General features: G+C 37.3%; 2 protein-coding genes across 8 annotated transcripts in view; both read left to right on the forward strand.

Annotated features, from left to right (window-relative positions):
* Nucleotides 1-17,006: 17,006 nt before the first annotated feature.
* On the forward strand, nucleotides 17,007-53,612 carry ralgapb (Ral GTPase activating protein non-catalytic subunit beta). Of its 5 annotated transcripts, none has more exons than XM_051896160.1 (31): nucleotides 17,007-17,200; nucleotides 20,020-20,227; nucleotides 21,673-21,875; nucleotides 22,016-22,182; nucleotides 23,196-23,382; nucleotides 24,355-24,486; nucleotides 24,653-24,831; nucleotides 29,903-30,054; nucleotides 30,255-30,462; nucleotides 34,227-34,262; nucleotides 36,264-36,465; nucleotides 37,988-38,155; nucleotides 38,327-38,441; nucleotides 38,551-38,698; nucleotides 39,123-39,187; nucleotides 40,152-40,290; nucleotides 41,527-41,660; nucleotides 42,749-42,931; nucleotides 43,065-43,216; nucleotides 43,304-43,491; nucleotides 43,577-43,680; nucleotides 44,610-44,765; nucleotides 44,914-45,123; nucleotides 45,809-45,967; nucleotides 46,084-46,243; nucleotides 47,703-47,825; nucleotides 48,058-48,194; nucleotides 50,042-50,147; nucleotides 50,266-50,341; nucleotides 50,422-50,570; nucleotides 50,670-53,612. In XM_051896160.1, the coding sequence occupies exons 2-31, from the start codon at nucleotides 20,051-20,053 to the stop codon at nucleotides 50,861-50,863; spliced, it is 4,509 nt and encodes a 1,502-aa protein (XP_051752120.1). In that variant the 5' UTR covers nucleotides 17,007-17,200; nucleotides 20,020-20,050; the 3' UTR covers nucleotides 50,864-53,612. The 5 variants fall into 5 exon arrangements, with proteins under 5 accessions (XP_051752120.1, XP_051752122.1, XP_051752123.1 ...); XM_051896162.1 differs by having other exon boundaries at nucleotides 41,539-41,660; XM_051896161.1 differs by lacking the exon at nucleotides 17,007-17,200 and adding an exon at nucleotides 17,563-17,729.
* A 10,059-nt stretch (nucleotides 53,613-63,671) lies between these two features.
* LOC127513934 (potassium voltage-gated channel subfamily KQT member 2) overlaps nucleotides 63,672-72,089 on the forward strand; it is a 56,315-nt gene continuing 47,897 nt past the window's right edge. For 2 of the 3 annotated variants that reach the window (XM_051896166.1, XM_051896167.1), the window contains exon 1: nucleotides 63,674-64,389. In XM_051896166.1, the coding sequence (XP_051752126.1) occupies nucleotides 64,097-64,389 (293 nt within the window). In that variant the 5' untranslated portion in view covers nucleotides 63,674-64,096. Of the gene's footprint in view, nucleotides 64,390-72,089 lie in introns of all 3 variants that reach the window. The other variant, XM_051896168.1, reaches the window with a different exon arrangement.

The raw sequence follows: 72,089 nt of genomic DNA on the forward strand, positions 1-72,089 counted from the left end.
GTTTTAAATGAAACTCTTGAATGAATGATTCAATGACTCAATCATAAAGACTTCACTTGTTTCATTACTGAATAAATCAGTGTTATTGAACGAATCTCTTGAATGAATGATTCAACGACTCGCTCATAAATACTTCACTTGTTTCATTACTGAATGAATCAGCATTTTTGAACGAATCTCTTGAATGATTGTTTCATTACTGAATGAATAAGCTTTTTTGAACAAATCTCTTGAATGAATGATTCAACGACTCACTCATAAAGACTTCACTTGTTTCATTACTGGATGAATCAGCGTTTTTGAACAAATCTCTTGAATGAATGATTCAATGACTCAGTCGATACAATCTTTATTTAAAGCGTCAAGTTACTTTCAAAAGGTGATTCACTCTATTTTGATCGCTTCTGTAGACATCAGTGTTTATATCCGAGCTATAAACTTTTATCTCAGTACTTCTGTGATAATCTGATCATTTGTAAGACAGAAATAATGACACTGTGTGGTTGAAAAGACAGTTTGTGAAGCCGTTTCATATCTATACATGACAACGGCTCTCTCTGGATCAGAACGCAGATCTGAATGTTGTACTTGTCAAAGCTTTAATAGATACAGGCGAATCGCTGTCATTTAGGTATAAGATCACATGGGTGTTTGAATCGAGATCACAATATTTTAACGATAACTCGTGCAGCTCAACTTCAATGTTATTTTTGCTCATTTAAACATCTTGACAGCAAAATTCACAGCCTAATCACTGAATAATAACAGCATAGAAACAAGTTAGACAAGTAACCTGCAGAAGTTAAATATGAACAATACCTAATAGTGGTGCTTGCAAATGATTTTGCAGGTTGAATGCATATTGCAAAGACGCTCTGAAGTCCAGGCCCATTCCATCACAATCCAGCTCCCGTCATTTCGTGTCATATTTATCTAATTGTCTGTTTCGAGGCCAATCAAGTTAGAAGCGCACAGCAGCTAAAATTACACGAGGATGACTCACATCTGAAATCATCTAAAGGTTACCTGATTCTAAAGAGCTGTAATTGCACTGGAAAGCCTATTAGCTGTGATAGAGTTCAGAAAAAAGGACATTCTCATGTTGTTTTGTGTGCCGTTATGCTCAAGAACAATACATGTGAGTGCCATAAGCAATCTTAACTGCTTAGCTTCATAGTTAATCTGACAGTTTATGAAGTTATGTGGTTTGGCATAAGTGATCCTGAACATAGAGACAAACAGTTAGACTTAAAGTAACTGGATAAATGAGGTTCTGACAAAATGTTAATTGCTGCAGTCTTTTTAAAAGAATATTTATTTTGAATTAATTAATCTGATTGAATGAATGATTCAATGACTCATTTATAAAGACTTCAGTTGTTTCATTACTGGATGAATCAGCGTTTTTGAACAAATCTCTTGATTGAATGATTCAATGACTATTGCAAGTCACTTGTCGCCACCTTCTGGTGTAACAATGTAATTGATACAATCTTTATTTGAAGCATCAAGTTACTTTCAAAAGGTGATTTACTCTATTTTGATTAGATGACATAACTAACTGGATAAATGGGGTACAGACTGACTAATATTCACTAGAACTGATTTCAGGTTTTGATTCTGGTTGATGGGACAAAACAAACTTTTTTTCACATTATTTACTCAAAATTTACTAAAAGAAATGAGGTAGCAATTTACAATAAGGTTCAATTCATTAGGGGTCAAGCCCCGAAGGGAAAACCTTTGGAAAATCTACTTTTTCGAACTCCTCCTAGAGCGTTTGTCCAGTTTGCAAGAAATTCGGTATGTAAAAGTTGCAAAAAGTTATTAAAAGATTTTTGATCGGCCAATCCGTTTTCATATAACACGTCAACGAATTTGCCATGAACACGCAAAAATGGATTTGATGCTGTATCTTTGCAATGGTTTGGTGTATTGACATCAAACTTGGCATATGTCATTACAGGCATGAATGGGGGTACAAGCACAGTATCGTCACAGCGCCACCTACTGGTGCCGAGATAGGAAAAATGGATACTTTTGCTTATAACTTTTGAATGCTTTGTCCTAAAATTATGAGGATGGTCTCCTTAGATTCCTTGAGGCATGCCGAATTGAACAATATCCAATATCCAATGAATTTTGTCATAAAATGCGGTGTTTTACGAACACATTAAATGTATCTTTACAAATCTCGGTATGATTCATCAAGGCCATGTTCTGTGAGGACTTGTAAAGTTTTAGGTCAGCGCCCCCTAGGGGTCAAGAGATATAATGAAATTTATGAATATGCTTATAACATATGGAAAATTCAACATATTGTCATTTAACTTACATCATTAGATTTGATGGCTTATGCCGAGTCCTACGATACCAAATTTGCCATATTCTACCATACTTACTGTCCGCCATATTGAATTTTATACTTTTTCGAACTCCTCCTACAAAATGTGTCCGATTTGTATGAAATTTGGTATGTAGCATCTACAGAGACTCATGAAAAAAAAGTTATTAAAAGATTATTGATAGACCCAACCGTTGTTTTATACTGCGAAACTTGGTACATGTCATCACAGGCATGACTTGAGGGTGCACGCAGAGTTTCTTCATAGTGCCACCTACTGCTCGGAAGTTATAAACCATGATATTGTGTTATAAGTGTTTTAACTGATGTAATTTAAGCAGATTTATCCTAGATGTCCACAAATATTTTTTTCAGCTTGACCCCACAATTGTTGCATGCAGCTATATTTTATTTGTTAATGCATGAACAATGAACATTTTTTACAGCATTTATTAATCTAGGTTTATGTTAATTAAAATACTATTGTTCATTCATAATACATTGACTCAAGTTAATTTACACAACTTTAACTAAACTATAAAACTACAAAAGGTTGAAATGCATTAGTAAATTTATAAATTAACTGCAATATTAGTAAATAAACAACAGATAAAAAAAACTCGGCTGCAGTTCACAAGTTTCCTCAGCTAAACATCATTCAATATTCTCCATCATGGGAATACAACATAGGAGTCAAAAGTCAGCATTTGTATTTTGAAGTGTATTTCCAAAAAGCCAGTTCCATCATATGAAACTACCATTTTATGATGCGCAAATCCCATTCCCTAAAACACCACAACCGCTCCTTATCGGAGGCTGAGAAGATATCAGGAGCAATCGTGTTTTTCATCAGTCTCAGCCCGCGCTCCGTTTTATTGTCAGGGAAAATGAGAAGCTTGCTGTGGTGCTGCGGGTGAGGAGGAGGGATTCCGGCTTCTACAATAAAAGTACGTTGAACACGCCGATGCATAATGCAAAAGCCGCGGCGTGTTTGTACGTGCTGATGATTTGCTCTGTGCAGAATGAGATGAGCTGCCGAAAACGGTCTTTATCGCCACACTCCTGCTATCAGAGTTTTCTACTGTTTGTTTGTGTGAACGCAAAAGAGAGCCGTGCACTTAACAAGAACTCATATTTAGATCAGCAAACCTAAAACAAGCATCACAGTGACTAGAGCTCACACTAGAATTAGAGCTGAGTGTGTGAAGGCAGTGCTTGTGCTGCAGACATGAAGGACTCCTCAGATCATCTGTGCTGTTACTGTACTGATTCATCAGACGCACCATCATCACCACAACCGTATCTACATATCCAAATTTCAGAGCACAGCAACACCATAGCAACAACCTTGCAACTACTCTGAACACCATGGAAACTTTGTAGAGATGCCCTGGCAACCACCCAGAACACCCTAGCAACCACCTAGCGACGAGAACACCTTGGAAACTTTGTTGAAATGCCCTAGCAACCACCCACAACACCCTAGCAACCACTTAGCAACTAGAACACCTTAGAAGAAATGCCCTAGCAACCACCCACAGCACCCTAGCAACCACCTAGCAATTAGAACACCTTAGAAACTTTGAAGAAATGCCCTAGCAACCACCTACAGCACCCTAGCAACAAAATAGCAATAAAAACACCTTAGAAGCTTCGTAGAGGTGCACTAGTAACCACCCACAGCACCCTAGCGACGAGAACACCTTAGAAACTTTGTTGAAATGCCCTAGCAACCACCCACAACACCCTAGCAACCACCTAGCAACTAGAACACCTTAGGAGAAACGCTCTAGCAACCACCCACAGCACCCTAGCAACTAGAACACCTTAGAAACTTCATAGAAATGCCTTAGCAACCACCCACAGTACCCTAGCAACCTCCTAGCAACTAGAACACCTTAGAAACGTCATAGAAATGCCCTAGCAACCACCCACAGCACCCTAACAACTATCTAGCAACTAGAACACCTTAGAAGAAATGCCCTAGCAACCACCCACAGTACCCTAGCAACAAAAACACTGTAGACACTTTGTAGAAATGCCCTAGCAACCACCCACAGCACCCTAGCAACTACCTAGCAATTAGAACGCCTTAGAAACTTTGTAGAAATGCCCTAGCAACCAACCACAGTACCCTAGCAACCTCCTAGCAACTAGAACACCATATACACTTTGAAAAATGCCTTAGCAACCACTCACAGCACCCTAGCAACCACCTAGAAACTAGAACAGCATAGACACTTTGTAGAAATGCCCTAGCAACCACCCACAGCACCCTAGCAACCACCTAGCAATTAGAACACCTAAGAAACTTTGAAGAAATGCCCTAGCAACCACTCACAGCACCCTAGCAACTAGAACACCTTAGAAACTGTAGAAATGCCCTAGCAACCACCCACAGCACCCTAGCAACTAAAACACCTTATAAGACCTTAGAAACCTTGATGAAATGCCCTAGCAACCACCCACAGCACCCTAGCAACCACGTAGCAATTAGAATGCCTTAGAAACTTTGTAGAAATGCCCTAACAACCAACCACAGTACCCTAGCAACCTCCTAGCAAATGCCTTAGCAACCTCTCACAGCACCCTAACAACCACCCAGAAACTAGAACAGCATAGAGACTTTGAAGAAATGCCCTAGCAACCACCCACAGCACCCTAGCAACCACGTAGCAATTAGAACGCCTTAGAAACTTTGTAGAAATGCCCTAACACCCAACCACAGTACCCTAGCAACCTCCTAGCAAAAGTACCACCGTATACAAATGCCTTAGCAACCACTCACAGCACCCTAACAACCACCCAGAAACTAGAACAGTGTAGAGACTTTGAAGAAATGCCCTAGCAACCACCCACAGCACACTACCAACTAAAATATCTTAGAAACTTTGAAGAAATGCACTAGCACCCACCCACAGCACCCTAGCAACTAAAACGTCTTAGAAACTTTGAAGAAATGCCCTAGCAACCACCCACAGCACACTACCAACTAAAATATCTTAGAAACTTTGAAGAAATGCACTAGCACCCACCCACAGCACCCTAGCAACTAAAACGTCTTAGAAACTTTGAAGACATGCCCTAGCAACCACCCACAGCACCCTAGCAACTAAAATATCTTAGAAACTTTGAAGAAATGCACTAACACCCACCCACAGCACTGTAGCATCGAAGTGGTCAAGCATCGCTCACCATTTCTTGACAAATGTGAAAATGCAGTTATTGTTAAGAGTCTGTAAATGTGCCTAGTTCATGAAAAACCCTCATGTGGTTGCCGAGCCATCAACTATGATGCCTTATGTAAAGGTTAGTTTCATTTATAGAGAACAGAGAGATATATGCAAGCGCCTGGACAGTCCATCACTGCTGTATGTGTGAAGGAAGAATACATTTTTCCACAACCACTATGACATTTACAAGAGAGAGAGAGAGAGATGGTCTATTTTAAAGAGAAAAAGTGGTAGAGACATTCAGAAAGTTGGTGTTTGGTGAGAAATGAGAGTGGGGGGGTTCCCCAGGTGAGAGTGAGTGAGTAAGAGCGAGAGAGATACAGAATATGATGGTGTGAGAGAAAAGCCGTGCTTTCATAACACTTCAGTGCTAGAGATCTGCAGCTTGTGTCTGACTGTGAAAAGGAGACATATATCATATATTTTTATCATATCATTTAAAGTCAGTTAACGCAGTTCATGCACCAAAAACAGTTTTATTATTATTCTGCATCTTCCTGCCTCTTGTTTTTTTGTCGCTGTGCCTTTAAGACTAATACGAAAACGCCCTGTTCTGTTTGCGGGTTTGCAGTCGGTTCAATATACCGCAGTTTCTAACTCCTCCATCCTTCAATAACAGTCTTTCTGTAAAGCACGTACGTTTCTGTAACAACAATCATTAAACAATCTTCATTGAAACGTGCCACTCAATTTGTTCACTTTACAGTTTATTCCGCCCCAAAACTGTCATGTAAATACCATTTAAGGGAAGGTAAATCTGGAATAGTTGATACACAATGTAGAAAATACTCAAAATATATTAAATTATACATTCAAAATATAGTTCAGCAAACAATGCACAAGAAATTAGTGACACAGTTTGTGATCAGAAAACAAGAAAAAACAACAACAAGGCAGAATATCCACCTTGTTTTTAATGTAAGAGCAAAGTTTTTTAGCTGTACAAAAACTGTCAATTTTGATGCTTGAATTTGCTAACTAGTAACATCATATTAATTTATTATTATCGTAATCATCGCAATCAAGTCTTGCACATTTAAAAATGACCTCAGCTTCGAAAAATAAGGTGCATATAGTTATTCTCATGGATACGTGCTACTAAATGTGTCAAACATAATTCCCAAAACAGCCACTAACATAGTAACATTAGTTTCTTATCAGAAAGAATGATAAAACACATGGGTGGGCTGAATTTCCAAAAATCAAACTGGCCTAGTTGACGTGTAAATGTGGGCGGCCATGTGATCATCATCACTATGGAGTGAGCCATTTCGGCTGCACGCCGTCTAATACTTTGTTCACTGTGACGTTAAAACGTACCTGCCATTTGCTCTTTGAATAATGAAATTCGTTGGTAAAAGCAGTCACGGCTTGTATAACTTATTCAAAAGCACATTAGCAATCAGCAAAACCAGCAAGTTAGTGCCTTATGGAGGAAAGTGTTTACAAAGGACCCCTAATGAAGTCTTAATTATGTTTAATCACGTTGCCAACCTCATTGTTGTTTTGATATGGAATAGTGACTGAACAGAATATGCAAATGTTTAGTGAGCTAATGGTTGACGTGCAGCTGTGAACGCAGTCGTTTCTTAACTCATTCCGCATGATGACCTTTTAAGTGGAGCAAAAAGAGCGAAAGTGACAATACTGATGAATAATGGATGATTAAAAAGGCTTTCGAAAAGCTTAATGGTGGAATTAAATTTACTATAATAACAGATTTGCATGGGGCCCGTCATTCCGCTAATATTTAAAGTGGAAGTTTAAATATAGCTTTATGCCATGGCATTGAGAGATATGATAAAATGCATTGTATGCATTATGCACAGCTCGCAGACTTCAACATCCTCCTGCTGTATTCGAGGAGAGCCACTTTTCACTGTATAATTCAAGGTCAGCTGCATCTCAGTTTATTCCTCGTAATCAGAAGAAACATCAAGAACTAAACATGGCAATCACAGTTTTCATGCATTTTAGTGTGTTATACAAATTTTGAATAATGCTTTACACTGCAAAAAATGCTTTTCTTAGTATTTTTTATCTTGTTTCCAGTCAAAATATCTAAAAAATCTTAAATCAAGATATTATCTCTTGTTCTCTGAAAAAAAAAAAAAAAAAAAAAAAAACTAAATTAAGTGTTTTTTTTTCTTAAAACAAGCTATTTCTTTTCCAGAAAACAAGAGATAATATCTTGTGATTTTACTTGTCTAGTAAAAGCATCCGTATTTAAGAATTTTTAGATATTTTGACTGGAAACCAGATAAAAATACTAAGTAAGAAAAGCATTTTTTGCAGTGTAACAAATTATGGACATTTAAATAGATCTTTGATGCCAAACTTTTACATTAAACTCTTGGTTTGCGTTCTATTTAGAACTCTAGGGTTTCTGACTCAACGCTTTATGCCAAAAAGGTTCTATATAAGGAAAAATGTCTTAAATGATTGCATGATAATACTTCCATTAAACATGCATGTTTTCAAGCTCTCAAAATTGACAGTTTTTTGGCTTTTAGTATGAATATGTTAGCCTTAAGATTATCTATACATTCATAATGTTTGCCCAACCTGCTGGGTAGTTTTATTTAACCCAACTATTGTTTAAAAATGACTATATGGCTTAAAATATTAAGAAATGGTAATTTCTAACATACTTTGGGTTCATTTTAAGCAAGCAATACAGTTATTTTTAAACTATAGTTGAGTTAAATAAAACTACCCAGCAGGTTGGGCAAACATTTAACCCAACCACTGGGTTAAAACAACCAAATTGCTGGGTTTGTCCATTTTCAACCCAACTTGGGTTGTTTTTAACCCAGAGTGTAAGCTAATGTACTCCAAAACAATGACAAAAAAATCACATTTAGAAGATATAAGCATTCAAAACTTACAGTCTCGTCACATCCGCCAATATGGATCAACGGTTTTGATGACATCACGCTGCACTTCAGCTTCTCATCAGATTTTGTGACCAATCAAATGCTTTCTAGAATCTAAAGGTCCCGCCCCCTACATTATAAATAGACGCTGAAGCTGAGGCTGAAATCAGCCACATTTACTGTTTTCTACATGGTCAATGGCACATAGTGCTCTATATAGAGCAGGGGTACTCAAGTTCGGAGGCCAAGAGGGCCGCATTTTAACCACATGAAATGCAAAGGGCCACAAATTATAACTTGGATCGTAAGACTTTTATTTAGGCCTATTTAAGACAATATTTATAGTTTTACTGAGTATTTACTAAAAGTGCAGTTTATTATCTAGCTAAGTCTGACTAGTACTTTAATGGTTGTCCTATTTAAAGTGTCACTGAACATGATAAATGGCATTTAAAAAGGATTAATAGCTTGTCTTGCTGTATTCTTAATGCATAAATGCATAAAGAAAAACAAGAACTGATGAAAAGAAGTCCTTATTCATATTGAAATGTCTGCATTGTTTTCACAAGTAATTTCAGGTCTGGCTGTTGTTCACTGGATGATGAGACAGTTTGTCAGTAAGACGAAAACACTGCACTTTTTTATAGTCTTTTTATACTCCATTGCACCTTTTTAACACTTTTTATAGCGCCTATTTATACTCAGGGTCGCTCAAAGGTTTTATTATTTGTATTATTATTACCTACCTTTTAATTTGGTCAGAATCCAAAAATCTTTTTTTTTTTTTTTGTTTAATCACAGTCTCATGAATTTTCTAATTATAACCAACATTGTAAACATGATAAATAAGATATTCTTCTTTAGCTCAATGATGTGACGACGGATCTGTAATGGGAGCGCTCTCTGCTTGCTTTCTGTTTATAACATATTGACATTAAGAATAAAAGTTTTGTTTTTCATTCTGCTAAGAGGACTATTGGCAGCTTACACACTGCAAAGTTTGAGGAATGTCAACTGCATTACATGATGGAAAAATAAGGTTACTTCGTTTTTTACTTGCACACACAGTCTCGAGCTTTTGATAGCGTTCACAAACACAAGTGCTCGACACAAGCGCACTAGAGAGATTCATGCTTGTCTAGTCTTTTTCGCTCAAATAGTTACAATAAAATGTCTTTGTACTCGTTTAAAATAGAGTTGCTGGTATCTTTTAATCCCCTCACACGAGCGCTCTTCAACACGGTCGGCTATTGTGTTTGTTGTTACTCTTGTTCTGTCTTCTCCGTTTCTTTTCAGACCGAAACAACAGCCCGTTTCAGTGCTGACACCTTGTGGACAAACTAAATTAGTGCAAAAACTATTCAAAGTGCGTGTGCAAAGTGCCTTCGGTCTATATTGTTCTTTGCGGTTAGAAAAACTGTGCTGCGCGCGTACACTATACGCGTTCTCTGCTGATGATTACAGCGTCACGCGCACTGTACGCCTACCCTAGTGTACGTGTAAAAAAACGAAGTAATATTCATGCTAATTTCGAACGCAAATTATAATAAAAATGCATTTATATATAGCATGATGCAGGCCACAAATATCCATTGAGGCGAATTAAGTCTTTTTCAAAAGGGGAGGAGCTGTTCGACATGTCTCGCCCTGTCTTCCTGTTTCAGTTGAAATTACTTCAACACATTGAATAATGCTGCGTGTTCCAAGGCACTTCAGTGGGCCTTTAAAATGGAACCTCTGACGGAACCTTTTAAGATTCTATATAGAACCTTTTCTTCTAAGAGTGTTATATGTTTGTTCAACTCAATAACATTAGCAATATAATAGTGATGCTTGGCTCAGTAACTCTCAGCCTTTCTGTCCTTCAGTGTTCCACTGACTGTAAATGCGTTTGTATTCATTTGGCTGTGTGTCTAAACGAGTGTAGCATTGTATTATTCATCTCCCCCAGAGCTATGACTATATCTGCGTCCTCAGTGAGAGTCGTTCCCGCCGTCCTGCCGCTGCCAAGACAACAGCAATGGATTTAAAACAACACGGCAATTAATGAAGACAGAGTGGCGTTCTACAGAGTTTAAGAGCGATTGAAAAGCTTTCAGTGGCCTTGGATGTGGAGTGTCGGTGTGGGAGGCCGAAGGGCCGCTGGAGTCGCTCCTCAGTCTGTGTTTCTCTACTCAGAGGTGATATGGAGATCATTTAGCTGCCGGATATTTAACCTCTTATGCCGATGGCTGTCATTAAGACGATAACAATAAACTAGACTTCTTAAAGGGATAGTTCACCTTAGAATGAAAATTAAGTCATCATTTACTCATCCTAGTGTTGTTCTAATGCTTTATGCGTTCTTTCTTTTTTTGGACCACGAAAGGAGAATTTTAAAAAAATGTCCCGCTCGCACTTGTCAATATAATGTCAGTGAATAGTGACCAGCATCAAGCTTTTAATCAAGTGTTCTGGGGGTTTACGATTTGGTGAAAAACATAATATAGTGTATGATTTAACGAAAATCCTGCTCTTGGCCGTTGATCTTCTGTGCACGACTGCAAGTTCGTGAGACTATTAATTCACTCCGAAAAATACACAAGTTGTGAAAAATCAAGATTAACAAAAACGCGACATGAAATACAATCCATGCACCTTATTCTCTGAGGTGAATATATGAGTTGCAACAAAACGTTACCGTGTTCACATCTGTATCGGTCTGGAGACATTCAACTCAGTGAAGAAAGTACTTTTTTGGGATTTCTAAATGTTTTATTTCATGTCGCATATTTATTAATCTTGATTTTCTGGGCGAGTCAGAGTGAACTGCGGCGCTAATAGAGTCTCATGAACCAAGGTCAGGATTTTCGTTAAATAATACATTAAATTTTGGTTTGTTTTTCACCAAATCCATATCGTAAACTCCAGAACACTTGGGAAAATACGACACTTGTGGCATCAAATCATTCTGTTATGCTTTTGCGTTTTTTTAAAAGGCTTTATGCTGGTCGCTATTCACTGCCATAATATGGACGTGCGTGAGTGGAACATTTTTTTAAAATTCCCCTTTTGTGGTCCAAAAAGGAAAGAACGAAATACAGCATTAAAACAACAACCGAAGTGAGTAAATGATGATTTAATTTTCATTTTAGGGTGAACTATCCCTTTAAAGGTGAAGTGTGCTGTTTTTTAAAATAAAATGCTACAATACTTTCTCCCATGAATTGCTGATCGTAACGCATATTATTTTTAAAATGTAGCGTACGCTCTTAAAAGCAAAGTTTCCAAAAGGTTTTTCTTTTTTTTTCTTTTTTTGCAGCGATGCCATATTTGGTTCCCCAAAGAACCTTTCAGCGAAGAGAGGCATTGTTTTTCATAGTGTAAAGAACATTTTAATAATCTAAAAATAATATTTTTCCACTATAAAGAACCTTTTGTGCAGTGGAAAGATTCTGTGGATGTTAACGGTTCTACATGGAACTATCAATTTGATAGCTGAAGATATTTGACAAGCTATAATAAATGATCTGTGGGGGATTTTGAGCTGAAACTTCACACACACATTCTGGAGACACCAGAGACTTATACTACATCTTGTAAAAGGGGCATTATCAGTAACAGTAACAGTAAAACATCATATTTTCAACAAGACAATAAAAAGAAAGAGTTCAAAAAATAAACAAGGACATTTTGGTTTTAAAATTTAGGATTAGAGATTGTAACGAACTTATAAAATATAGTTGTGTAACTTGTTTTGCTGACCTAGAATACCCCAGAAACCACATAACATCATTTTCTTCAGAAAATGTAAAATCTAGTTATTTTTGCCATTACATTTGATGAGTCTTCACCTTTAATAAACAGACTGTGCACACATACACACATCTCTCGTCACTGCCGCCCTCTCCAGACCCATAAAGCCCAACATTAATATAAAATATAAATGTTCAGCAGTCTGCATTTAAAATGAGTCTATATCAATTTTCGAAAAGGTTCCCACACAAAAGAAAAAATGCACCAACCTTACAATAAAAATCAGCCTTATTGTATCTCACGGCAATATAGTTAAAGGATTTTCAATGATATTGGTAAGTACCTACAAAACACAGCCTTTACTATTCATGTTTTCTAGCAATCAGCATCTATACTGTACAAAGCACAGCAGCATTATTACGCTAAGAGACACTATAGCGTGATTTCACATGTAAATGATTTGTTTCTAAAGGCAGGAACACAAACACAGAGGTTGGATTTAAATAAGGGGGTCGGTCTCACAATGAAAAGAAGAAACTCGCTGTTAGATTGCAATCAAGGTTTTGTGCACAGCACTCATCACAGAAAAGAAGCACAATCGTTCACTAACAAGTGTACTTCTCTGCACATTTAAACTCCTGTCTGTTCAAACTGAGGCATGTACTTCTCGTCAATGATTGTTACTGTATGGAATAATAGAAACATACTCTCTCTGTAGTCATTACAGTTACTTAACAAGCACAACAATCCTCGTGCATTATTATTCTATGTGATTTCTTTCTTTCCTTCTACATATTCTCACCATATTATATTTGATCTTGTCATACTGAGAATGTAAATATGAGCAGCACCTGCAGTCAGGGACGTTGCATAAATTTACTGGCCTGGGATGACACGTTTATGGGTGGATCCCCTCATCACAAGGCCGTCCCCCTGACAACAGCCCTGTCTACAGCTGCATTCGCATAATGCACGTGTTTCCAATGTGAACTTGCTGCCATCTAGTGCACTACACTGCACACTACATAGTCCTGTCCAGGATAAATATACAAGCTAAATCTAAACCTAGAGATGCCAAACAAAGTATAAATTAAATTAGACTTGATTATATATATTTTTTAAATGTTCTAATATAAGATATATTCTAATGTATATATGGGTCAATGACGTGACGGGTCATTTTTTTGTCCAAAGGCCTTGATAATAAAAAGATATGACATCCAAAGTACGTGAGGTAGTACAACTAGATCTCTTTTATTGAATCTAAAATGTTTTAATTATATTTTGCTACATATAAAGGTATTTTAAAGATTTTGAAGTGTCTAAATGTCATTCGGTTTAACCGTTCAAAGGCCAATACAGCCATTTCATTTGTGATTAAAATATCTTAAAATGTAATAAATGTATATATTTTTTATTCTGGAATGATTTTATAACATCATATATCAACATAGTGCAAAATGGTATTAAAATTATGTGTAGAAGTCGTTGCTTTGTTTAATTTAATTGATGTCATTCGGAGTAACCAATATAAAGGGACCAAGTCATGCGGTCAATATCATGTGACAGGATGTGACATCATTCAGACACCTGCAAAGGACCACATGGTGGTGAAGCAAAGTAACTAACTCTTTATTAACTATTTAAAAATTCATGTTTTTACCCGAAACATCAGGTCATTCGGTGCAACCGCTATAAAACATGGAAAATGTTGTAATATTTTAAAAACTTATAAAATGATTTATTGTCCTTTTGCTAGCTAGCTAGATATCAGCCTGTTAGCATTGTTTGAAAATATCGTCATTCGGTATAACCAAAATTTTGGTTAAACCAAATGACTTTTTTGGGTCAAATTTTGTCCATCTTGTAAAAAATGACAAAAGCAGTGTTAATTGATCATAAAAACCACATAATCACATTGATAACACTTAATAAAACTTCAAAATTAATTATATCTCGATTATGTTTTTTTACACTTTTAAAAACCTTATTTGTCAATGACCCATATATAGTATATGTAATTAGTATATGTTATATTAAAACATTTTTAATATAAAATTATTACATATTATATACATGCTATTGTATATATGCTGTCAAATAAATTAATCGCATCTAACATAAAAGTTTGTAAATATATATGTCTGTGTGTGTGTGTGTATGTATACACACACACACACACACACACACACACACACACACACACACACACACACGTTAGATGTTAGAGGTAATGTTAGATGCAATAAATCAATTTTACAGCACTAATAATATGTATATTAAACATTTTCTAAACCTGCACACTATACAGTCCTGTGGATAAATATCCAAACTAAATTTAAAAATATCCTAATTATATTTTTTATGTTTTAATATTATATATATATATATATATTTATTATTATTATTATTATTATTAAAAAAAATGTAAACCTCTTTTTCTCTCTCACTCTCTTTATATATATAAATATATATATATATATATATATATATATATATATTATATATGTGTGTGTGTGTGTGTATATATATATATATATATATACATATTTTTTTAATATTATAGTATATTAAGAACCACAAACAGACTATCCAAACAGAGAAGCACAATAATACTGTAGACAATCAAACCACATATATGCACACGTGGACAATATTGTTGGTACCGTTGGTAAATATGAACAAAAAAGCCTGTGAAAATAATTCGGCTTCATTAATCCTTTAGATATTTTATTCTAAAAAATTCACAAAAATCTAACCTTTCATTGCAGTATAAGAATTTAAATGGGGGGAATATCAATATGAAATAAATGTTTTTCTCTAATACACGTTGGACACAATTATTGGCACCCCTAGAAATTCTTATGAGTACAATATCTCTGAAGTATATTCACATCCATATTTAGCACACCAGGGTGACTAGAAACATGAAATTATCCAGCCATGACTTCCTGTTTCACAAGAGTATAAATATGTGTAAACACAAAGGCCAAATTCCCTTAATCATCCATCAGAATGAGTAAAACCAAATAATATAGTTCTGATGTGCAGCAAAGCTTCACGAAATAGAAAGTGGCTCTAAGAAAACAGCTAAAGCATTGAAAATGCCTATTTCCACCATTAGGGCAATAATTAAGAAGTTCCAATCAACTAAAGATGAGGATGTGTGTCTATATTGTCCTAATGCACAGCGAGGAGGAGAGTTTGAACGGCTTCAAACTAAAAAAGAGCTTTTTGACAGCAAACCAACCAGATGGGGGTGGGCCTATTTTTCTCCTATTTTTCCATTTTAATGAAATAAGGATTAACGATGCAGATTTATTTTCACAGGCTTTTTTGTTCATATTTACCAAGGGTACCAACAATTTTGTCCACGTCTGTATAAAAATAAAAATCAGACAGTAATCTTTTTTCAGGATTAGTTTTAGGTGGTTGTGCAGATGTGCACTTTTCCGATGCAGTAAATACTTTCCTCTTGAATAATTTATATCAACTGTCTGTTCGGGTTACTATATTAAGTGTCGCAAAGATTCCGACATCTAAAGGCCCGTTATACGAACGCCGAATCATGCTGACAAGGTTCAATGAGGACATAAAAGAGGTATTGAGAAGAATTTTCACTACTGTAACTCCATACAAAATCTCACATGGTAACCAAAATACTTCAGAAAGTGTAGCTACAATAAAACTCAACCACTAATGCCATCAAAAAATAAATAACTAAAAACTAAACATTCTAAAGGCATAATTCACAATGAATGAGACTGTCTCATTATGATTTTACAGTGACAGCTGCAGCTAGTAATAATTACAATTTTATGATGACACGATTACTTCTTTCTTTTAATAAATGATGCAGTTATGAACCCAATTTTATTGTTTTGCATATTCACAGATTGCCTTTAAAAGAAATGAATCGCTTTGAATTAAGAATGAAAATTCATTATAATTAACACACAGTTAACTGGCTTTGAACTCGAAGCTGAAATGGTAGTAGAAAAACACATGTGAAAGAGTGCATTTGATGTCTCTTCCAAATGAGGGCGCTGTTTTCAATATTATTCATAGCCTATTTCAATGAGAATCAATTACAAGCAGCAAACAATTCAACACAGCAACCCTTCAGAAAAAAAAAACATTTTATCCTTTAAAATTGCATGCCATTCAACACCTGCCCTAAATATATTTCTCTTAATATATGTCTTTCTCCTCCTCAGAAGTTTTTGTGCCCCTGGAGGAGGAGCATAGCGAAGTCAGACTCATTTGAACAAACCGATTCGTTAAGATGCTTCGTTTAAATGAACCGCATCAATACAAACGATTCACCGAGTTGTCACTCACAGAAATGTACCATTAATGCTCAAAATGAGATTCAAGAATACATTTTGAGTTGATTTTCAGTTTATTTACGAATAAAACTACCATTTCTACCATGTTTTAGACATAACGTGCCAATTTGATCGAATTATTAAGGTACTAAACTACCATTTATGGCATCTGATGAATATCCTAATCTTTAAGTGTAATTATATTCATCAAACTACCATGGTATTATTTACTGTCGTACCATTTTTCGTAAATGTTCACGTGATCGTTTTCTGTAGTTCAATGAATATTTGTAAAACAGCTATTTTCGACGAAATATATAAACTAGGCCGTTGTTACTGTAGTTAGTCGTGTGATTTTGATACTATTTGATATTAGCGCTATGACTAGGACCGTTATTGTGTTTCTTACCTGACAGAAATTTGTGTAAAATGTTGTGGCGCTCTCGCGAATCTGTGCGATTGAATCATTGGAAAGAACCGGTTCAAATGAACGATTCATTCGCGAATCGGGCATCGCCGCTCACATCAGCCACTGCAGCCAGCCAAACCCCCTCCGCCCGTGCAGACGATGGAGGAGCGGATCTGATCTCATCGGATCTACCGACAAACATGCTGCTCGATCAAACCCGTTTCCCCGGCAAAATTACCAGAACGAGCGACTGATTGATATGTGAACTGAATCAGGTAACGCTGTATATTCATATGTGTGTGTTGCGTTTGTGTGTCCGCTCCGGACAACTGTCACAAGGGCCGTTTCTCAAAATCTAGTGAGCTGTCTACATAGACAGCAATTTTGAGCACTCTAGTTTCAAATCCAAGTGTCCTGCCAGCTTAGCCAGTATTTTGAAGCAAGATAGACACGGAAACTTGTTAGCTGCCCACTTAGCAGTATCCAAGCGTCTTTGTTTTGACACCAAGTGCGCTATCTAGCTAGCTAGCTTTGCAGATTTTGAGACACCGCCACAGTCCCGCATTGCGGCCTGCTTCTGTGTATACAATGCTCTTTAATACTGTCTTAGATTTAAAGGTTAATTGTCTTTAAAGAAGGGATTATCAGCAGAGATCGATGATTGACGGCTGTCATTTGTTTGTTTTGAAGCGCTCGTGAGACTGGAATCAGCTGTCAAACAAACATGCATCAGATTGATTCGCGCCAAAGCTGGGAAAACGAGCATATTTTATATGTTGTCTGGTTTATTTAAGAGCAGGAAAGGTAATTCTGTTTTTTTTTTTGCTAATCTGTTTGAATGTTTAGCGATAAATTCGTGGTTTTAATCCCAGTCACCATTGGGAATCAGTCTGTGTTAGCTTAGCTCGCGAGATGCTAATAGGCTTTAGCGTTTCACCCTCTTTCACAAAATGAGTATTATTTGCATATACATGTTCTAAGGGCGTAAAATGAATATATAAATATGAATGTGGACGGTTGTGTTAAGATTTAAAGCTTCACTGACTCGTAACCGTGCGGTTAACACAGAGGCTAACAAACACATCGGCTACGGAAGTTGAAAAGAAAACATCATCTGGACATGATTTTTAGCCAGGGTTATTCATCTGCTGGTGGTCGTCAGTAAGAGACTGTTTGTTTAATAACATATGCGGTAAAAAGTAGATATCATAGTATTTTTATAAGTACCTTAGAGTAACTTGTAAATACCTGATACATGAATATTTTAACCAAACAGTATTTTGACGTGCCATTTAGGTATCATGGTATATGAATCAAACAGCATAAAACATTGTGTGTGTGTGTGTGTGTGTGTGTATGTGTATATATATACACACACACACACACACACACACATATATACTTATATGCATACGTATATATAATGTTGTAATGATTTGTTAAAGAGAAACATCAAATATTGAAGTAATACGCATTGGTAAACTTCCGTGCTGTGTATATATTTTAGTCTTTTTTTTCTGAGAGTTTGAGATCTATTTGGCTCCGCTCCATGTTTAAAGTTTTCATTCTAATCTTAGCAGACCGCTCAGATTGTGTCTAGATTAGTGAAGAAAAACGAGACTCTTGTGTAGCGTCTGGATAATATCAGAGTCTGCAGTTTTTTTCAATAATTTGCAATAAACTAACTGGTTGATAGTTCAAATCACAGTTCCGCGTGTCAGAGGATCAGGTGATCAACACAGAACATTCTGTGTTTTTATCAAAACAGCATCCTGCATAGTTTGTCATCACTTCTGTGTGTGAAAACAGACCCTAATGTCTGATAAGAGGAAGCTTGTTATGAAACGGGACAGGTCATTTTATATCACAGTAATGGGATATGTCATAATATAACTCTTTTTGCTGGAAATTTAGTGCAAATATGTATTGTTTTATTTACCAAAAACTAAAATCACGCACACACACAAAATAAGTGTAAGCTTAAGATTTGATTTCAGTTAATGTTTATTTCAAGTAACAAAAATGTTTTTTATTTTTTTATTATTGTTTTAATTTTAGTTAACTATAACCCTGATAGATACACTCCTAATGATTATTTAAAGGGGACATATCGTGAAAATCTGACTTTTTCTGTGTTTAAGTGCTATAATCGGGTTCCCAGTGCATTTAAAAACCCAGAAAACGTGAAAAAGGACAACCCAGTAACTTTGTTTTGGCAAGCATTTCTCTGCAAGCATGTGAAAAAATGAGCTGCTCAGATTTCACTCCCTTAGTGACGCAAGAAGGGGATCTTATTATAATATTACCGCCCCTTAATCTGTACGTTTCCACCCATTTCATCGTCATTTTGTGAAAACGGTGTAAAGTTCGAGCAAAGCATGCTAACTGTTCTGTCGTCGGCTGCACAGACGAGCACTGAACACTATTTAGAGTCTCGTTAGCTTGGATAACCTGCAAGTTGACCCTGGCAAGCTCGATTGCTAAAAAAAGGAGCGTTTCTGTCTGAGCGATATTTTGGAAAAAATATTAGGCCATTCACAGCATTTGATAGCAATCATAAACATTAGCCTGGTGTGTATGGCTCTGTTTAGCAAACAGGTACACTATGTATAGTGGGCGTCCATATGGGTTTTGCAGAAAAGATTAACATGACGACACATGCTAGTCGATGAGTTGAATCAACTCCACAGCAACTACATAAATTTATCCATTCAGAAACGTCTAAAAGTTGTAACTTCTTCCTGAGTCTCTCCATCAGTGTCGACTCCGGTTTGAACAATGTAAGGCTGAACACCGTTACTGACAATCCTCATTTTGTCTGCGTGAGATTCTCCAGCTTTGTTGTTGTTGAGCAACTGAAGCGTGAGCTGTTAAAGCTCCGCCCTCTTCTGGAAAGTGGGCAGCTCATTTGCATTTAAAGGGACACATGCACAAAAACGGTGTGTTTTTGCTCACACCCAAACAGGGGCAAATTTGACAAGCTATAATAAATGATCTGTGGGGTATTTTGAGCTGAAACTTCAGACACATTCTGGAGACACCAGAGACTTATATTACATCTTGTGTAATAGGTCTCATGTGCATCTCTCCTCAGGTCGCAGTCAGATCCAGTAGAAGTCGCGGTCATGTACTCCGAGTGGCGGTCTTTACACCTGGTGGTCCAGAGCGACCAGGGCCACCTGAGTGTGTTACACACTTACCCATCGGGCGTGGGTCGAGACGTGGCAAACGCTGTGGTGCGTCCTCTGGGAAGCAGCCTCGGAGGAGCGCCGTCCGAGTGCCTCCTCAAGACTGACAAGGAGGTAAGAAGTGTGTGTGTGTGTGTGTTTCATAACATCTCACATCTGTGAAGAATCTTGTATTCAAACCTGAGGCTGCGGCAGGAAGAATTCAAGGTTGACTTACTGGGTGGCATGTTTGAATTAATTCAGAAGTGCAACCTGTTAACTGTTAACTTCTGCTGAGGTTTTTAGGGTGGGAAATGTTTGTTTTCCTCAGAGCAATTCAAGTGCAGTTTATCTTTTATATTTGATATGGTCCAAATTCACTTTTTAACACAGCTGCCAATGACAGGATAATTGAGAGTGTTTAACCAGCCATAAATATTTCTCGTGATGATTTTGCACGTCCTTTTATGTAATCTATATCTAATCTCATTTCATCCTATTTTTAATTTACCTTTTTATTTCTCTTATTTCTTACATTTTCTCATTTTTAAAATATTTTATGTCAAGCAAAAATGAATATACGAAATGTGCTGTATAAATAAATTTGCCTTGCCTAAAATGTTTTTTCATGAGATCATATGCACACCATATAAGCAAAATTGTGATTTTTGTTCTTCATATTTCATATATTTGAAAGCTTAATTAATTAATTAATTTTTCATGCAGGTCATAAATGTTTTCATTAGTAGACGATTTGTATTATTTTCTATATGAATCACACACGTGGCCTGCGCTCAGAATTTGTTTTTTTAACAGTCTCCGATTTATACATAAATTAAGGTGAACATTGCTGGACAAACTTTATTTTTTGTTCTTAATCATAAATTATACACCGTCAGACCTTAAAAGTGAAATTTAAAGCTACGGTTCTTTAAAGGTTGTTATATAAGGACCAATTCATCAAGCATGTAATGTTGCAGTTCCTAAAAAAGGGTTTATTAGGAAGTTAAAGACCAGTTCTGTGTTGTTTCCTCAGTTGCTTATTTGCATAATTTGGTTAAAAACAAAACATGCTGGTCAAGTTACATATTGACCTAAAATGGAAAACGTGCTGTGATGTTATTAGTGCAAACGTTTTAAGGTCTTGTTTAGTTCTCTCTGTTGTGTATCTGGGTGGATGTCATTCAGTGCTAGTTACAAACCTTCATTTGCTTGTGTGTGTGTGTGTGTGTGTCTCTTCGCTGACTTCCATTGCATTGTGCGTGTGGTTCCTGTAGGCTTCTGTGTACTGTGATAAGAGGAGAGGATATCCTGCCAATTCCCTCTCTGCCTCTGATTTTTTTCCTGACCTTTTTTCTGACCTCTGATCCATCTCATTGCTCGCCTATGGTGACCGATGCTTTTGGAATATAATTGTGCAAAAACACAGTTCCAGTTGAGTTATATTTTCCTGCTGTCAGATATGTTTTACTCATAAACATGCATCAAACTTTTCCCTCTCAAACTCAAGGATGGTTGATCCATCTCAAACTGGTTTAGTTGCTTATTTATCCATATAATGTTGTCCTTGTCCTCCTCAGGTGAAATGGACCATGGAGGTGCTGTGTTACGGCCTGACGCTCCCCCTGGATGGAGACACGGTTAAGTTGTGTGTGGACGTCTACACTGACTGGATAATGGCCCTGGTGTCTCCACGAGACTCAATACCACAGCCTATCATTAAAGAGCCCAACCTCTATGTCCAAACCATCCTGAAACACTTGCACAACCTTTTCCTGCCCAGGTGTGTTTAATTGCCCATAATGCACAACATAGCATGCATCCAAACAACTCAGACTAGAACAGTATTTATAAACTGGTAATAATTGTAGTACTTTCTGTTTGCGTTTTATGATTTTAAATATGGATGTTTCTTTCTTCCAGACCAGAGCACTTCAGCCTGGTGCACTTTAAATTGTGTCAGCAAGTGTTGTCTGCGGTGCAGAAGTTGGCACGTGACTCGTCCGGCATGGCCAGAGAGACATGGGAAGTGCTGCTCCTCTTCCTGCTGCGCATCAATGACACACTACTGGCCCCGCCCACTGTGGGAGGTCTGTATGATGCCACGGACAAACACAATGTTGTTTCCCTCTAAAATGGAACAAAGTTCTGTATTTTACTAGATCTTACATTTTCTAACAAACAAATGAGAGAAGGTGCACATTTTGCATCTAAGCAAACGGCTGGTAGGGACTACTATGAGCTTCTTCTCGGGTTGGTGACAAAACAAACCCTAAAATTTACATAAACCCCGCCCCTGAGAACACACAACAAAGGGGGTAAGGCCATGTTGGGCTGCTTTAGAGAAGAGGAAGAGTTGTTGTAGTAGAGTGTTGTTGCCATGCCGTCATTTTACGCCGGACTGCTTTAAACGAGGGTCAATTCAACGCTGGATTTGCACAAAAGATTAACATGACGGCACATGCTAGTCGATGAGTTGAATCAACTCCACAGCAACTACATAAATTTATCCACTAACCATTCAGAAACGTTCTAAAAGTTGTAACTTCTTCCTGAGTCTCTCCATCAGTGTTGACTCCGGTTTGAACAATGTAAGGCTGAACACCGTTACTGACAATCCTCATTTTGGCTGTGTGAGATTCTCCGGCTTTGTTGTTGTTGAGCTGTTAAAGCTCTGCCCTCTTCTGGAAAGGGGGGCTGGAGCAGCAGCTCATTTGCATTTAAAGGGACACACACAAAAATGGCGTGTTTTTGCTCACACCCAAATAGGTGCAAATTTGACAAGCTATAATAAATGATCTGTGGGGTATTTTGAGCTGAAACTTCACAGACACATTCTGGGGACACCAGAGACTTATATTACATCTTGTGAAAAGGGGCATAATAGGTCCCCTTTAATGTTTTTGCATATGAAAACTACCAGCACAAGACAATTTCTTTTTTTTTTTTTTTTTTTTTCCAGCTCAATACACATTTTTTTAAGGAAATATTTCAGTAAAAATTTCTGCTTTTGAACCCCTAAAGTGTATTTACCAGTTGCCACTTGTGCTGCCAATAAAGCTTAACATGTAATAACAGGTGTCTGTGCTTGTGTCTCCTGTAGGTGGTATAGCAGAGAAGCTGGCAGAGAAGTTGATCAGCGTGCTGTTTGAGGTTTGGTTCCTGGCCTGCACGCGCTGTTTCCCCACGCCGCCCTACTGGAAGACTGCCCGAGAGATGCTGGCCAACTGGAGACATCACCCTCCGGTGGTGGAACAGTGGAGTAAAGTGATCGCTGCTCTCACTTCCAGGTACTGTAGGCCTGCAGAAGTGAAATAGCTGCAGCTTTACAATACTTCTACAGCATTTATTCATCTTAGTTGATGTTCATTTCTACATTTACTAATACATTTTAAAGGTACATTGTAACTTTTGGCCCTCCAGCGGTTAAAAAACAAAATGCATTTTGCAGAAGAACATTGTTTTGTTTGTGCTTTGGGCTCTGCATGATTGTGCGGATGAATATGATTATCCTGCTGCTCATAAAACATCCACTACTAGGCTTAAGAGATATAACCTGTTTAGATGGAAAAGATCTCAAACTGACTAGCTAAAGACGTTACTGTAGCTTTTTTTAATTTTTTTTTATTTTGAGTTACAGGAATTGTTAAAGACTACGGAAGCTTGTTTCCGCCACTAAGTTTTTGGCCCGGTTTCACAGACGGGGCTTAGCCTAATTAGGATATTTAAGTAACTTTTATAAACATACACTAGAAAAATACATTACTGGTGTGCATCTTGAGACAAAACAATGGCACTGACATATTTTAAGATATGTCAGTACATGTTGCTTTCAGTTAAAACAGCTCAAACATGCATTTTAGTCTAGGACCGGGGGATAAAATGTCTATATCTCGCAATTCTGATTTTATAACATGCAATTGTGAGTTATAAAGTCAGAATTGTGAGATACAAACTCGCAATTCTGAGGAAAAAACGTCAGTCTTTTTTCCCTCACAATTGCACACTATAACACGCAATTGCGAGTTTATATCTCGCAATTCTGACTTTATATCACGCAAGTCTGACTTTATATCATGTAATTCTGACTTTATATCATGCAATTCTGAGAGAAAAAAAGTCAGAATTGTGAGATGAAAAAGTCACAATTACCTTTTTCATTTTTTATTTCATGGTGGAAACAAGCTTCCGTAGTAGACAGCCTTTTCACTGATGTCGAAGCTTTTGTTTGTTTGACATTATTTGTTTTGTTGTCCACACAGGCTGCTGCGGTTCATGTACGGGCCATCATTTCCTCCGTTTAAAGTGCCAGAGGAAGACGCCAGCCTCATCCCCGCTGAGATGGACAACGACTGTGTGGCTCAGACGTGGTATCGCTTTCTACACATGCTCAGGTCTGCAGTAAAGCTGACTTTGTCCTTATGTTGTCTGTGTTTTTAATAGGTTGATTTCCTCTTCAGAAACATTTGATTTGAAACAGAATCAAGCTCCATTTGCTATTGGATCCATTCTGGTCATGGATACTTACACAAGTTGTTCAATTATCTCTCTCCCCTTCAGTAACCCTGTGGACCTGAGCAATCCCGTCATAGTGAGTTCCACCCCGAAGTTTCAGGAGCAGTTGTTGGGGGGAAACGGCGTTCCTCACGAGGTCATTCAGCACCCCTGCCTCAAACAGCTGCCTCAGATCTTCTTCAGAGCCATGAGGGGCGTCAGCTGCCTCGTGGACGCGTTCCTCGGTAAGATCTGTGAATATTCACAACTCTGCTGAATATTTTTTGGATGATACTGCTACCATGATATTCTATGAAATAAATGAATATGGTGGTCATTCAGTACAATGGTATGTAGGGGTGGGAGAAAAAAATCGATTCTCTGTGATTCTGTGTCATGATTCTCTCTTCCAGCAATTATGAATCGATTCAGAGCTTATTATTTTTTTTTACTGCATATGCACATATGGTACTTGTGTGCACTAGAGTCGTATTCTGTTTGCTTCCAGTTACACAAACACACACAAAACGTCAAACAAGTAAATAAACTTGTGTAAGGTTTCATAGTTGAAGCAAAATACAAGGACGATCACAGGCTTCAACGCACATCATATGCAGTGTAAGAAACGTGCGCTTTGCACGTTTCACCCGCCTGTATTTCAGTGCTCTTGAATCTCAAAATGCTCTTATAATGCGAAATTAAAAAGTCAATTATGTCTTCAGGATCTAGTATTTTGAAATAGATCTGTGCGTTAGTGTGAATGGCCTGTTATCAGTGATGATCAAACAGCAATAATGCTGAGAAAGAGAAAAAAAGTTAGTCTTAACATACAATTGTTTTGATGTATTGTTAATTTGTAATTATTTAAAAAAGTACTTAAAATAAACATGCACAGATAATATTGATATTCAGACTCATTAATTAATAAGAAAAAAAGTAGATCAAGAATTGTTTTAGAATCGGATTGTGATTCCCAGTCGATCAGAATCGGATCTGAAAGATTCCCACCCCTAATGGTTTGTACAACAAAGACTCTTCATATATTATAAGGCTTTCCATTCATTAGTTATTGCACTACATTCTAATCTTGGATGTTTTATTCTCTGTGGTTTGATGTTTCTCATTATTGTTTGAATCTCAGTCGCAGTGATGTATGAACACTGGCTTTGACTGTCTTTCCATTTCTAGGTGTTGCTGTTTCTAAGAAACTCGAGTGTCATGAAACTCTGCATTCTTCTGGTACTCATACAACTGTGCTCTTCCCTTATCAATGTCACTTTTACCCCTTTTCCACAAAAATGGTGCTGCTATCCACTCTGAAAGTGCATAATGTTGCTTGTTGCAATGTAGGTGCATTTGATGAACTCCTACTCAACTTACTTTATTTCCCAGTCCTTCTGAAATGATTTCATTTACAATCATCACATGTAATTGCTATGTTTTTTACTCTTTACATAACATATTTAAAGAAACTAGCCAGTTAGTGATTAGAAACATTACTTTGGATGTTAAAATCACACTCTCAAAAAATGCTAGGTTTAAAACAACCCAAGTTGGGTTGAAAATGGACAAACCCAGCGGTTGGGTTAAATGTTTACCCAACGTGCTGGTCAGTTTTATTTAACCCAACTATTGTTTAAAAATTACTATATGGCTGACTTAAAATGAACCCAAAATAGGTTGGAAATTAAAATTCAGACAATTACTAGAGGCAACAATAATAATCAAAAGGTGAACATTTATTAATAAGCAATTTAATAAATGTTCATTGTTTAATTATTATTCATTAAACTTATTAATAAATGTCAATTTCCAACATACTTTGTGTTCATTTTAAGCAAGCAATACACTCATTTTTAAACAATAGTTGAGTTAAATAAAACTACCCAGCAGGTTGGGCAAACATTTAACCCAACCGCTGGGTTAAAACAACCCATTTGTCCATTTTTAATTCAAATTGGGTTGTTTTTAACTCAACGTTTTTCTCTAAACTAGGAGGCTTGTTAATAACATTTGCAGTGCGATATGTTTTATTCTGCAACATTTCAGTGGAAATGGGGTTTTAAGTCTGTCAGTAAAGTATATTGTAACTATAACTTTATTTTAAAAAAGCAAAGCACAGTCTTGTTTAATTCAAGTACGTTCAGGCATTTAAAATCAGAATTTAAATTGAATAGAAAATGGGCTTGATTTGGTTAATTTGTTCATACAGACAGTAAGACTAGGGTTGCAAAGTTTCCAGAAACTTTTTTTGGACATTTTTGGAAACTTTTAGAATGTTTTTGGAAATTTACCGGAAATTTTCAGCCCGTTTGCAACCCTATTCAAGATGCTCCTGTCTACAGCAAATATCTTTTGCTTTTAACTGAATATATTTAATTGAAATTTGTTCCAAGAATGAACAAAGAGTGAAATGTCTGACCTCATTGTCTCAGTATAGTTAGTTACAGTAATCTTAACTGCACATGCTCAGTGGTTTGTCACTCCCACTGAGCATGTTTCTAACATTTCTTTAGAGGTCTTGTTTTATGTTTCCTCAGGAGTCACAGTGTCTAGGAGCAATATTCGAGACAGACTTCCCTCTATAGGTACACTAAACCTGTCCAAACCCAATCAGTTAGTGACTAACAGTGGGTTTGACTACCCAAAACACTGATTCTGTTCATGAAGGTGTTTGGAGTTTTTAAATGTTATGTTGTAATTCTTTCTTTTTGAGGTTCCTGTTTTTGTGTGTGTGTGTGTAATCCCATTTTTTTCCCCAGGTGTTGCTGTTTCTCGGAACAATTTTCGAGACAGGCTCCCATCTTATGGTATTTGATAACGCGCCTCTGACTAATCAAGAGGGTGTTTGATGAGGACTGTAGATTTTGCGAGGTGTTTTGTGTAAACACAAGCACTTTTAGCTCAAAAATCTGTGTTCTGGAAATCAATTATATGTAATTAATTAATCTTGTTAATTGCCTTGTTTTTGCTCCCATGCAAGACTAAAGGCCTGTTCACACCAAGGACGATAACTGTGATAACAATAAAGATATAGTCATAAAAATCATTCTAAATATAAAAGAATAGCAGAGTTCACACCACAGCTATAACGATACAAAATCGATGGAATCCCATTCAAAATGTTTTCCGACCGATGAACGATTAAAACATTGACAGCCAATCAGAATCCATCATGCTTTAAAGAGCTCGAGCATTTAAAGCCACAGACGACAAAACTTCAGGACATGCCTAGAATAAACAGAGCAATATCGTCCGCTGGTGTGGACGCTAATATAGTTATCGTTCTTGGTTTGAACGGGCCTTAAAACTTTGCCCAGAATGAATGTGAGCATACTGATTGGTTGGTATCCAGTCTATTCCAGATGATGTCATGTTGAGAAACAAAACCAAACTGACATTAAAATGGCATAAAATCTTGTACTTTCTTTTAAAGACCCCATGAAATAAGAACATTGTGGTTTTTAGTGACCGTCTGTAGCTTTAAGATCATCCAAATTCTTGATTTTGCCAAAAAAAACAAAAAACAGATATGCATATTTAAAATGTAAATTAAATGGGATTTATAAGCTAAAGGCTATTGGATATTTGAAAAAAGCAGACGAGGCCTTTGATGTCTTGCTCCAACTTCATGTTTCTTTAATATGGTGTCTTTAATGTCTCCTGTGAGGTGGCAGAGGTGGAGGTATATATGATGAAATGGCTCTGAAATATCAGCTTTCCTCTTACAGGCAACAATCAATGACCTGTTGGTTTAAATCTGTCTGTGGAGTCTTCTGGAACATAGGATGTCAAGGAGGGAGATCATCTGCTTCTTTCGCCAGCCAATCAGTATGCCCACAGAGGTTTTAGGCAAATAACCAGATTTGAATGCAGGGGTTGCCAGCATTTTTCAGCCAATCAGCTGCTGAGTTGGGATGCTGTGTGGAAACGCATCAGTGATGATCTGATGTCTTTAATGCAATGTGTAGCTGGTTGCATTTCATTGCATCTCTTTGAAATGCTGTGAACAGGTTTCTCTCTCGTTATAAGCATAACTCATAAAACGAGTCGTATTTAAAGAACTTACACGCTAAAAAATGCTGGGTTAAAACAACCCGAGTTGAAAATGGACAAACCCAGCTTAAACTGAACCCAAAATAGGTTGGAAATTAAAAATCAGACACACAATTACTAGAGGCAACAATAATAATCAAAATGTGAGCTTTTATTAATAAGCAATTTTTGTTTAATTGTTATTCATTAAACTAAAAAACTAAAAGTTCATGTATTAAACATATTAATAAATGTTAATTTCCAACATTTTTTGGGTTCATTTTAAGCAAGCAATACAGTAATTTTTAAACAATAGTTGGGTTAAATAAAACTGCAACACGTTGGGCAAACATTTAACCCAACCGCTGGGTTAAAACAACCCAATTACTGGGTTTGTCCATTTTCAACCTAACTTGGGTTGTTTTTAACCCAGCAATTTTTAGTGTACCATACAAAATGTTCACCTTAAAAGTCCTGGAATAAAATTGTAAAAGGATTAGAATTAAAATGCAACCTAGTTTCCAACCTTGTCATCAAATATCATTTACAAAGGACAAATCAAATTGTACAAAATCATTGCCCAATAATAGTTCATTCTTTTACACAAACCAACTAAGAAATTGTTTAAATGAAGGCTCGTAATGCGAGGGACATCTGTGTTTGGATTCAAGATTATTGTGTGTGGATTAAAGGAATAATTCACCCAGCAATGATAATCATTTACTCAGCATCATGTCAATTCAAACCATCATGTTGGTGTTTCACAGAGAGAAACTCATACAGGTTTAGAACAACATGAGGGCGAGTAAATGATTTTAATTTTTGGATGAACTATCCCTTCTTGCACTACTGACCCAATCAGTACTTATCCATGAAGCAACATGGATGTACGTGTTCCATTTTACACATAAAATAGTTTTATACAACAAATGTGCTCAAAATATCTATTCTACAGCTTTGCATTATTGTTTAGTGATTGTTTTGTCTTAGAGCTGAATTGTTTGGCCTTGCTGATGACGTTGAAATGGCCAAATCCAAGAAGCATCAGATGTCGCAGCATCTAAAAAGACCTCAACTTTTTGCGTTTTCTCATATTTTAGGGCTGAAATGGATATTGTCCTGCAATTAAATAAACATTGGGCATGTTAGCAGGTGCTTTATGGCTGAATATGTGTCCAGACGTGATCTCTCGAGTGTCCTTGTATTTTCGGTATTTTCTGTGTCTTTAGGTTTTAATTCTTTGGTTTTCTTGCTTCTCTACCCGTTTTGTTTGTCTCACAGGTATATCCCGCCCCCGATCGGACAGTGCTCCGCCCACACCTGTCAATAGGCTCAGTATGCCGCCGCCCACAACGACAACCAACACCACCCCTCCTCACAACCGCAGGCACCGCCCCACCGCTGTTGCGAAGACAACCAGCAAAGCCTCAACGGTAAGAAGACAATAGTGTCATTATTCAGCTCAATTCTGTTCAATTTTTGTTCTCATCCAATAGTGTCTGTACAGTTGACAGTACAGTCTTTTAAACCACTCGACAGAAACTTGTTAACATAACTAAAGTCCTGCCCTACATTTTTCTTTCTTGTTTATTATCCTCAACAAAACCTCTCTAATTTACTCTCCGCTCCACAGACTGGCCAGACCAAAGTGTCGCACCAGCCGTCTTCCACATCCCCTCTCTCCAGCCCAAACCAGACGAGCTCAGAGCCCCGACCGCTACCGGCTCCAACCCGACCAAAGGTCAACAGCGTGCTGAACCTGTTTGGCCAGTGGCTGTTTGACGCTGCGCTGGTTCACTGTAAACTCCACTCCGGTCTGAGCAGGGACAGCAGCATGACCGGTAAGACCAGAATACCTGTTATAATCAATACTGCAGTCACCCGTTTTCCTTTGTTTTCATTTCTCTACTTATTTTACCTGTTGAGGGTGTTTTTATTTCTTTTTTCTTTTACAAAATATTCCTACCTGCAAGATTGTACCACATTCAGGGTTCGTCTCCAGTGGTGTTGCACTAGCGTAGATGCTGATAAACAAGCATTTTGAGATGTTTGATGTTCTGGATTTTATGATTGTTTGTATTTGAACATCTTATAAAAATAAATAAGATGTCATTCGCCAACCATATACACATAGAGACCTAAAATTGTATTTAAAATACAATTAAATGACAGAAAATTTTATTTCTGTAGCTCAAACAGTAGATCATGTCTCAGGTCATAGGTTCGATGCCTAGGAATGCATAAACTGATAAAATGTGTTCCTTAATGCAATGTAAGGGTGTGTTCACACTTGGTAAGTTTGCTTCAATTAAAACGAATTCTGGTGTGATTGCTCTGTGAAGCCTGATTTATACTTTCGCGTGACTCAGCACCGCGAGTCTCCGCTGACTCCGTGTGCACCTCCCCAAACGGACGAGGCGTTTATACTTGACGTGCTCGCCGTTGTACTATTCTTTGAAACGACGTGCGGAAACGTCAGAGTTATTGTCCTGTAAACCATTAAGAATCAGCGGTGAGAAGAAGTAAGGTATACATGTGATGATGTTTGTTTTAGTACACTTCACCAAAACATCGTGTAAACCTTGAGATTATTACTTGTGACATTAGAACAAAATAAATGGATATGTGAACATGTATACAACTAAATTAAACAGCAATCTCTTAAATATTATCTGATTTCACTAAACATTTTCATTTAATTTCATTAACATTTTTATTAAACATGGACCTTTATTTTCATTAAAAGGGCTTGTTTCTGCTATTGTAGACTCATTTTGTAAATGTTAAACAATTAATTTAGACGCGCAAACTGGGTGCCGGTACAGATGAGATGCACGCTCGGCCAGATTCTCCTCGAAGTCGTGCATCTTCGGAAGCAGTGCTGTGTATGAAGTTATAAAAAATGCCGTGCGCACCACCATGCGAAATCGGTTTGCGCACATTCAACACGCACTTCCGCCAAAGCCGCAATGACGTCATTTTTATCATGCGCACCCAAGCGAACTTGTGGACGCGTTGAGTATAAATTAGGCTTTAGTGCGGTTCATTTGTATTAGTGTGAACACTGCCATTCGAACCAATTCGCTTGTTAAGTCTGACGTCACGCGGCACTGCTTCCAGGTCCAAATGCTCTATCTCATACCACAAGGAAAACAACAAACAGTGCTAATATACACACACGATGTGGTGTAATACTACCAAAAAATTATAATCATAACCTTTATCTCCATACCAAAATCCCAGATGGCCAGACAGTGACTCATCTTTTATAAATCGTTTAAATATTAATGTTTGTGACGCTGTGAGCACGGAGACTGTTGTGTACACTGTAAGTATTTTAAATGTTTAACTTTTTAAAATGTTTAATATGAATAAATAGCACTCATAAACGACCGTCAAGATGGCATTCTCAAGTGAGACGAGTGGAGGCTTGGATCCAGAAACGGCGTTCCTTGCGTCACGACTTAACAAGCGGACCAGTTCCAAACAAACTCTGGTGCGGTTCGACTGAAATATGAACGCAGCATGGACCAAAGACATCTAAACGAGCAAAAAACGTGATGTTAGAATGCGGAAGGATTCCTGCCGACTCCTTTACACATTTTCTGAGCTCTTTGTGAGTTCTCAGCTGGTAAAAATACCATCATATGTACGTACGCACGTACAACGAGCACATTTTAGCCTCGTTCAGACTGTCAGTCCAAATCCGATTTTTGTGCATATCCGATTGAAATCCGCTCAGATTTAGCAAGTCTGAACGGCCAAAAATCACATGAAATGCGATTTTTACAAATCCATTTCGAGCTAAATTCATATGTGGTTTGGAATCCTATTCAGATAATCACAAATAATCGGATTTGAACTGACAGTCTGAACGAGGCTCTAGGATGTTTGGTAAGTTGCGTCTAGGGATGCACCGATATGATTTTTTGGGGGGCGATACCGATTTTAACAAACAATTATTGGCCGATACCGATATTTGTCACTTCCTCTCTTATTTGAAATTTTGTCATCAGAATAGATAGTATTTTGATCATAAGCAAAGTTCAAAAACACCTGCATTAAAATATACTAGCAGGTTTATTGCTGCATCATCAAATAATTTTTAATGAACATGGATTGGATGCATTTAACATTCAGCAGGCCTACATAAAGACAACAGAACAAAGATACATATGAAATAAACAGTGATTTTTAGGAAGGTTTAAAAGTTTTCAGGTACAGAAATAAAGTAAACAAATGTAAAATAGCACTGCATATTCTTCACTGTATAAATTAAATACATATTAATCCTTTATTGTGATTTAATCTTCTAATTTGTTTTTGTATACATTTTAATATTTTTTTGTAAGTTTAAATATGTATGAGATCTCCTTTACTAAGGCGGGACTCTTATTTTGACGGGTGTTCTAGTCTACGGACTGACAAGGAGAGCGTGCAGTTCTTCAGAGATATTTCAGATTTAAAGTTTGTTCGTTTATTAAGCATCCCGTGAAAAGGCATAAGATCCGTATGTATTTGTTAACTGTTAGTTGTAATAAGTGTTTTGAGTAATTTGCTGTATGCAATGGAGAGAGAGAGAGTTTAATGCGCACTTCTTGTGCTCTGTAATGTTTAGCTTTTGTGGTGATTTGTTTGGAGTGAAAACGTACGCAATAAACTTAATAAAACATCAGTAAAGTTTTGGTCATCATTCGGATGGGGTCCGCCACACTTATGAAAGTTACAAAAGTTATTTAGTCAAGAATAGTGTGCGATCTTTTGTTATTTGATTAACTTTAAAGCGCAGACAGCAGCGCTAGGATTAGCAACAGTCATTATACAGCTCAGTGCCTTCACGCAGTTAATTTATAAACCATCGGTTTGTTATATCTGCCTTTTTCCTGCCACAGCTGATATGCCTATGGTTGTAAATTGAGCAAAAATCGGCCGATAAATATCGGCGGCGGATACATTGGTGCTTCCCTAGTTGCGTCCAAAAAAAATACATCATGAAAGCCGGTTTGGTGTTTAAAAATGGCTGTGAACCCCAAGCGAACCAGGACTAAATGTTTAATTTTCATTGAAAGTGAACTGAACTACAAGTGTGAACACACCCTAAGCCAATTTGGATTAAAGCGTCTGCCAAATGCATTAATGAATTGATAAATCTCTCGATAGATTTTAGAACTGATGCAAACACTTCTGTTAATTGGACATGACAAATATTAGCTGATTAAATGACTCCATTGAAACTGGTTTGTCACTATTTTTACATGTATGTTTAGATTATTTAGCCATTGCAGCAGAGGCTTATGGGACTTCCACTCATGTCAGTTGAAAAGTTCTATTGTATGAATAAATTACTAACAAATAGGCTTTTATTTTGATGAGAATGTGGGATTAATCTAGTGTTTTATGTAGTGAGTTGTTGATAGCATTGCGTCTTTTCTTTACTTGCATTGTTTTTGTTTAGTTTTCATTTTTGCATGATTGATGGGTAATTGAAACTCTTTTTAATGGTCTCCCTGTGTCTGTTAAAACCACAAAAACAGAACAATAGTTTACTGAACTCTACTACTGCTGTTCTTTGATTTGTTTCCATTTTATCTCTGTTATCTTGCAGCAACATTTTTCCAAATTCTTCTTTCTTATAAATCTTGTAAGTAGGAACACAAGCTTTACCAGTTGCAGTTATTTGGTTCATTTCAGTTTTTTTTTTTCTTTGGTTACACTGTCACTCGTTCATTGTTGCAGTACTTGTTTTCTTGGGGCAAGAGACTTGCACATAAACTGCTTGAGTTAAAGGTCCGGGGAGTGTTTTGACTGCTGCCCAAATCTCATTGGCTCAACTGCAACAAATATTCAGGATCCTAAGGTGGGACGTTGGCCGAGACCACTGTGCCGATGGTTTTCGAGCGTCACGTGGCCGCCGAGACCCGAGAATGTTTGTTGCGCTTGATCCTTCTCCTTGATTCAACTTACCCGCCATCATTAAAACTAGTTCCTACCCATACCATCTCCTGAAGGACCTCTACTAACTGATCTTCTCCAAAGAAACACACCAACCAATGTTATTTTTAGTTTTTGCCCAGCATTTATTTGACAGCTTTTGTTTTACGTTAGCCTTTGATTCATTTCCTTCAGTTTTCATTTGTTCTTTTTATGTTTTGTATGGATATTTCTGCATGTCGTGGTTGTTGGTGCAATTTGTTTCAGCCATATTGTGCCTTAATGTCTTAATTTAGGATGCTGGACTATAAAAATTGGCCTTTAATCAACGTTTGTCTGACATGAAAATCCATGCTCTGATAACAGGGAGACTGACCAGGAGATGTAGAAGAGCGTGTTCTGTTCTGTCTCAAGTCACTCGAGCACAAACACGATTGTACATTATGGCAAGACAATGTCATTTTGCGTGATCCGAACAAGGCCTTGTCTTCAAATAGATACAAACGTGCTGCTGTCGCAAAAGTCCCATTAGATCAGCACTCGCTTCCTACTGCAAATGAAATTATGCCTGTCAAACAAATGTAATAAACTCTTGTGGAAGGATAAATCTTCTATAATTCGAATATTTATAGCTACAAATGATGATTAATATGTAGTAGCATTTAAACAGTGACTTTCATAGGACCCGCTTCACTCAGTATTCAAATATATACATTACTGGTCAGAAGTTTGGACTAATTATGATTTTTTTTTTTTTTTTTTTTTTTTTTTTTTTTTCTGCAGCAAATCAGCATATTAGAATGATTTCTGAAGGATCATGTGACACTGAAGACTGGAGTAATGATGCTGAAAATTCAGCTTTAACATCACAGGAATTAATTACATTTTACAATATATTCACATAGAGAACAGCTATTTATAATTATAATAATATTTCACAATTATTACTGTATTTTTGATCAAATAAATGCAGACTTGTTTAGGATTATATATATATTTATAGTTTAATATGACTGTTTTACTGTACTTGCCATCAGTTGTCTTTCAAAAAGATTAAAAAAAATTTTTAATCATTCCAAACTTTTGACCGCTAGTGTAAAATATTTGAAAACTGAACATTTTAATAATTAATAGAATGTTTATAATGTTGACAACATTTTTAAATTTTGCAGTTGTCTATATGCATCCACATATTTTGCCCATGTAATCTATCATGCAGTTTGTCTAATTATTGTCAGTGCATCAAAAGATCAAGTTAGAATAGTTGAAATTGTTTAATGCTGTGCTTTTGACAGCATTTGTGCAGTGCTTTGCTCGTTATTAAGTTCAATGCATTTTTAAATCCAACGTTGACACCTTTAAGGTGAATATATACGTTTATCATTAATATATTTTTAAAAAAATCCCACAAAATATCCAGGATTGGTATTTATTTGATCAGAAAATAAGTCGTCAAATATATTTATATAGCGCTTTTCACAATACACATTGTTTACAGCTTAAAAAGTTTAAAATCTTAATATCTTCATGCCTTTATAGTCACATTTAGCAGATTAGAGCTGCGAGTTTTACTTCTCTACCTGCAAGATCTCTTTGTCGGTAATCCCTGTCATGGCTTCCTGCGGTACGCATGTGAAAGTGTCACTTAGTGTTTGCGTTTGTGTCTCTCCCTGTCCGTCTCTCTCTCGCTCTCTCTCTCTCTCTCTCTCAGCCCTGGCCACTCAAGCTGGAGTTGAACTGAGACGTAAAGGGTCTCAGATGTCTACGGACACCATGGTGTCCAACCCCATGTTTGACGCCAACGAGTTTCCTGACAATTACGAGGCTGGTCGAGCCGAAGCGTGTGGGACGCTGTGCAGGATCTTCTGCAGTAAGAAGACTGGAGAGGAGATACTTCCAGTGTACCTGTCCAGGTAATCGCTAGTTGTTCTCGAGGAATCACCTCCCCAATGTTGCTATTTTAAAGGCTCCTAATTTTGTTTTAGGTCTCCTACAATAAGTTGACATGCATACAAGGTTATAATTTTCTCATAATATACACTACAGCATCAGCTATTTTCTCGCAGTGTCTGAAACGGTTCGATCAGTGATTCGGTCTCTCTAAACCCCGCCTTTCTGAGAGCCTCCTCTGCTCTGATTGGTCAGACGACACAGTCTGCTGTGATTGGTCGTAAACCAAATGCTCATTAGCATATGTGAATTTCAGCTCTTCCTCAGAACTTGATAAACAGTGATTCGAACAGTAACGATGGCGTCGGTTTTACCGTTTCAGTCTCATCAACAGTGGATTTGCTTTGGCAGCAGAAAACCGCGTCTTCTCGACATGAACAACACAAACAAAATGCTTCCAGTCTCAGATACAACTACAGAGTTTGAGGGCGGGGCAAAGTAGACAGTGTTCACGGGCAGCCAATGAAGACCATAGTTTGTCACAAACCTACTTATGTTCAGCAGGAAGTAAAGGATAACTATAAAGATAACGAAAAAGATAGTAAAAATCATTCTAAATATAAAAGAACAGCACTGTCCACACCACAACTACAACGATAACGATATAGAGAAACAATATCGTTGGGATCACTTTCAGAACGATTTTTTTTCCAGCTGTTGAATGATAAAACACTGACAGCCTATCAGAATAAATTGTAATTTAAGGGCTCGCACATTTAAAATGGCGGACGACATTGCAGAGAAGTTGATCGCCGAGGTCCAGAAAAAGCCACCACTGTTTGACAAGTCAAACCCCCTTTTCAAGGATACTTTAAAGAAAATGTATATATAGAAAACAATCAGTCATACCCTCAGAATAAATGGTGAGAAGTATTAACAATGAGATCATAATGCCAGGCTAGCAAACAGTGAAACATAAAATTACCTCAGGTATCCAGTGCTAGTTTCGACAACATTGTCTAGCTTTCTTTGAAGTTGAGAAAGACTAGGCAGTGTTTTTATTCCACTATTTTGACTTCATCAGCTAAATTCACTGTTAGATTAGATCGATTACACTAGCTATTCACTCCAAACATAGCATGCTGAGGACATCTGCTGGTTAAAGCCGTGTAATGCAACAAGAACAGCAAAAACATGTTGTATGCACTTTGAAACCTCAGCACGTGAGCTTAAAATAAACAGACCGTTATCGTTCGTTGGTGTGGATGCAAATATAGTTATCATTATAGTTATCTTTATAGTTATCGTTCTTGGTGTGAACAGGCCTTAAGACTGGAATTACTGACGACTCTTTTCAGGCAGTTCAGAATCGCTTCATTTTTTTTGGGAGACAATAACTCCATTTATCTGCACTTTGATCTTTGAAACTTTTACATTCACAAACAGCTCTATTATCTATCACTGCATGAAAGTTAATACCTGAGAAAGCATAATAGGGGCACACTAAAAAATTAACGTCTGTCCTGTATCTGATGGTTTTGTCAGGTTCTACATGGTCCTGATCCAGGGTCTTCAGATATCAGACTTCATCTGTAGGCCGGTTCTAGCAAGCATCATCCTGAACTCTTCGGCTCTGTTCTGCTCAGATCTCAAAGGGATCAATGTTGTGGTTCCGTACTTCATATCTGCACTGGAGACCATCCTGCCGGATCGGTGAGCAATGTTTTCTGATGTCAGTGAAACCGGATACAAAACATACACCCTAGGTGTATTTAAGTTTGTTTTTTGCAAAGTGAGTGACCTACTCGATAACATCAGCTTCAGTCACCATTACTACATGCTTGATTGTTAATGCATTTTTTCCTGTTTAATTTGCGCCATCAGAGAGTTGTCTAAGTTTAAGTCATATGTAAACCCTACTGAGCTGAGAAGAGCTTCCATCCATATCCTGTTATCCATGCTTCCTCTTCCTCACCACTTTGGCAACGTCAAATCGGAGGTAAAAAGGGTTTATTATCTAGTAATCTTCCTGGGATCTCTGTAACTTAATATTCTGAGGAAAAAAAATAAAAATGTAATTGGCTGTGATTTTCTAATTACATTTGCAGGTTCTGTTGGAAGGGAAATTCAGCAATGATGAAACCTCGCTCCATGACAAGGCAGTCACCTTCCTCTCCCTGAAGCTGCGATTGGTCAATATTTTGATTGGCGCCCTGCAAACAGAGACAGACTCGATCAATACACAGATGATACTAGGTACGGCTGCCTGTTCATTATGTCCATTTAGTGTTTTGTCAAGTGAAATATTATAAAACAAACTATGTATATACTATTTTATATTATTATATTAGAATAATAACTATATTAGTATTATTAAGTAATTAATTAATTATTTAAAAAAACAACGTCATTAAAGGAATAAGGAAGTATGTAGTGATTTTACCACAGCCCACTTTGTGTCGTGCCAGTCAACTTAAGCCTTGCGGTTTAATTTCATAAATTGAAAAATTTAAATTATGCAAACTTGCAATATAAAGTCTGTTCTAAAACCTCATCTTCCCTTAAAATGCTATTGGTCTCGAGTATTTTAAAAAAGTGACGGTTAAAGGAATATGACGTAGCCTAAAAAAAAATGTTTTTTGCTGAAATCTCAATAATAACTTCATGTGTCTTTTTACAGCGGCGATGCTGAATATCGTCCAGGATTCGGCTCTGTTGGAGTCTGTTGGTGCCCAAGCTGAAGTGGTACGAGTTATACTTTCTATTTGTAATTTATGAGTTCAGAGAGAGAGCTTGAAGTGTCTGCAAGATGATATGTGATAAAGAGCAACCACAATTCACCAGTTAAAGGATTAGTTCACTTCAGAATTCAAATTTCCTGATAATTTACTCACCCCCATGTCATCCAAGATGTTTGTCTTTCTTCAGTCGAAAGTAAATTGAGAAAAACATTCCAGGATTTTTCTCCATATAGTGGACTTCAACAGTTGAAGGTCCAAACTGCAGTTTAAATGTAGCTTCAAAGCGCTCTACACGATCCCAGATGAGGAATAAGAGTCTTATCTAGCGAAACGATTCGCCTTTTTCAAAAAAAAAAAAAAAAAAAAAAATTATATACTTTTTAACCACCAATGCTCGTCTTGCACTGCTCTGCGATGCGCCACGCATTACGTAATCACGTTGGAAAGGTCACGCTTACGCATAGGCGGAAGTACCGCTGTAGGGCGAAAAACTCCATCTAATTTTCTCCTCCAACTTTAAAATTGTCCAACATTGTTGTTTTACCTTTTTTTTGTAAAGGGCATTTGAAAACCGATGCGAGACCTTTCCAACATGATTACGTAATGCGTGGCATAAAGCAGTGCAAGATGATATTTGTGGTTAAAAAGTATATAATTTTTATTTTTTTTAGAAAATAACCAATGATTTCTCTAGATAAGACTCTTATTCCTCGTCTGGGATCATGTAGAGCTCTTTGAAGCTGCACTGAAACTGACATTTGGACCTTCAACCCGTTGAACCCCAGTGAAGTCCACTATATGGAGAAAAATCCTGGAATGTTTTCCTCAAAAACCTTCATTTCTTTTCCACTGAAGAAAGAAAGACATGAACATGAGGCTGAGTAAATTATCAGGAAATTTTAATTCTGAAGTGAACTAATCCTTTAAAAATGGCATTGATAAAGTGCTGGTGTGAATGTGTTTTGTAGGGCAGTGTGGATGGAAGCCATTCTCTGGCTAAGAGCCACAGTCGCAATAACAGCGGCATCAGCAACGCTAGCGCAGGCAGCTCCGAGGCCACAACTCCAGACAGCGAACGTCCCGCCCAGGCCCTGATGAGGGACTACGGTAAGGAACACTATGCAGAACCGACCGCCGCATCTGAGCTGCATTAGAGGCGTTTGAGCTTTCAGACTGTTTGATTTTGACCAATTGCTTTCGTTGCTCTTATGCATTTACCATCTGCTAAAGGCATAAATGTAAATGACAGGTTTCACACATTGAACTATTAATCAGCAGAAATCCCAGAATGACTCTCATATCCTATAAATGATCCCGTTTATTATATTCACACTCACATTTCCCATACCAACCAGAGTGTGGGTTAATTTATTTTATTAGTGCCATCCCACATGATTTTTCTTTTGATTTTCTCTGGATTCACACTGCTCTTTTTCATTCGGTCAAAGCATACAGTACAGTAACATCATAAAAGCACCACAAACGTATCATAAAACTAATCCATCCCCCCCCCCTTTTTTTTTTTTGTCTAGTTGTGTTTTTTTTTTTTTTTTTAAAGGGGGACCTGTTAGGTCAAAGTCTTTGTTGTTTTTAGCCTCTACTAGCACAGGTATTCATGCTTAAATGTTCCCAAAACATATATTTTCCCCATATTCTCCATTGTTGCAGCTCCTCTCTTCCCAGTCTGTCAATAACATTCCTGTCTCTATGAAGCCCCTCCTTCTGAAAAGCACAATGTGCTCTGATTGGTCGGCTGGAGCAGTGTGTTGTGATTGGTCAAGCCCCTTACCATAACCACCAGTTTCAACACACTACTAACTAACTCGTTTCAGAGAGTTCAGAAACAGTGACACTGATACAGAGAATAACTCCCGCTGGAGGGACTTTGTAGAGCTTTTTAATGATCAAACAGTAACAGTTTTAATGATTAAAAATGTAAAAAAGCATAATATGACCCCTTTAAAGCATTCATAAAGTGCATCCCAGGAATGTGACGTAATGCATCTCTGCATGTTTGTAGAAGTTGAATGGTGTCCATCCAACATGTTGATGGTGCATTTCTTTAAGCCCAAAGCTGTCGAACGTCTTTAACCAGTTTTGTTCTGTATAATGAATGTTTTTTTATTTATTTTCAAAGCATGATGTCAAATGAAGCCTAACGCGGCTTGTTGTTATGATTTTGCTTGACTAGATGGTCATCATTGTCTGTAACTTGTTCTTGTGCTGGTCTGTGTTCATGTGTATGGTTTATCATTGCCGTCACATGTCTCTGTGCCTGGCTTGCGTTGTGCGTGTGTGTGTTACTAACCCGCTGTCTGTGGCGTGCTGTGTGTTATATCCCAGCTCTCCACACAGACACGGCGGCCGGGCTGCTGATCCGAAGCATCCACCTGCTCACCCAGAGACTGAACTCCCAGTGGAGACTCGACATGAGCATCTCACTGGCCGCCCTCGAGCTGCTGGCCGGCCTCGCCAAGGTGCGCTGACAGATTCATCTGCACATTTATATAGAATAAAATGGTTATAGCCAGAGGGTCTTTTTTAAATAGTTTGGAATAATTACGAGTTTTAATGTTTTTGAAAGAAGTCTCTTCTGCTCACCAAAGCTGCATTTATTTGATCAAAAATACAGTAAAAAATGTAAAATATTATTACAATCTAAAACAGCTGTTTTCTGTGTGAATATATGTATTCCTGTGATCAAATCTGAATTTTTAGCATCATTACTCCAGTCTTCAGTCATATGATCCTTCAGAAATCATTCTAATATGATGATTTGCTGCTCAAGAAACATTTATGATTATTATCAATGTTGAAAACAGTTGTGCTGCTTCAGGTTTTCGTGGAAACTGTCATACATTACAATTTAAAGGTTTGGGGTTTGTAAGATTTAATTGGAAACTGTGATACACTACCATTCAAAAGTTTGAGGTAAAAATGACTCTAAATAAATAAAGTAATACCTTTATTCAGCAAGGGCGCATTAAATTTGTCAAAACTGAAAGTAAAGACATTTATAATGTTAAAAAAGATTCTATTTTAAATAAATGCTGTTCTTTTGAACTTTTTATTCATCAAAGAATCCTGAAAAATAAAATTGAAAATTGATAATAATCATAAATGTTTCTTGAGCAGCAAATCAGCATATTAGAATGATTTCTGAAGGATCATGTGACACTGAAGACTGGAGTAATGATACTGAAAATGCAGGTTTGCTCACAGAAATAAATTACATTTTAATATATATTCACATAGAAAACAGTAATTTTAAATTATAATAATATTTCACAATTTTAACTGTATTTTTGATCAAATAAATGCAGCATATTAGGATGGTTTCTGAAGGATCATGTGACACTGAACACTGGAGTAAAGATGCTGAAAATTCAGCTTTACCATCACAGGAATTATTGCAATATTCCACAATATTTATTCAGAATATTACTGTTTTACTGCATTTTTGGTCAAATAAATGCAGTTTTGGTGAGAAGAAGAGACTTCTTTCAAAAGCTTTTAAACCGTTTGTGTACAAAATGAGTAAAATGCATGTTTGTTTTCCGGACAGGTGAAGGTGAGCGTGGAGTCGTCTGATCGTAAGCGTGCGGTCAGCTCTGTGTGCAGTTACATCGTGTATCAGTGCAGCCGTCCCGCTCCGCTCCACTCCAGAGACCTGCACTCCATGATCGTCGCTGCCTTCCACTGCCTGTGTGTCTGGCTCACCGAACACCCCGACATGCTCAATGAGAAGGTACGGCCAGTCAGACCTCAACTGGACCTGTTTAGAGGTCGTAAATGCTAAAACTTGAGCACCAGAGATTATTACTGAAGCCACAACAAAGCTTTAAGAGGTCAGTCTTGTATACTCTTCTGTTGTGTCTAAGGATTGCCTGATTGAGGTGTTGGAAATTGTCGAACTCGGTATCTCGGGCAGTAAGTCCAAAACTGGCGAACAGGAAGTGAAGTACAAAGGAGACAAAGAGCACAACCCGGCGTCTATGAGGGTCAAAGATGCTGCAGAGGCCACGTTATCATGGTGAGCATCTTTCATAAACAATCATTGATTTGATTTTTCTCTTACGATATGTACGCCTCTCTTGATTTGTGCTGCTGTGTGTTCCAGTATAATGCAGGTGTTGGGTGCGTTCCCGTCTCCCAGCGGCCCCGCCTCGCCCTGCAGTCTGCTGAACGAGGACACGCTGATCAAATATTCCCGACTCACCTCCACGTCTCACAGTAACTTCAGATACTTCGTCCTGGATAACTCCGTCATTATCGCCATGCTGGAGCAGCCGCTGGGAAACGAACAGAGTGAGGAAAACCCCCGTCACATTTCATTCCTCCAGTACATTACAGCTCTGATTTCCTGTTAATATGTTTGTGCACGTGTCAGCAGATCCCTGTCCATCAGTCACCATGTTAATCAGAGGCATGTCCGGTCGACACGCATGGACGATGCAGCTCTTCCATCAGCCTCGAGGGGCAAGAGCCAATCAGAAGGTGAGATGCAACATCAACCGCCAATCAGAACAGAGATGTGCTTTCAGTAGCCAGTCAGATTGAAGCAATAGAGTGCAACAGTCGGGTTCCGGAAGTATTCTTTAATGATAACTTAATGAAAACCTTTAAAGACAGACCTACTATGAGCTACGAGGTTGATAATCGATGGTATATGCATTTGTTGAAGCCATTTCTCAGCATTATTTTAACTTATTTTAATTGTTGAATATGTGGTGAAACTACATTACCCATGATGCTGTACTGAAAAATCATGGCAAAAGAGCTTGCTGGTAATGCCCACTCCCATGAAGCATCGCAAAGGACTTAATCAAGGTGTCAGAATACTTAAATATTTATATATATATATATATATATATATATATATATATATATATATATATATATATACATATGCATATTTTGCAATAAATTTATCGTTGTTAATAGATATAATCGACCACTTTAAATAAATATTTTTATATTTCTCCGTCGTTTGTAATGAGTGCAACAGCTGGGTTCCAGAAGTAAAAACCTTCATTCATTTTTTTTCGCTCTCAAAATATTTAAACGTGTGTCTTTATGTCTACATTGTTTTTAATTTGATTGATGTTCGCAATGCTTCATGGGATTGTAGTTCTTTTTCTTATAAAAGCCATTAAATTCACAGTTTTGTACCTTTTCAAATACTTTTTTTTTGTTTCTAATGTTGTGATTCACCTTGTAGCTGGTTGGCTTGGTTCATTATGATGCCTTTTCGATTTATTAAATTAATGGAAAAATTACTTGCGGAACCAACGCTACTGATAAAAAGTGGACGGGCACTAATGCACTCTATTACGATGTCCTTCGAGAGAATGTGGCTTCTCAGATTCTGTATTTGGGAATGATTATGAGCTCATACTGTCTCTTTATATCCGTCTCTCCTACAGCAAGTGTTTGTTCCTGAAAGCCGACCCATTCCCAAAAACGACGTAGGGATTCGGTTTAACGTCAAGCACAGACCGTTCCCAGAAGAAGTGGATAAGATTCCGTTTGTGAAAGCTGACCTGAGCATCCCGGATCTCCATGACATTGTGGATAAGGAGGTATAAAAGCCTCAGAACATTCTGTTATCTTCAGCATCACACACTTCACATTATATGTGGAAACCTCACTGCTAGGCTTGTAATTTGTAATATTATGTGTGTTATCGAAGTACATGCTATATTGATCTTCATTGTGTGTGTGTTTCAGTTGGAGCAGCAGCACGATAAGCTGCGAGCCGTGATGGGGAAGCAGATAGATTATGAGACCAAACTGGAGCACTACACAGAGGACTTATGGAGGAATAAACCCTTCCCAGACCCACTGACAGACTGTAAACCTCCACCTCCTGCTCAAGAGTTTCAGACCGCACGCCTCTTCCTCTCGCACTTCGGCTTCCTGTCACTAGAGGCGCTTAAGGTATGAGAAGGGACAGCCAGCAGAGTTTGTGTAGTTCAAACAAACAAACAAAACCTTAATTTAAAAATCACTAGACTACATGAAAAGAAACAACAAGATGTTTCGGTGTTCATCCAAACACCATCTTCATTTGTTAAAACACAGGAAGTAACTTGATGCATACTTGCCAGAGCTGATGGTATTCCCCACTGCTTACTATGTGGACAACTTGGTAGTCATGTGACTACATGTGTGTGGATCATGTGACTTATGTGTATAGTTACTACCTGTGTTTTTACAACTAAAGATGGTGTTTGGATGAACACCGAAACTTTTTTTTTTATATGTAGTCCAGTGATTTTTAAGGAAAGAGTTTGTTTGAACATTTTATAACCTGGATATTTTAGAAAGTCATGAATCTACATGAAACTAAATACTTAAAGTTTTCATTCTCATTTTCTACTTGAACTATTAAAATAACTAATACAAAAACTGAAATAAAAAAAAATAAAAAACTGACAAAAACGGCTAAAATCTAAAATTAGTCTAAAACAGAAATTCAAAAAGTAATTCAAAATAATAATAAAAACTATAATACTAAAATAACACTTATTTTGCACAATAATATGTTAATTTAATTATTAAAATGTATTATAAAAAATATTTAAGCAAAATCACAATATCGTGTGTGTGTGTGTTTTCTCAGGAGCCAGGAAACAGTCGACTGCCTCCTCACCTCATCGCTCTGGACTCATCTGTGTCAGGCTTTTTCGATGACATCGGATACCTGGACCTGTTACCGTCCCGACCGTGTGACACCGTGTTTATCTTCTACATGAAGGCTGGACAGAAGAGCAGTCAAGAGGTGAAATCTCATAAGTGCCCTGCTGTGAAACTGCACAGCTAATGAAGCTCGTGTACAGTCACAGATGTGCATAAATCAGTACAACTAATATAATATTAATGAGCTTGTGTGTGTAGATCTTGAGGAACGTGGAGTCATCGGCAAACGTGCAGCCACACTTCCTGGAGCTGCTGTTGTCTCTGGGATGGCCGGTGGAGGTCGGGCAGCATCCGGGATGGACGGGCAGTGTGTTCACCAGCTGGACCATCAACACATCCAACGGTGCTGAAACACCAGGTACACACACACATTTCCTATCGTTATAAATGTAATCATCACAATGCACATAATTTACAGCAAATATAACAAGTCAACATGATTATCTGAAGACATACAAACAATCTTTTCATGATCAGACTATAAAGATAAAACATTAAATGATTATGATGCTCATAATATGGAATGATGTAGTCATTCCACGAAACCGGTACGATTTGGACTTACACATTTTTAGATTTTTTACCAAAATGTATTACTTTTCTGAACACCCCACAACATTAATGACATATTTAACTTCCAGAAAAACATATTTTCCCATCTCGGGCATCAAATCCCTATTATTATTGGTCATTATTTTAAGTTATGGACACTATGGGAGCTCTCTAAATATTATTATAAAATGTATTTGTGATAAAATCAACATTTTCCTATTAATCAGATGTCCCTCACACTAATTCAGTAATTGCAAATATAAAAGTTACATAAAATTTCACACTTTTGCTATACTAAAGCCTGAAATGGGCACTTTTTGTGACAACATTTTTTTATCAAAGGCTTAACTTCAGAATGTCAGTATTCTTATGATTGCTCTGAACATTTCAGACAGAATTCAACAAACTTTAAATTACTTTTTCATAAAAGTTAACAAAAAATAATAATAATAATAATAAAAATGTAGGTGTGATGGGGTTGTGGATTTTTTTTTTTTTTTTTTTGTCCAAATTGGCCACCGCTCTAAATCTAGTGAATAAACGGAGAGCGCATGGCATGCATGATATTAAGAAATCATGAATAATGTTGAAATAACAAAGATAATTTTCACAAGTAATAGTTTTCTATCTTTAATTGATGTAACGGGGTTGAGTCGTTAAGCTTGACAAACACAATTTCACAACATAATTTAGTTATAATTATTAAAGAAGGTGGTAACTCGCCTGTGTCTGCTCACAGTGTTGTTCAGAAGACTTCTATGATGTCACTTCCTATTAATGATGTCACATAAGTATCAGTTCATTATTCTTATAGGGGGAGAATGGTTTGTGTAACGGGGTTGAGGGGTTACTGAGGTATGGAACTAAATGTGATTCTAATGAATAATCATGAATTTACTTAGAAAAAAAAAACATTACCAGCAAAAAAGCACAGATGGATATTTATGGGAATGGCAAAATGAATGGACTTTTTTTCTCATTTTATTATTCATATCAGAAGTATACTTTCATCGAAGGCCTTGAGGGACATGACAAAATAGGTGGTGTCAACTGAAAAAAACAAAATAATTTCTAATATGAAGATAAAATGTATGTCATGTTTTTAAACATTATTAAAGGAGACATTTCAATTAATACAAAAAGCTTTTAAAAATATGTTTTGAATAGATAAAATACACTGAAAAAGGTCAGAGGGACTCAAATCGTACCGGTTTCGTGGAATGACTCAGCAGCTGATGAGGTGTCATGTGTTTGTTTTTGTGCAGATGATTCAGTGACTCTGGGCGACACCGGCGGTGGTGTGTTTAACGGAGAGAAGCGGGTGCTTTACTACGCAGATGCTCTGACAGAAATCGCATTTGTCGTACCGTCTCTCAGCGACTCATCCGGTAAACTTCTCTGCCTGCTTTGTTTCTACACTACGCTGTTCTGTTGCTGTATTCAATCACGTTTAGGGTTGATTATGTTTGCGGCTGTGCAAGAAGTGTCTTTTCTGTCACATGCTGCTGAGGACTATTAATGCCGTATTGATTTCTCCATTAGTCTAATGCGTTTAACCCGTTTAATGCATTAATATTGATTTATTTAATATGACAAATGTTCATTTCTCTCCTAATGCAGCGGAGTCATCGGAGCACAGCTTCCCCACGGCAGACTCGGACTCTCAGATGGAGCTGTTACCCAGTTTACTGAAACAGCCCAACCTCACGCTGGAGCTCTTTCCCAACCACTCTGACAACATGGGACCTGTGCAACGGGTAACTTCTCATCTCATTCTCAGACCTCTGAGCTTTTAAATCACTTCAGTAATGAGGCACTTACTGGTTAAACGGTTTCAGCTGGCCAGTATATCAGTCTGTGGTGTCTCTCAGGAGTTATCGAGCAATAAAACACACGAGACAGGGGTGGCGAACTTCATCCATCTTGTTTTCTCATTCACTCTCACTCAAAAGTACGAGAAGGGGATTGGGTTGAGGTAACGTCTGTAGGGAGAGCAGGAGGGGGTGTGGGAGAAGAAAATCAACACAAATTGAAATTATTGTAAGAAAAAAGGTCTAATCCACCAGGAGCTCAATTTAGGAAAAAGGAAGAGGGGAAACATTCAAGAGATAAAGGCATGTATGCAGCTATCACTCATCTCATTATAGTAATATGCATATAATAAAATATGCTAATTTATCTATTATGCTATGTTGCTTGCTATGTTATTACACATAGAGCAACAATATTCCTTTTTTTGTCCAACTACCTTACATTATCAGAGTAAAATGTGATTTTGTAACATAATGTAACTTTTTTTATAACATAATATCACACACTTTATTAATATTTTACTGTAAAGTTGTGCAGTTTTGGGCGCTTAATTTTTTTTATTATTATTTATTTGCCTCAATTTGTAATAATTTAAATATATACATTTATATAAAATTTCTCAATTTCATTCATGATGATTGTTGGTGATGGTTTAGTGGACAATTGCTGCCATCTACTGGAAAACAAACACTTTTAAAATTAAAATAACAGGAATTTTTAACTACAGCCACTAGATGGCTACAGAGGATTACTCAATGGCTTTTCTTTTAGATTTGTTTAGACATTATAAAATCAATATTATAACAATAAAATGACTCTTTTTCAAAGTTTAGGATTTTTTTTTTTTTTTGCAATTGTCACAATATTACACACTGTAAAATTAAGTGAGTTGTTTTAAAACAAGCAAAATAATCTGTCAATGGGTTAAGCAAAATAATGTTATTTCAAACCGAAAAATAAGATTATTTTGCTTACCCCATTGGTAGATTATTTTGCTTGTTTTAAGCAAAAACTTACTAAATTTTGACTTATTTTTTCTGAAAACAAGACAATCATTTTTACTTGTCTAGAAAATGCTTCTTGATTTAAGAATTTTTAGATATTTGGACTGGAAACAAGACAAAAAAATCTAAGTAAGAAAAGCATTTTTTGCAGTGCAGTCAAACCTGAACATGCTGTTATGTGTTATGTGTGTGTGTGTGTTTTCACTTGTTCTCCATCGTAGATGTTAAGGTGTCACTCCTCCATTTCTGTGTGTGTTCTTCATTGTAGCTGATTTTTCGTTTTTGTAAAATTATGTAAAAGTGAGCAAATTGTGTAGTCTCACCCATTCATCTCTGCGGCCCTGTTTCCATGTGGTATTAAGGTGCGTTTTGGTCGATCGTATCACAAGTGGACAACGCTAAATACAAGTGTAAACATGGTGTAAAACGTTTTGAGGTTTTTCACTTTTGACCACTTCCAGAGGTAGTCAAAAACGCACTCGACCAGATTGCTTTCGTAGTGTAGACGCTCATGTGGTCGAATGCATTCGAAAAGCCACAAAAGACCACTGATGATGCTGAAAATTCAGCTTTGATCACAGGAATAAATTACATTTTACTATATATTCACATAGAAAAAATCGATTTTAATTGGTAACAATACTTCACAATATTACTGTTTTTACTGTATTTTAGATCAAATAAATGCAGCCTTGGTGAGCATAAGAGACTTCTTTCAAACACAAAAAAAATCGTAATTATTCCAAACATTTGAGCGGTAGTGAATAATGTTTATTTCTTGCGGTCAGTCCCCTACAGTGAAAAGCAAGAAGTTGCCGTCCGGCCGGCCGATACCACCATTGGGACCGGATACCAAAGTGTTGGTCGTGTGGGTTGAGCGATACGATGACATAGGTACAGTCTTTCCGATTCAAAATTCAATGTATTACTTGTTGTTTCTTTGTAATTATTTGTGAAATTAAACTTTTTTTTTTTTTTCAATGTAGTTTTACTTGTGTCCTTTTTCCTGCAGAAAACTTTCCTGTGTCGGAGTTACTGGCGGAGACGAGCACCGGGGTGGAGACGGCCGTCAATAGCAGCGCTTCCAGGTAATGTAAGAGTTCCAGTTTGTAAGATTGATTTCAATCCCTGACCATGATCTCATTCGCCCTCACGTGTTCTCTCTCAGGTCCAGCTCCTCAGAGAAGGACGTTCCCATAGTTTTCATCCATCCACTGAAGACCGGTCTGTTCCGGATCAAACTACATGGTGCTATGGGCAAATTCAACATGGTCATTCCTCTAGTGGACAACATGGTGGTTAGCAGGAGATCACTGGGTATGTTTGTGTTTGTTTGTGTGTGTGTGTGTGTGTGTGTCCCATGGGTGAAAACTGAAGTCTGGAATCATGAATTTGTCATTCTCTCGCCCTCTCCAGGATTCCTGGTGCGACAGACTGTTATAAACGCATGTCGGAGGAAACGTCTCGAAAGTGACTCTTACAGCCCACCACACGTGCGGCGGAAACAGAAAATCGCAGAAATCGTGAACCGCTATCGTAACAAACAGCTAGAGCCTGAGTTTTACACCTCGCTGTTCATGGAGGTCGGTGAGACGAGCCTCAACCCATAAACAAACACGCAGACGAACGCAAACGAAGGTGGAATTAATCTGCACTCGAGTTGGTGGTTTTGGGTGAATTACGTTTTTAACGTTGATTGGCCAAATACTTGATCAACTTAACCTCTACACGATCAGTGCCCACCTGACAGGATGATTATTGTTCCGTATCTTAAAACGGAGCCTTTATTTCTCCTGTGAATCTCACAAAAACCGTCAAGGTTACATTTCACCCCCAAAATAAATTATATTCGTGCAAAATATATATTCCTATATTTTGCATAAAGAAAATAAGCCTGTTTTTAGGTTGTTGTTTTTTTTCTTGTTAATTACACTTTTATTATGATTTTTGAGACGTTATTTTCATGACATTTAAGCTCATTTTCCCCCAAATTCACATTGCATGTATTTTTTTTGTTTATAATAAATTACTTTTAGAATTAATTTAATAAATAATCATTTATATAGAATAATTTTCATTATTCTCAAATGTGATTCTCATTACACTAATACCATAAAAACACTGTAGTACAATTATTTTATTTCATTTTAAATTGGCATAATTAAAAAGCAGTGCAACAAATACCACCATGATTTATAAATACTTTGAAATGTAAATAATAAATCATTATTCTTTGCACATTACTGTAATGAGTTTTTTGCATTGTGTTGATGAGAATGTCAATTAATATCAATGTTAAAAACCATCTTAACTCCTAAAAACAGGCTTTATTTTTCTTCAAACAAAATATAATTTATTTTAGGAGTGAAATCTGACTCGTTGAGCGGTTTCGTGAGATTCATCCCGTTACTGTACTTCACAATGAATGACGTTTTATTTGATCATGTTTATTATTTGAAGGACTGCCACAGTAAGAACGTCCTCATGTGAAGCCGTTTCCTGTAGAAGCACTATTGAAATGAACACTAATCTCCAGCAGCCAATGATGTGATGCCAGTAGCTTCCTTCCTGCACACGTCGTCTTCATCTTCAGATCATTCTTCATCATGTCCTTCAGTGCGCTCACCTCAGCACTGCTTGCTTTCTTTCCGAGAATTGCTGTCTGCAGACAATGAGGAATGTATGGGAGCTTGTTTCCGCCATGAAATAAAAAATAAAAAAGGTAATTGCAACTTTTTATCTCACAATTATGAGAAGCAATTAAGTTTATGTCTCACAATTGCTAGAAAAATGTCAGAACCTTGAGATATAAAAAAGTCAGTGTGCAATTCTGACTTTTTTCTTGCAATTACGATTTTATATCTTGCAGTTCCGAGAAAAAGACAAAATTGCAAGATAGTTTTTTCTTGCAATTTCGAGTTTATATCTCACAATTGTCTTTTTTTGTAATTGTGAGTTATAAACTCAGAATTGTAAGATATATGTACTTGCAATTGCGAGAAAAGTCACCTGACAATTCTGACTTTTTTTCGCAATTACAATTTTTTTTCTCGCACAGTTTTATATCTTACAATTGTGAGAAAGTCAGAATTGCAAGATATATTAAAAAAGTCAGAATTGTCAGCTGACTTCTTATATAATGCAATTCTGACTATTTTTATCTTAATTCCGATTTTATATCTCACAATCCTGAGAAAAAAAAACTGAGATATAAACACAATTGTGAGGGGAAAAAAGTAAGAATTGCAATATATTAAAAAAGTCAGCTGACAATTATGACTTTTTCTTGCAATTGTGAGTTTATATGTTACAATTCGGACTTTATAACTCGGAATTACAAGGAAAAAGTCAAAATTGTCCGCTGACTTTTTCTCACAAGTTTATATCTCACAATTCTGAGAAAAAAGCTGCGATATATAAACTCACAATTGTGAGATAAAAAGTCGCAACTTTTTTTTTTATTATTGTTCACTGGCGCTTTAATAGGAATGACTAAGAAACAGATATTCGGTCGTGTCCGAGGACGACGGAGGGCTTGACATTTTGATGCCGTAAATTGCCAAAAGCAAAGAAACTTTTCAGCGGGCAGGTCCTTATTGGCTATTGATGCGACTTTACTTTGACCCATAATGCATTTCAGTCGAAAGACATTATAAGGGCTTATCATTTATTTATTTCTTTTACTTAGTTTTTCTCACATATTGTGACTCACATTTTTTCCCACTTTCTCATTCGCCAGGTTTCATTTATTCAGCATTTTTATCTTCAAATCAAGCTGAATTCGTCAATTTGACCTGTTTACCTTGTCGTTTCATATTCTAGAAAGCACTTTTAGATACAAAATATTCCCGTTTCCATCCTCATTCTGGTTGGCCTGTATTTATTTTTTTCTGTTTTCATTATAAAAATGCCTTTATATACGGTGATCACCTCTCGTGTCATAGAATAATGAGGCGTCACCCAAACACAACGCCAGTTTTGATCTCCGGTTATTCATGTGGAAGAGAATTAAAAATCCCGTTTTTGTGCTCAGAAGCTCCCTATTAACACAACGTTTCTTTTTGTAAGAACAAACTGTAACGACCCACATCCAGCGCACAGGATGGTTGCTCGACGGCGTCTCTTTTTCCGTGTGTAAATATTGACGGCATGGACTTTGTATAAAGTTTGACTTTCTATGTAAATATGCGGGTGTGAAGTTCTGCTCACTCATCTTATACTATTGATTAGGGACGGCACAACGGATGAACGCTTGTTTTTATTTATGCCATCATCATATATGTGTCCAAAAGGAACATTGGATATTGAATGTAACACATGTAATGAAATAAAGATTTTAATTAAATTCTTATCATATAATGACTGTGAATGCTTTACTGTGAGTGTGTGTGCATTTCATTGATCTCTGAATGTTTGCAGAGTCAAAAAGAAAATGTTTTATTCATTTTTTTCTCCTGGACAAAAGTTGCGTATGGCAGCTTGGTAATGCTGTTATCTTGTGCAGGAGATAAAACCACGTTATTACCCAGCAATCATATTGCACGCCGGTTTGCATGAATAGGATACAAAATAGAGTTTGAAAGTCGGGCTTTTGTTCTGATTCAACAAAAGGTCAGTGAATGGACCTGCAGAAAATGAGTGAGTTTAATTTGGCATGTATTTTATATGAAGTTTGTAGTATATGAATTACTGCAACACTGATAAAAAGTGTCAAATTTAACCTGGTAACTGCTGTCACCCCCTTTTTCAGCACAAAACGCCTCCATTGTAGTCTTGAGTTTTCTCCCGGGAACGAACACGTCACAATATTCCTCATTTAATTAATTCATACACAGAATAAAGGGGTGGGATGAGCGGTAGAGTTGTGTGTCATCAGCATAGCAATGAGGAGAAACCATGTTTCTGAATGACAGATCCTAGTGGTGACATGTAGATGCAGAAGAGAAGCGGTCCAAGCACCGAGCCCTGAGGTACCCCAGTAGCTAGATGTTGTGACTTAGACACCTCACCCCTCCACGACACCCTGAAAGACCTACCTGAGAGGAAGGACTTGAACCATTGGAGTGCGGTTCCTGAGATGCCCTTCTATAGATTAGGAATTAAAAAGTAAAAACATTCTAAAAATACGTACCATAAAGGGGCGGGTCCTGGTTGAGTTAGTTGAAACTGGCGGTTATGGTAAGGGGTGGGACATTTTCCCAAACACGCTCAAAGCGCTTGACCAATCACAACACACTGGTCCAGCTGACTAATCAGAGCACATTGTGCTTTTCAGAAGGAGGGGCTTCATAGAGACAGGAACTAAACAGAGCGTTACTGACAGACTGGGAAGAGAGGAGCTGCAACAATGGAGAATATGAGGAAAATAATCAACATTTAAGCAGGAAAACCTGTTCTAGTAGAGCCCAAAAACAACATCAAGACTATGTAAAAGAGCATGCTGGTGATTTTATGTTTGTCCAACAAACCTAATACATATTATTCCAGGGAACTGTCATTTTTTTTATTCCTTTTAAAAGGTAAGCAGACACTAATTTGCACCTTGTTTATGAGAAGTGCATGTGAACATGCTGAACTGTGGCGATACTCAGTTCTTGCCGTACGTCAGTGTTGTAGATAAAAGGAGCTCAGAGGTCTGTATGTTACAGCAGGTGGATTTATTCAAGGTTTTCTACACTAGAAACAGTCAAGTGTTGTGTAGAGAAACGGGGTCACAGGTGCCGCAGTCAGATGTGCGTTTGGCCCACATAAGAGCTTTGATCCATCGTCTCCTTTCACAGTGTGCTGGAGAAATGCTGCCATGAGACTAACTCTCAGAGAACTTACGACTCATATTATTAGTCGAATACGGAACTATAAGTTAAGATGTCAATGTGTCATCAAAAAAAGATTATTGAATTTTAATTGGATGCGAGAGGCACCTTGCTGAGTTGTGTAGCACGCTCCGATAGGAAGTGCCTGATCTTCCTAATGTTGCATTAGGCAAATCTGCAGGATTGGGCAGTTCTTGCAATATCGTCTGTGAAGTTTAAATGATCATCAGTCACAACTCCAAGGTTCCTGGCTGTCCTGGATGGGAGTTATGGGTGACGAACCTAGCACTAAGTGATGGGTTGGCTGAGACCACAAGCAGTTCTGTCTTTGCAAGGTTGAGTTGAAGGTGGTGGTCTTTCATCCAGCAAGAAATGTCTGTCAGGCAGGCCGAGATGTGATCAGCTACCATCAGATAATCTGGCTGGAGTGAGAGGTATAGAGTTGTGTATCATCAGCATAGCAGTGATAGGAAAAACCTGGTTTCTGAATGACAGATGCAGAAGAGAAGTGGTCCAAGCACAGAGCCCTGAGGTACCCCAGTAGCTAGATGTTGTGATTTAGACACCTCATCCTGAAGGACCTACCTGAGTGCGGTTCCTGAGATGCTCTTCTATAGATTAGGAATTAAAAAGTAAAAAGATTCTGAAAATTTAAGATTAAGAATGATATAAATCCAAAGAATTTACAACACAATAAATATGGAGAGAGAAAAACAAAAAATTGCAAATCTAATTTAAAAACATTTTTTTCTATGAAAATGCAGAACATGCCTTTGTTTTGCGCTCTCTTTTTAAGCTTTTAAAATAACAAATTGGTCTTTCTGATATCATATTTAAGGAAGTGACTTAATAAAAAAAAGTGTTAAGGCAAAACATACAGGTGAAGAGGGTAAAATATACTAATAGATATCACAATAATTTCTCCAGTTGATTAATGACAGTACATTAAGACAAAGTTTTCTAAAATGTTGTTTAAATATTAACATTCTTATTTAATTTTATAATTAAATGTGCATACATTTCCAGAACTGATATCTGAACATTGGATAAAGTCATGTTCAACATTCTTGTTTGATTTTTTTTTTGACATATTAGAGGTAAAAGCTGTTACAGAGCGAAACGAGATAACGTCTAAGAGGTAACTCAGTTTTAGAGGTAACCAAATGAAATCCAGGACAGACACTCTCCAGATCTGCCTGAAGGAATTCAGCATAGCAGAAAGTGTAGCAACGGTGGGGATGCGGTTGTGTGAGGAAGATGGGGAAGGTATTGTGCACATTCATTTCACGTAAGATTTCGCTCTAAGCTCTGCGGTCTGTTTCCATCCTGTCGCAGTGGATCTCGTGTCGAGGGGCATCACTAAACCCGTCGATCTTCAGACGTCCTCCCGTGGGACGCATGTCACCTTCAGCAGCTCAGGTGGAGGTCGAGCTCCTCAGTCTGAACCATTTGTAAAAGCACAATCATGTAGGCGACCCATGAACCCTGGATGCCTCATTAATCAATGAAGAATAATGAGAACTAGCAGAGGACACGGCTTCGTTGATTATAACAAGAGTGTTTTAGTTTTGTTGCATGCATGATATTTTGGATCAAAGAGTATATAGTATGCAAAAATAACTCACTAACAGCCATGATGAGATTAGACTGTCTATGAAAAATATGAAAAAAGGCTGCTGTTGGGTTTAATATGATCATATGGTCTTTTTTTTACTTATTTCTTGCTAATGTCATGAATGGTTTTAAAGGGGAGCTACAACAGGTGAATGATAATTTTGGTTGGATGGAACAAACTGTCAAAAGAAGCCAAAATAATCATCAAACGAGTTAAAAACTTTATATATGTTTTAAAGGTCATTTTTGATCAAAAACAAGGATTAAAAAGCATGTTAATATACAAACTCACATAGCTATGTTTCCATCCAACGCTGCAAATATAACTTAATTTAAATTGGAATATGGCATAAAACATTTGAGAATTAAGCAGTTTCCATCTACTTTGTTTTTCTGAAACGTTATAGTTGGACGTTAATCGAATACTTTTTATGTTACTATTTGTTTCAGAACGTTCAGAGAACATTCAAAAGTATGTTTTGAACATTTAGAAGACATTCAGAAAGTATTTTCTTGTAAACTTTGAAAAACATTTTTAACATGTTCAGCCTTCTGAAAGAGATCTGGTGAGATGTGGCAGCATTATCTGTCCTGGAGCTTCATCTTCAGCAGATGGAGGCTCAGCTTCAGCGTTTCTGTGCTGTTTGATATTTGTTATTGGAGAGCCGTGTGGAAATAAACGCCAACGGTTCAGTTGTGCAGAAGAGAAGAAAAGACTTTCCATTTTTGGTTCGTCTTTTATATTGTCTTTTCAACCTTCAAATCCTCTGACTGTACTAATGTCATTTGTTAAACTAGCTTATACTTGACTGTAGGAGGTTTACCTGGTCACCATTTAGTTTTTTACCATTTTAATCACATTTTTTTGGGTGATTGTTTTCAAACATTGGAGCGCATTGACTTGTATTGTATTTATGGACAAACTACAGATCCCTGTTTTTAGATTCTTGGAGTTTTATAGGACATTTTGTCCTAAAAGGTTTTAAAAGCATACTAATTTTGTGTAATGACGATATCACTTTTGATGTAATATTCAAATTTGTGCACATTGTAAAAAAATTATACGATCAATAAGTCATGACAACATGTTTTCACATTACTTTTACTCATCAAAATAAGTTAAGCAATTTTTTGTTATACAAGATTCAACTGATTTTTTAATGAAAAAAAGTCAGTTTAATATAATTTAAGTTGAAATGACTTAAACAGCCAAGCTGATTGTACTTAAACTAAGGCAGCGACTTTTTTACAGTGCATATTTATGCAAATTACACACATCTTGTTATTTGTAAGTTTGCATGGGTTAAGTCACAATATTTTCTTATTTTTTGTGTATTTTAAAAGAACATATTAAAATTTAATGCATTTATTTTTAATTAAAGGTTCGCTTAATTTTTTTCCCTAGGTCTAAATCACACCTTTAAAATTCCAGTTTGTCCAAGATCATGAGATCCCTGGTTAAAAATGGCAGAGTTTAAGGGTATAAGATTTCAGCTTTACAGTACATCTAGATTTTTAGTTGCTTGTTTTGTTTGATTTTAATCATTTACAGTCTCCTGTTTGATGTAGGTCGGTGTTTAAAGGCAACACTATTTACGATCTTATTTCATATTCCTGCTCTTACTATAAATGATTCATCAGTGATGCTATTCTAAAGAAAATGCTTGCTTTATCAAAATATCATAACTGAAATACTATCCTTTTCAGCTCTCAACAAAGCCTGTAAATATACAGTAAGTGTGTTTTATTTCACATGTCCATCAGCAGTGTCAGGTTATGATTAATATTATATGTTTTCCATCATCATAGGAGAAGTGCTGTTACAGGATGATGGTGATGAACACGCACAACCTGAACGGACTCATTGTTAGATGAGATGTTGTCATGGCAACACAGAAGAGATGAGAAGCATAACATGTCTCCACCCGACAAACACGCTCTGATGAAATCTTTGCAGCACTTCTTCTGATAATTAAGGTTTTCTTTGTGTTCCCCTAGCGCTGGCCAGAAAACAGATGTTTGTAGTGTTTGTTGTCCATCTTATATTTAATTTAGTGATTTTTAGGCTTTCTCTCATGGGGAAAAGGTGAAATAACCCATTGATTCCCACTGCACTCAGGCCTTGATCAATAATACATCCATCCATCAATACTGTCATATTCCCCTGTGTGAGAGTTCACATCCAACCATCTGCATCAGTACAATGACAGACGAGAGGTTTGATCTGGATGTGTTTACACTGCAGACAAGAGTCAGATAGTGTATGTATATATCAGGTACTGTGTTTTTACACTTTTTGCATTGTACTTGCATTATTTTATGCATTACATTTGAGGAATATTATGTATTTCCATTCTCAGAGGACTCCAGTGAAGTTATAGAGCTGCATTAGGCTGGAGAAAAACACTGATGTGTGTATTTGAGAGATTAGTGACGTACCGTTACAGCTGACTGTCATCAGGAGCTTTAGGAGTCACTGCTGGTTTGACCCTCTGACCCTTTAGACTGTTATTGGGCAAGTTTTTATCAGTTCATGCATGCGAATTTTGCTGAAAATCGAACCCATGATCTTGGCATCGCTAGATGGTGCACAAAAATAAACAAAAAGTGTGTGTGTGTGTGTGTGTGTGTGTGTAGTACAGCCTAGGAAAACTGACATTTTTACCCTTTGTTCAAATATTAATAAAAATGTGTTAAATGTTTTGTAATCATATTGTGTAGTTGTGCTTGGAGTCGATTGTTTTATTTGTGATAACGCAATGAAACATGACAAATTGTGCGATATAATTTTTGTCCAGGCTGTCATACAGAATAATTATGAACACATGCAAAAACAACCAAATATTAATAACTGATTATGTTGTAGTCAGTGTTTGCTTTTTCCTGTCAGCTTTTTTTTCTATGCATTTTTTTTTTTTTTTTTTTTTGCACAACACATAAATTATTTTTGCCAAATAATTTTGTCAGATAAATATCTTAACCAAGTGTAGTGTTTTGTTCTTCCCCCATAGTTTAAATATTAAAAAATATAAAATATTTTCCTCATATTTTGATATTTTGATCAAACTTGTAGGGTCATTAAAGTCCAGACATCACTACTATATGTGACCCTGGACCACAAAACCAGTCATAACGGTCAATTTTTTGAACAATATTTGTCCGAGATACAACTATTTGAAAATCTGGAATCTGAGGGTGCAAAAAAATCAAAATATTGAGAAAATCGCCTTTAAAGTTGTGCAAATGAAGTGTTTAGCAATGCATATCCACTCACAAAAAGAAATATTTGATATATTTATGGTAGGAAATGTACAAAATATCTTCATGGAACATGATCTTTACTTAATATCCTAATGATTTTTGGCATAAAAGAAAAATTGATAATTTTGACCCATACAATGTATTGTTGGCTATTGCTACAAATATATCTGTGTGACTTATGACTGGTTTTGTGCTCCAGGGTCTATATATATATATATATATAGTTAAATACAGTTTTAAAAAGTCATATATTCTCATGTTTACTTTTTTTGTAATATTTGAGAAGTATTAATGTTAAAGGTTTGCTGTTTTTGTCTGACTTTTTGTTTGTTTTTATTGTGATTTTTGGTGAATTGGAATCCAATTAGTGTCAATTTGCCCCGGAATATAACGATCATACCCAGAATTTTAACGCATGTCAAGGGTTACAATGCTCTGAAAGCATCATAAGATCTTTTCTGAATATCTCTGTTTACTGACTGCAAAAAATAATGTTTTTCCTCAGTATTTTTGTCTTGTTTTCCAGTACAAATATCTAGAAATTCTTAAATCAAGATACATTTACTGGAAAATCAAAATGACTGAAGATATTAAAGTTTTGTTTACTGAAAAAAAATCATCACAATTAAGTGAGTACATGCTTAAAATAATAATAAAAATTGCCGGTGGGGTCAGAAAAATAAAAATATTTTCTTGTTTTAAGCACAAACACTTAATTTTGATCAGTTTGTCAGTAAACAACACTTAGCATCTTCAGTAAATGTCTTGATTTAATGCTGTAAACAGAGGAAGAGCGTCATGTGTTGCTCCTCGCTCACCCTGAGTGTCGGCTCTGGCAGGTGTGATGTGTGTCGATGCATCTGAGATTGCTCTTGATTTGATTAGCAGGGTCTGGAGCAGCTCTCGCGTGTCCCAGGAGACACTGCTGCTGCTGTCTGGAAACAAACACACGAGGAGCTTCAGTATGACGAGCACGCAGCGTCTCATTCAGCGGGGGAAGACTTGATCTACAGGCTCGTGATGGAGGGCGCGTGATGTGTTTCTTTGTGCTGTGGATGGGTTTTTAAGTAGGGTGATCTGGTTACTCCTTTGACATCTGCAGATTACGCTGTGAGACCTCAAACACTCGACACTACGACGCCTGTGATGGAGCTTTGATTTCACCATAATTCACCCTGTTAACTCAGTCGGTTAATTCTTCTACAAAGGAAATATCATCTGATGCACTACAGTTTTTGTTCTGGTTATATTCCCAAAGCTTGATAACATCTGTGTTTGTCTTTTATTCTTGCTCAAAACAACACTTTAAAAAACCAAAGGGGAATATGTATGATGTTTCCTTGTCACTTATTCCCATTTTTGCCTGTTTCACAATAAAATTCAACTGTACATTTTTTTAACATAAAACCATTTGAGAACAAAAATCTTAAGATGCTGTGCTGGTCTTACAGCTGGATCTCCCAACCTGAACAGCTGAAGAGAGCCAAAACCCCTTTAAAACCAGCTAACAGATCAGGGCTGCGTTTCCCAAAACCATCGTAAGCCTAAGTTGATCGTATAGACCATTGGTGGCAATTGTTCTATGATCAACTTAGGCTTACGATGCTTTTGGGAAACGCAGCCCTGGGGCCTGTGCCATGATGGTAGTTGAACAAACTCAGGGTTATAGGATTAGTTTCAAATTGACAAAACCAAACCTCTCCAATCCGCTTGATGCTGATCATCAACTTTCTCTGTCAACTCAGGCTTTGATCCTGAGTTTGTGGAGCGCATGCACATGAACGCGTGACATCAGTGGCAAACAGCCAATCACATGCCTTGCAACAGAAAGAAACTGGATTTACTTCTCACGAGAGAGCCAACGCGATTCAAAACTCTTTGCTGAAGAAAATGAAGAATTTAAACGCATTTACACTAAAGAAGAAACTTGTCCATGAAAAAGGACAAATAAAAGAAATTATCTTGCTCTATCAGAGCAAGTGAAAATTGTCAAGTGTTTATATAGTTGATTATATATAGCAATAGAGACTCAAACATGTAAGGTTATGTAGTCATTTTTAAAGAGTTATCTGTTGATTCTACAGCTTACATATGATCTGTATTAATATTTATTTAAAATAAATGCTTAATAATAACTGTTAAACTAAAATTGCTTGTGTGAAATGGATTAATAATAATATAGATCATATAATAATTATATAAATCATAAAATAATTCTATAAATCATTAAAGCAAGAAAATTTCATCGTTAAATATTTGTTTTTACTATATTGTGACCTTTAATTTGGAGGAAGAGAAACTGGGGGAGGGACTTTATTGCGTTGGATGTGTCAGTGTCACTTTGCTCACATCTGATTGGTCCAATTTCGGTTTGAGATCTCTTACCCAGAACATAACCTGCCCCGGAGCAGGTTAGCTGTGGAGCATAAGTTACTGTGGTGATGAACACCGCTAAAAGCCAAGTCACTTTCATGGTACCTAAAACCCAGGATTGGCACAAACTAATCTGAAACTTAACTGGCTAGCCAGCTAATCCAGCTTCATGGTACAGGCCCCTGGTCTGGTTTAAGATGTTCGATATTTGCCCTGACAAGGTGCTGGTAATTGTCCATTAGTTTGACAGACATTTTGACCCTAAAACACAATGAAATACATAATTCAAAATAATATTGAAAATTCACAGTACATCAGATACTATTTTGTGAGAGGAAATTTCTCAATAGGAACCAATTAAATGAAATACAATTAAATAATAAAAGTTCCTACCTGCTGAAATAACCTTTAAAACAGCCTAAACTGGTCAATGAACACTACAAAAAATGCTGGGTTAAAAACAACCCAAGTTGGGTTAAAAATGGACAAACCCAGCGGTTGGGTTAAATGTTTGATCTGCTGGGTAGTTTTATTTAACTCAACTATTGTTTAAAAATACTGTATCACTTCCTTAAAAACTACTTGCGCAAACATTTAACCCAACCGCTAAGGTTAAAACAACCCAATCATTGGATTTGTCCATTTTCAAGCCAACTTGGGCTGTTTTTAACCCAGTATTTTTTAGAGTGTAGGCCAATTTGGTCACCGTGATTTTACCAAGTAAGACATGTTCCTGGGTCAACATCTTTGTTGATCCTGGAACAACATTCCAATCAACCAATCAGATTTGAGGGACAAGTTTACTGTTTATGTCAAGTTTAGGCTTGCAACCAGGGTTAGGTGCTTCTACATCAGTGTTATTCACCTATCTTTCCCCTCTGATTTTAGGGATAAGTTATGGGTAGGATTAGGTTTAGGGGTAGGAATAGGGTTAAGACTTAATTTTCAGACTGGAATGTTGTTCCAGGATCAACAAAATATGTTGTCTTACTTGGCAAAATCACGGTGACCAGGCAAATTTATCAGTCAAATCCAGATTCAGAACAAAAAGAACATCATTTATGGCTATAAGGTTGTGTAAGATTCTTGTCATTGACACCAAAACAGGTCTAATTTCCTTCTCATTGAATGGAAACAACTGCTGAAAACAAGCCTATTTCCTTCAGTGAGTGTACAGTTGTTTCCGTTCAAGACTGCAGCTTTTTCTTTCAACTTGCACCTCTGCAGGTGTGTGTTTGCTAAGCCACTTGCTCTAATTTCCTTTTCAACACCAAAAACAAGCTCTCCAGGAACAGTCGAACCTACAAAGAAAAAATCTTCAACATTATAATATAAAATATGAGTTTGACCTTTATTCTTGCTCAAACCAAAAGGGTCGACCCTGGGAATATGTACGATGATGTTTCCTCATCATACATATTCTCATTTTTTTTTTGGCACAAAAACAAATAATCAATTTGGGGAAAATGTTAAACCCGCCAAAGATGCTGTGCTGGTCTTACTACAGGTCTCATTTCCTTCTCAACACCAAAACAAGCTCTAACCTGTGTGTGTGTGTGTGTGTGTGTGTGTGTGTGTGTGGAGAGAGAGAGAGAGAGTGAGAGTGAGTGAGTGAGAGAGAGAGAGACTGCAGATCGTCTTCGCATCGCTATTGGCTTCTTGTTCCTCCGCGCGCCCTCAGCGCCGCGCACCTCTCGCGCGCAGTGATGCTCGCACCTGGCGAAGGGCGGAAGACCCGCAGCATCAGCAGCAGCGGATCTCCATGACGACAGCACTTCCAGCATGGTGCAGAAATCCCGCAACGGTGGCGTGTATCCCGCCCCGCAGGCCGAGAAGAAGCTGAAGGTGGGCTTCGTGGGACTGGAGGCGGGCGCGACGGAATCGAGCCGAGACGGCGCGCTGCTGATCGCGGGCGCGGAGGCGACGAAGCGCGGCAGCATCTTGAGCAAACAGCGCTCCAGCATCTCCGGGAAGAGGCCGCCGAAGCGCAACGCGTTCTACCGACGCCTGCAGAATTTCCTCTACAATGTGCTGGAGAGACCGCGCGGATGGGCGTTCATCTACCACGCTTACGTGTGAGTATAACACTGTGTTCTTCTGCTGCTGGAACCACCAAAACAAAGAGCTTCTGAAAGAGCTTCTCTCTGTCATCTTCTCCTCACGCGCTTTTGTTCGCGCACTTGACAGGATGTTTACAGGGTGGCAGGATTGTTCGAGCTGTATATCACTCGAACAAAAGCTTCACTGGAGCTTCTTTAATATGAATAGTTCAGTCTAGAGCCATATCTACCCAAAAACCCTTTAATGGGTTGTTTAGTGTTGAGGCTGAATAAACTGTTCCTTGTGGAAAAGCGCTTCATGTTTAACATGTTTACAGAGTGGCGGGATTCTTCTGGTGATAGATGATGATGGGACTCTTCTTCCGGTTGTTTAAAGATTTGTTTATATGAATACTACACTCTAAAAATGATGGGTTAAAAACAACCCAAGTTGGGTTGAAAATGGACCAACCCAGTGGTTGGGTTAAATGTTTGACCAATCTGCTGGGCAGTTTTATTTAACTCAACTATTGTTTATAAATGACTATATTACTTGCATAAAATGAACCCAAAGTATGTTGGAAATTACCATTTATTAATGTTTAATGAATAATAATTAAACATTTAATGAATTGCTTATTAATAAATGTTCATCTTTTAATTATTATTGTTTCCTCTAGTAATTATGTGTCTGATTTTTAATTTCCAACCTATTTTGGGTTCATTTTAAGCCAGACATATAGTCATTTTTAAACAATAGTTGAGTTAAATATGTTTGGGGCAAACATTTAACCCAACCGCTGGGTTAAAACAACCCAATCTCTGGGTTTGTCCATTTTTTATTAACCCAACTTGGGTTGTTTTTAACTCAGCATTTTTTAGAGTGAAACACGACAAATAAGTGTTTTCTGCTGCACTTTTGATGTGCATTTCATGCATAATTACTTGTTTTGGCAATAGAAATTGATGCATTTTCCTTCTGGTTGCTTATTATATTATTAAGAATTCTTTAAAGCTTTTTAATGGCGTTAATGCTTCAGTTTAAAACCATATCTGCCCAAAGATGTCTGGATCATTGTATTGAGGCTCAGTGTTTTTTCTAATGTGACTTTTTTTCTGATAGTTTAAAAAGCTTTGTTTATTTGAATAATATCTGCCCAAAGAACCCTTTATACTGCAATGAATCATTCTGTTTAGGGCTCTTGTTCTTCATGGGAAAGGGCTGGTACACGAAAAATAACTGTTATCTGCTGCACTTTTGTTGTGCATTTCATGCATTTTACTGATTTCCTTCTGGTTGCTTATATCATTTTAATAGCTGTGTTTAGTAGAGAACCCTGTCACGCTGAATTGAGTTAGTATGGAGGATGTTTAGCTGAAAGATCTGTCTTTTGTTGTGCATCTCATGCAGTTACAGATGTTTCATGGGATTGTTCAGCAACAGAATATGCGTCTGTATGACTTTTTGCTGTTTCATTATATCACTCTGAAAGCTTGCTATTAATAGTTATTTACCCGGAGAATCTTTCTCAAGTTGTGTTGAGGTTGAAGGTTCTCATTACAAGCCAAAGAAACCCGATCTGATGTCGTTTAGAGGCTCATCTTATGCTTGTAAGATATTCAGTTTCAATTTTCCTTGTTTTAACTTCTCCAGAGCTCACGTGAACTTGGAATTTCAGTTAAAATCCCGCAGAATGTTTCAGCGTTGTTCCTCATTCTCTCAGGAACATCCAGACCTGGATTCTCATATCCTGTATTATAAACTGCCGCAAAATCGAAGGCTGAATTACAAACGTCTGCGATCACCAAAACACACTTGCACTGTTTAATCAAGTACTTAAACAGAAAATACTGTTCAGTTTCTGTGCATCAAATTACCCTCACAGTCTTTGGCAGTACTTTAACATATCCTCTAGTACTGAATCATCTCTGCAGTTGTTATATATCATTGCTTAAATGATGTATTTACAGCATGTTTTAGTGATATCAGCCACAGATGTAGACATGCTCACTACGACCCTGTATCTTCTCAGCGTTACCCTCCGACCGCGTCTAATCTCACTCAATTACGCGCGAGTCAGCGGCTCATTGAAGGGAATGTGAGGCGCTGGTTTCAGCACCGCAGCACGCTGTCAAGAGAAATGGAGTGTTCTCTTCCAAACAATTTTATAAAGATTTAAATTATAAGAAAAGATATAACAAAAAGCAGAAAATTGTTGAACTTGGAAAATCTCTGGGGTCTATGAAGATTTCTTAAACGTGACATGAAAACATACACATGCTGTGCGCTCAAGTGAGTGTATACCACATCCTGCAAAGATGAATAAAGATGATAGATGCAATAACATAGCAATTGACGCATGCAGGTAATATGCTAATGCCAGCTCCAGACCACAACCCTCAGGAGATCAAAGAAGACACCTGATTTCCTTCACTCAAAAAATGTTTTTTTGATGCTGTTCACTTTATTTAAACAACTTATTTTGATTCAACATCATTGTATGAGGTTTCTGGTTCAGATTTAATTGCTTCATGTTAAATTGACTTGAAACGATTACTTTTTGACTTAACTTGATGTTTTCATATTAAAATAACATGTTTCAATCAAGTAAACTCAACCAGGACTCAATCAAACAGGACTTGCTTTACAAAGGGGTTGATCTGGGAGAGTAAATGTTGAAATAAAGTGTTATTTTAAGCAGTTTTTAGCAACATGAGAAAATGGAGGGACTTTTTAATGTTTACTGTTCTATTATGTTAGTATTTAAAAGTTTCTGTTATGTTAATAAGTCTGAGACTGGCATTGTGGTGAAGCGTAGAACATGTGCTTGGGTTGAGGACCTGCTAACAACAATTAAAGTTGTTTTAATAATAAAAACAACTATTTTGGGCATGCCATAGATGGAATAAAACCATCTTCTGGTTAACACCTAACAAGAGTCTTTACAGAGTAAAGGTTTTGTGAAAATTGTTCTTGAATGCATCCACTAATTAATGGTTTTGGACAAAATTAAGAATGTTAACCTGATTCAACTAAATAGCATTGAGTTAACCTTATGTAATAAATTTAAGTTAACTGAGATAATGTTAATTAAATGCAACATAACCAAATTACGTGGTTAACCTGTTGACATAAAAAAGATAAGTAAATCTAACGTACCATTTTTTTGAGTGTTAGAGAAGCATTACTAAAAAAACAGAGCGTAAGCTTTAAAATGTAATTATTTATTTGGCCCATAGAGTGGTGTATTTAGCTTTTGCCTTTGCAAGAAATAATAAAATGAGAATGAGGACTGCCCTCAGACTAGTGTTGTCTCAGTCTGTTTATTGTTGTAGAGTGAGAATCCATTTGACTGTCTGAAAAAGACAGATTTTTATAAAGATATTCAGATGGACTTTAAAAAGTCAGTCAAGGTTGCCAAACAGAGTGGGCCGTGGGAGTGCATCAGCAGGCATAGCTGTCCTGCGAAGAGCCAGCTGTGGTGCACTGAACGGAAGGCTAACACACCCCACCTAGGTAGGCTTGGTAGGCCTAGGAGGTACGGCAGTGATGAGAGTAAACCCTGAGATAATATAATCTAAGAAGAAAATATTATACGCCTATCTGACTCCTCCTGAATCTATAAAGGCAAACCTTTTACAGGAGTTGAGTAATATGAATAGAGGAAGTGGTGACCAAGATAGTGTTACGTGGTCGCGGTAGAAACCACCCGGGGGGTGACACGGCTCAACGCGGACAGCTCCAATGAATCTCAGCAAACCCGAGGCACAAATGCATTCGAGTAAACAGAGTTTACACATTCGGTCCCCAAATAAAGGCCATTCATTAGATGCAAAAGAGTCAAAGCAAGTTTATTATAGCACACAATTAAAATGATCAAAGTTTGATCGAATGAATGGATCAGATTTTTGAGGTCACTGTATGCAACTAATGTTTTTGCATTGGCATCTGAACATTTATTATGTAAATCATCAAAAATCATTGTCTGTTTGATGTAATTTATATCTGTCACTTATGATCCTTTTGTTTTCACAGCTGAAGATTTATCTTTTTTCTCCATTTGCCCATATTTTTCCACTTCCTTCCTATCGGATGTAGTTGTTTCTCTTTAACTGGTTTAATCTTTATCATAATTATGTTTAATTGAACAGTGGACCCATTAGTCAATGTTATCATGAGTACTGGATCGAATTAGCAGTTTGTGTGGGTGTAGATGCAGGATTAGTTTCTCCATTAGTTCCTCCAAAGCTTTCTTTCAATGCCATAGTCATCCTTCAAAGTTACTAAAGCACTGTTTGTGTGTGCTGTATAAAAACTGCTTTAGTTTTAGGCATTAGAAGTGGTGATTTGGGCAGTACGAACAGGACTGTAGATAATAAGGTGTTTTTAAAACGTGCTGAAATTCTCCACTCTGTTTTGGAGCAGATGTGTGTAAACTGCTGTGTGTTTAGATAGTCGTGTATGAGTATAAAACACGTTGACGGGAAACTGCAGAGTAACACGCTCAAGTCAGCAAAAACTGCTAATCGTAGTAGACAGTGTGGAAACCGGAGAGGAAGAGTTAAATAAATAAACGAGTCAAAACCACCGCTGTCATGATGTTCAGAGATGTGTGTTTTACACAAAGCTAAAAAACTTAAATTTTGATTTCAGAGGGACTTTAAAGTCACAGGTGGTGAAGAGAAAGACACATCAAAGTGAATCACAAGCAGATGTAAATACTATTATATACAGAAAGAGCACAATCATACACACAAATACAAAACACACGACACTCATATAATGCAATAAACAATCATTTAACAACATAAGATGGAACATAAAACCCTACATAACTAAAAGAATAATGGAATGACAGTTCTTACACTGTAAATTATAAGGTGACTTGTACTTTTTTATTTCCAAACAGAGTATTTTACTGTATTATTCCATGAAATAAATGTACAGTAGGCTAAGGGAAGGGTTCAAAATACATTTTTACAGTGTTCCAGGAAGATAGGTTAGACTTTGCTAACATATTTGTGAATATACTCTCTAAAAAATGCTGGGTTAAAAACAACCCAAGTTGGGTTGAAAATGGACAAAACCAGTGATTGGGTTAAATGTTTGCCAAACCTGCTGGTCAGTTTTATTTAACCCAACTATTGTTTAAAAATGACTGTATGTCTGGCTTAAAATGAACCCAAAATATGTTGGAAGTTAAAAATCAGACACATAATTACTAGAGGAAACAATAATAATCAAAAGGTGAACATTTATTAATAAGCAATTTAATAAATGTTTATTGTTTAATTATTATTCATTAAGCATATTAATAAATGTTCATTTCCAACATATTTTGGGTTCATTTTAAGCAAGCAATACAGTCATTTTTAAACAATAGTTGGGTTAAATAAAACTACCCAGCAGGTTGGGCAAACATTTAACCCAATCGCTGGGCCAAAACAACCCAATCGCTGGGTTAAAACAATCCAATCGATGGGTCAAAACAACCCAATCGCTGGGTCAAAGCAACCCAATCGCTGGGTCAAAACAACCCAATCGCTGGGTTAAAACAACCCAATCGCTGGGCCAAAACAACCCAATCGCTGGGTTAAAACAATCCAATCGCTGGGTTAAAACAATCCAATCGCTGGGTCAAAGCAACCCAATCGCTGGGTCAAAACAACCCAATCGCTGGGTTAAAACAACCCATTCGCTGGGTCAAAACAATCCAATCGCTGGGTTAAAACAATCCAATCGCTGGGTCAAAACAATCCAATCGCTGGGTTAAAACAATCCAATCGCTGGGTCAAAACAACCCAATCGCTGGGTTAAAACAACCCATTCGCTGGGTCAAAACAATCCAATCGCTGGGTTAAAACAATCCAATCGCTGGGTCAAAGCAACCCAATCGATGGGTCAAAGCAACCCAATCGATGGGTCAAAGCAACCCAATCGCTGGGCCAAAACAACCCAATCGCTGGGTCAAAACAATCCAATCGCTGGGTCAAAACAACCCAATCGCTGGGTCAAAACAATCCAATCGCTGGGTCAAAACAATCCAATCGCTGGGTCAAAACAACCCAATCGCTGGGTCAAAACAATCCAATCGCTGGGTCAAAACAACCCAATCGCTGGGTTAAAACAATCCAATCGCTGGGTTAAAACAACCCAATCGCTGGGTCAAAACAATCCAATCGCTGGGTCAAAACAATCCAATCGCTGGGTCAAAGCAACCCAATCGCTGGGTTAAAACAATCCAATCGCTGGGTTAAAACAATCCAATCGCTGGGTCAAAACAACCCAATCGCTGGGTCAAAACAACCCAATCGCTGGGTCAAAACAATCCAATCGCTGGGTCAAAACAACCCAATCGCTGGGTCAAAACAATCCAATCGCTGGGTCAAAACAACCCAATCGCTGGGTTAAAACAATCCAATCGCTGGGTCAAAACAACCCAATCGCTGGGTCAAAACAATCCAATCGCTGGGTTAAAACAATCCAATCGCTCGGTTAAAACAATCCAATCGCTGGGTCAAAACAACCCAATCGCTGGGTTAAAACAATCCAATCGCTCGGTTAAAACAATCCAATCGCTGGGTCAAAACAACCCAATCGCTGGGTCAAAACAACCCAATCGCTAGGTTAAAACAATCCAACCGCTGGGTCAAAACAACCCAATCGCTGGGTTAAAACAACCCAATCGCTGGGTCAAAACAATCCAATCGCTGGGTCAAAACAATCCAATCGCTGGGTTAAAACAACCCAATTGCTGGGTCAAAACAATCCAATCGCTGGGTCAAAACAATCCAATCGCTGGGTCAAAGCAACCCAATCGCTGGGTTAAAACAATCCAATCGCTCGGTTAAAACAATCCAATCGCTGGGTCAAAACAATCCAATCGCTGGGTCAAAACAATCCAATCGCTGGGTTAAAACAACCCAATTGCTGGGTCAAAACAATCCAATCGCTGGGTCAAAACAATCCAATCGCTGGGTCAAAGCAACCCAATCGCTGGGTTAAAACAATCCAATCGCTGGGTCAAAACAACCCAATCGCTGGGTTAAAACAACCCAATTGCTGGGTCAAAACAACCCAATCGCTGGGTTAAAACAACCCATTCGCTGGGTTAAAAAATGTAATCATCAAAAGGAGGTGAAGTTGTATTATGTGAGTGAGTGTTGCTAATGTGATGAATTCGGTGTGATGATGTGATGGATATGACACATACGTCTCTCATGTGACGACATTGTGCTGTAAAACTCGTGTCTTACGTGGCCTTTTGAGCTCTGCTGTCTTTCTGCAGCCGGCGTCAGCAGTTTTTCTAATTAATACCCATCATTATAGAGCCAGGTAGGCTGTGTGTGTGTGTGTGTGTGTGTGTGTGTGTGTGTGTGACCTCTCAGCTCAGGTGTGAATCAGGCACCACCATTTAAGTTTGCTGTGAAAAAAGCAGCATGGTCGCAGGCCGACAGAGACGTGTGCGGGCAATCTGCCCTGCACTGAAACACTGATTCATCTGCTGCTCCGCCTGGTTTATATGGAGCTGTGCGTGTGCCGCACCATTATAGTGATGAAGGAGACGTACACCTCGTAAACACCAGCTGACGGGTTTGATCTATGGTGTCCAAAGATTTAGTTCAAGCTTTTAGTGTTGATGTGAACGTTAGGCTATATTTCACGTCTTCTGATGTTGATTTGTGTACAGAAGAGAAGCTCTTCTGTTTCCCTCTTTCCACTTTTCTTTGCATTT

The sequence above is a fragment of the Ctenopharyngodon idella genome, chromosome 6, assembly GCF_019924925.1.
Source record: "Ctenopharyngodon idella isolate HZGC_01 chromosome 6, HZGC01, whole genome shotgun sequence".
Classification (NCBI taxonomy): Eukaryota; Metazoa; Chordata; class Actinopteri; order Cypriniformes; family Xenocyprididae; genus Ctenopharyngodon; species Ctenopharyngodon idella.

Coding starts and splice junctions, on each gene's coding strand:
- ralgapb (XM_051896160.1), top strand. CDS start 20,051: ATGTACTCCGAGTGGCGGTCTTTACACCTGGTGGTCCAGAGCGACCAG. Junction 24,487..24,652: donor CGCTTTCTACACATGCTCAG/GTCTGCAGTAAA, acceptor TCTCCCCTTCAG/TAACCCTGTGGACCTGAGCA. Junction 39,188..40,151: donor TTGGTGCCCAAGCTGAAGTG/GTACGAGTTATA, acceptor TGTGTTTTGTAG/GGCAGTGTGGATGGAAGCCA.